Raw genomic sequence first — 72,089 nt, forward strand, 5'->3', positions numbered from 1 at the left:
CCCCTCATATCCTTTCATCTGCTTCACCTTAACTCTCAATGTTAAGGTTAAGAGTGCCACTTACCCCATTCCAGTTGACTTTAAAGTCTAACCCTTGCTTGAGCCAAATTGCTTGTATATAGTGGGTGCTAATTGACTTTGTTTGATTGATTGCTTGCTTCATCTGTACATGTTTGCTTGTTTGCCTTTGGGCATTTACCATCATTAACTGTTCATTATTGCATGATCATCATTTCATATCTTTGTGACTTGTTTGAGTTTGCCCATTGAGGAATCAGTTGTAAGTCCAGTTGTTGGCCACTGTTCCTATGATTTGGAAGGGATTGAGTGTAAGACCATTTCATTGGCCACTTATGCCCTCTTTGCTTAGTGCTTCTGTTTGATTGTTGTATGTGAGAATGCAATTGTAAGACCATGTTGTTGGCATTTGTACTCCTATGATCATCCTTTGGAGATTAGAGTAAGTCCAGATAGATTGGCATCTGACATCCATCTTTTTGTTTGTTTGTTGTATGTGAGGATGCAATTATAAGTCCATGTTGTTGGCATTTGTACTCCTATGATCATCCTTTGGAGATTAGAGTAAGCCCAGATAGATTGGCATCTGACATCCATGTTCTGTTTTGTTTTGTGAGATTGGTATAAGTCCAGTTGATTGGCATCCGATATCATTTCTTTATTTGCTTCAGGAGATTAGTGTAAGCCCAGATAGATTGGCATCTGATATCCGTGTTTTGTTTTGCTTTAGGAGACTAGGATAAGTCCATTGAGTGGCATCTGGTATCCATATTTATTTTAGGAGATTGGTATAAGTCCAGTAATTGGCATCCGGTATCCGCTTTTGTTGACTTTGCCTGACACTTTGTTTACCTGTTATGTGCATTGTTGCCTATTCCAAAGGACACACTTGAATCATCTTCTATATGATTTCAAGAGGTGAACTTCTGAGAAGTTTTACACTCCCTCATCCACATCCTTTTGTTTCAAAATCCCTTTTCACTTGTTGACTTTTAAAGCTTGTAAATGCATAGTGTGCAAACATTTTCATGTCTTTTCAAATTAGAAACCTGGACCCCAAGTCCTTGACTTTTCAAACTTCACTTTTCATAACACTTCTTTCTGAATTGAACTTTAATCATACTTTGACCATATTTTGTGAATAATCATAATCAATTAACTTCACCCATTCAATTGTTTTGTGGCTTTGTCCATTGTTAATATGTTTTCATACATTAGCCATAGGTTTCAATTCTCATAGTGGTTGATGTAAATCTCACCACATCCTTAGTGAGTTGATTGTAAGTCTTCCATACTTATTATAGGGTTAACCCCTCACTAGTATGTTGAAGTTATCCTCGCGTGGTGGATTGTTGGTATTGGTTGAGTTTTCTCCCGTTGAGAATGAAAAGCCTTAGTGCTCTTGTTTTAAAATGAACCCACTCATATTTTGGATATCTTTTAGCCGAACTACGACGTTTTGATCCTTACCTTTCATGGAAGGTACGTAGGCAACGGGTTCATCCGTTCAAACACAAAAATAATAAAATTGTATATTCTTTTCTCATCTTCCCATTCATGTTTGCACAATATGTCATAAACAAATAAACTTTTTCTTATACAACAAGTATGAAAAGGGCTCCCTAGGAGTACCTAGGACGTGATGGGTGCCTAACACCTTCCCATTGCGTAATTTACCCCTTATCCAGTTCTCTGATCTTTTCATTAGTTTTCTATGTGTAAAACTTCTTAGGCTTTTGTTCGCTTTTTAGCCAATCCTTTGGATAAATAAAAGTGCGGTGGCGACTCTATCTTTGTATGCTTTGCTTTTGATTTAATCAATAAATCATAAAGTGATGAATACACCGCTACAGAAAAGTGGCGACTCTGCTGGGGAAAACATTAGACCTTCCCTGGTGGTTTTGCCTACTTTTCACCCTTGTTGTATGATATTTGTTTATTTGTTATTTGACATATTTTTGTACAACTTGGGATAACTGTATTGATTGTAATGTTTGAATTGCTTGATATACAATTGCTGTTTGCTTTGGTGATCTCTGTGAGATGAGTTCTATACCCGAACTCGAGTGCACTCTAGGATAGGAGAATGGCATAGTCTTGTTGACTGGTGTGGAGTATTCCTTAGCTGGTTGACTTGCGAGTCCATTCACTTGGTGGAGGTCATGTTGGATTAATAATGTCACACAAGTTATTTGTGGTTAGGCATTATTCTTTCAATCATGTGCCTTAGAAGCCAAGGACCGTAGTTTACCAAGCCCATCTTGGCCTATCTTTTAGGACGTAGTGCGGAGGTCGTTCAGATGCGATTGTTACGCGATACTACACTCATAAGAGTCTCTCTTGAGAATATTTTTGGAATACGAGTATTCGTTTATCCGATAATATCCGAAAGATGGGATGATGACTATGGGAACCTCTGGTAGAACATGTCTGGCAGGTCTAAACCCTAGTACACTCCCTTTGGGTGGTTCTTAACCAGGACTCCATGCTCGTGACTCTCAGCAAACCCGTGATTCGTGGTTGAGTCGTTCAAATATCCTTAATACCAATGGAACTTGGGCGTTGATAAGGTGTAAACCATAATCCGCCAAAATGGATGATTGATATTAAGGATGATTGAGCCGGTTCATGTACCGTTAATATCAATGGAACTTGGGTGTCGATAAGGTGAAAACCTAAATCCACCAAAATGGATGATTGATATTAGGGATACAATGAGCTTTCCCATGACCTTTGTTTGGTGTGACTTGCTTGATCCTTGAGTGTGATTGTTGCATTCATGCATTCATGCATTCATCTGCATTCATGTCATCAGAAAAAATCAGAAAATTTTCAAGGAACTTAAAGGGTTTATTTGCAAAATTTTCAGACATGGAAAGACCAAAAAGGCATACAAAGAAGTACAGCTTTAGACAACCTGATGTAAAAGAGTTAAGGAATCTGACATCCTATGTATTAGATCCCTTGGGTTTCAAAGCTCGTTATGGGAAGCTTCTACCTCTGTTGACTACTCAGGTTGATGAGGGTTTGATGAGTACCTTGGCTCAGTTCTATGATCCTCTGTACCATTGCTTCTCTTTCCCGGACTTCCAGTTGCTGCCTACTTTGGAGGAGTATTCTCATCTTATTGGGATCCCGATTCTGGATCAGGTGTCGTTCAGTGGCTTAGAGAGTATTCCGACTTCTCGAGAGATTGCAGATCTGTTGCACATAGATGAAGCTCTGATTAAAGCTAATCTGACTACCAAAGGTGGAATTCAGGGTCTTCCTTTCGAGTTCCTCATCGCTCAAGCTACCGTTTATGGGAAGGCCATGAGTGAGGATGCCTTTGAGGCTTTATTTGTGTTGCTCATCTATGGGTTGGTATTATTCCCCAACATCGACAAATTTGTGGATGTGAACGCCATTAGGATCTTTTCAGTTCTTAATCCCGTTCCGACTCTGTTGGGTGACGCCTATTTCTCTTTGCATCTGAGGAATGCAAAGGGTGGAGGAGTTATTGTGTGCTGTCTGCCTCTGCTGTATAAGTGGTTTATTTCTCACTTACCGCAGACGGTTGCTTTCAAGGAGAACAAGGGATGTCTACGGTGGTCTCAGAGACTTATGTCTCTCACTAATGACGATATCTCTTGGTATGATCGCGTGTATGATACAGTGCAGATTATTGATTATTGTGGTAAATTCCCTAATGTGCCTCTTCTTGGTACCTGTGGTGGGATCAGCTACAACCCTATTTTAGCACGACGCCAGCTTGGGTTCCCCCTAAAGGATAAACCTCATAACATTCTGTTAGAAGGTGTGTTCTTTCTGGAGGGTAAAGATCCCCAAGGCCTGAAAGCCAGATTTGTCCGCGCTTGGCGCAAGATCTGCAAGAAGACTAGGAATAAGTTGGGTCCGAAGAATTGCATTGCTTTTGAGCCATATACTTCTTGGGTCAGACAGAGAGCTGCCGAGTACCTGATGCCATATGATCATCCGAGACCTACACCGTTGGTTGTGGCTGGGCCTTCAACCCTCCCTAACCAAGATGTAGAGGAGTTGAGAGAAGAAGACCTTTCACGTGCTTGGATCCGTGAAAGAGAAGAGTTGCTTCAACAGCTGAAGGAGAAGGACTTTCTGATTGAGTTTCTCGAGCATCAGGTGATCGACGATCCGAATGATACTTGGACTTCTCTGCTTCCTCAGTCTTCCAAATTCTGGAAGAGGAAGTATGATCGACTTGCGAAGGAGAAAGCGGATATGGAAGCAGCCTATGAGAGAGAGATCAAGAAGCTGTGTGCATCTCGTCTCCCAGCATCTCGAGCTTCTAGGGATCCATAGGATGTTATTTTCCTTTTCCCTTGTAATGATCAAAAATGCTGTACTTCTTTGTTCAAAAATATATTTGATAAGATATTTTCCATATGCTATTAAATGCTTAAATATTCAAAAATTTGCAAATAATACCCTAAGGGTTCCTTGAAATAAAAACAAAGCATATGCACAAACATTACATGCATCATTCTGCATAAGTAGGTGTCATTCTTGGTCTTCTTGTCTGTAGCCTAACTCCGTGCTCTTCATTTATTTGAAGACAAGCTGACTCACCGGTACTATACAAGAGCCAATTCTGCCAGAGTAATGGATCAGTTGGAACAAGAGAACCGTGAATTGAAAGAAGAGGTCGCCAAACTTGGCGCTTTGATGGAGCAACTCCTTGCTGCTCAGAATCAACCTTCTCAACCTCCTGCAACTCCTCCCCAGAGGACGGTTATTTCAGAGATTGTGGCTCCGACTATGCCAGCCGCTAGTGCTCATTTTGTGCCCAATGTTATGCCAGCCGGGTTCCCTTGGGGTATGCCTCCAAGTTTCATGCCAGATATTCCTGCTCCAACTTTTGCTTCTATGCCGGCATCTAGCCTGGTCCTTGCTGCTGCTCCTCCTGTCGTGCATACCATGCCCAGGGTAGACGACACCATCTATCATTCTGAGCCGTCTGAGGGCCCAGATGTCAATGAGAAGATGGAGGCTATGAATGATCAATTCCTTGAGCTGCGAAAGGAATTAAAGACTCTCCGAGGGAAAGATCTGTTTGGCAAGTCTGCTGCTGAGCTTTGCCTTGTTCCCGGTGTTAAAATTCCGATCAAATTCAAAGTGCCTGACTTTGAAAAATATTAGGGGAACACCTGCCCTCTTGCTCATCTGGTTATGTACGCCAGAAAGATGTCTACACAAACAGATAATGATCAGCTTCTGATCCATTATTTCCAGGATAGTTTGTCCGGTGCGGCTCTTCGTTGGTATATGAGCCTTGATAGTGCAAACATCCGGTCCTTCAATGATATTGGCAAAGCCTTCGTCAAGCAGTACAAGTACAATGTTGATATGGCGCCTGACCGTGATCAACTCAGGGCCATGTCCCAGAAGGATAAAGAGACATTTAAGGAGTACGCCCAAAGATGGCGAGAGTTGGCTGCTCAGATCACTCCTCCACTAGAAGAGAAGGAAATGACTAAGATCTTTCTGAAGACTCTTAGCTCATTCTATTATGAGCGGATGGTAGCAAGTGCTCCCTCTGATTTCACCGATATGGTGAACATGGGGATGCGTCTGGAGGAAGGAGTCCGTGAAGGACGATTGGCCAAAGATGAGAGCTCTTCTAAACGGTATGGGGCGTTTAAGAAGAAGGATGGGGAAACACATGCTTTGCAATCCCATGCTAAATCCAGAAGACCCTCTGTTCAGAGGAAGCCTGCACGCAGTGCAAGTAATAAGCACCAGGTGGCTCATATAGCACCTGTTTTCAGGGATAATGCCCAATATCAGCAGCATCAGCATCAACAGCAACCTCAGTATCAGCAACAGCATCGTCCACAGCAACAGGCTTACCAGCCTCGTGGCAGCACTACCAATCAAGCTAATCTGAATTATGATAGGAAGAAGATCATCTTCGATCCAATTCCTATGTCATACGCTGAGTTGTATCCTTCCTTGTTGGAAAGGAAGTTGGTTACTCCCAGGGATCCTCCTGCAGTGCCTGCAAATCCTCAGTGGTGGTATAAGCCAGACCAACACTGTGTTTATCACTCCGGTGCTCCGGGTCACAATATAGAGAACTGCTTTCCGTTGAAGACTAAGGTACAAGACCTTATGCGGTGTGGCATTCTGAGCTTCGAGGACTCAGGCCCTAATGTTACAAAGAACCCATTGCCCGCGCATGGGAAATCTGTGAATATGGTCCAGGGGTGCCCTGGGAAATACAAAGTCAAATATGTCAGTCATATTAGACAGTCACTGGTCGAATTACATCGATTGCTGTGTCAGTACAGCCATATGGAGCATGACCATGACAGATGCCGCATCTGCTCTGTTAACCATTTGGGTTGTTGCCAAGTGCGAAGAGAGCTTCAAGAGCTATTAGATGAAGGAACCATAGAGATTCTTCAGAACCGCAATGTCGATGAAGATGAACCCGAGGTAAATGTTATATCTCCTGTGTTCAAGCTGCCCGAGCCTGTTGTTATCCGATATGATAGCAGCAAGCCGAAGGTCTCTCCTTCACTAGTCATCAAGCCTGCAGGCCCTGTGCCTTATGCTTCTGATAGAGCTGTATTGTTCAGATATAATCCCGTTGCTGTGGAAGATGGGAAGGAAGTGCCGTTGCCTTCTACCTCTGTCACTAACATTGCTGATGTGAGTGGGTTGACCCGGAGTGGTCGTGTATTCTCTGCGCCTAAGCCTCAGGCTAGGGCTGTTGCTTCTGATACTGTTGAGCGTCCGGTTGGGACGGCTGTGAATGTTCAGAATCCGGAACTTGCTGTTGCCAAACCCTCCTCTGTACAAAAGACTCCTGATTCTTCCGTTGGCCCGAGTGGCATTGTGAATGAAGAATGTGATGAGATGCTGAGGCTCATCAAAAAGAGTGAGTACAATGTTGTAGACCAGCTTCTACAAACGCCGTCCAAAATCTCCGTGCTTTCTTTGCTGTTGAATTCAGAACCCCATAGGGAGGCTCTGCAGAAAGTTTTGGATCTGGCGTATGTTGATCATGACGTCACAATAGAACAGTTTGATAGTATTGTTGCAAACATCACTGCTTGCAACATTTTGAGTTTCTGTGACGCTGATCTCCCTGAGGAGGGAAGATACCACAACATGGCTTTACACATCTCTATGAACTGCAAATCTGATGCCATGTCCAACGTGCTGGTGGACACTGGATCATCTCTGAATGTATTGCCAAAATCCACTCTTTCGAAGTTGTCATATCAGGGGCCTCCATGAGGCAGAGTTGGTGTTGTTGTAAAGGCTTTTGATGGGTCGCGTAAGACTGTGATTGGGGAAGTTGATCTCCCAATCAAGATTGGACAAAGTGATTTTCAGGTTACCTTTCAGGTAATGGATATCCACCCATCATATAGCTGTCTCCTTGGTAGACCATGGATTCACGAGGCTGGCGCCGTGACATCCACCCTACACCAGAAGCTGAAATTTGTTAAGAACAGGAAACTGGTTGTGGTAGGGGAGAAAAGGCTCTCCTGGTTAGCCACTTGTCTTCTTTCTCGTATATTGATGCCGAGGATGAAGTTGGAACTCCGTTCCAAGCTTTATCTATTGATGAACCAATTGAGAAGAGGTCTCATTCATTTGCTTCCTACCGTGATGCGAAGCTGGCCATTGAACGTGGTGCAGTTGCTGGTTTGGGGAAGATGATTGAGCTCGAAGACAATAAATCCCGGGCTGGCATTGGCTATTCTTCTGGGGCATTCAACGAGCTTGGTTTGTTCAAGAGTGGAGGATTCATCCATGCTGATCAGACTGAAGAAGCTGCTGCTATCTTGGAAGAGGATGTAGAGGATTTGAACAATTTCATCGTACCTGGTGGTGTCTGCCGCAATTGGGTCGCTGTAGATGTTCCTACAGTCAACCATAGATCAGAGTAATTGTTCACTTTGTTTAAAACCCTTCTCCCATGCCAAAAGGAGAAGTGATGACATTGTTGGCAAGCATATATACAATGATGTTTTCATTCAATTAATGCATTGTTAAACATTTGTTTTTCCATTTGTTTTCACTTTTTGCTTTTCGCATGAAATCAGTGATCACAAAAAACCCATAAAAACAAGAATAAAAGCAATCTTTTTCATCTGCATAATGATTTGCTTGTTTAAATTCTAAAGTTTTCATTAACCAAAATCATTATGCAGGTTGATTCTAAAACCCATTGAACATAATGATCCAACGCCATCTCTCAATTTTGAATTCCCTGTATTCGAGGCAGAGGAAGATGACGTTGAAGAGATTCCTGATGAGATCACCCGTCTCCTTGAGCACGAAGAGAAGATCATTCAGCCGCACCTTGAAGATCTGGAAACAGTCAACTTGGGGTCTGAGGATTGTGTTCGTATGGTGAAGATTGGGGCACTTCTTGAAGGGTCTGTCAAGAAGAGATTGATTGAGTTGCTACGAGAATATTCCGATATCTTTGCTTGGTCATATGAAGACATGCTGGGTCTAGATATAGATATTGTGCAACATTTCCTGCCTTTGAAGCCTGAGTGCGTGCCTGTGAAGCAGAAGCTCAGAAGAACTCATCCAGATATGGCAGTGAAGATCAAAGAGGAAGTTCAGAAGCAAATTGATGCGGGGTTTCTGGTGACTTCTACATATCCTCAATGGGTGGCCAATATTGTGCCTGTGCCTAAGAAGGACGGAAAAGTCCGTATGTGTGTTGACTATAGAGATTTGAATAAAGCTAGTCCGAAAGATGATTTTCCTATAACACACATTGATATGTTGGTAGACAATACCGCTAAATTCAAAGTCTTTTCCTTTATGGACGGATTTTCCGGTTATAACCAGATCAAGATGGCACCCAAAGATATGGAGAAGACAACATTCATCACACCTTGGGGAACATTCTGTTATCGAGTGATGCCCTTAGGTTTGAAGAACGCCAGAGCCACGTTTCAACGCGCTATGACTACCTTGTTTCATGATATGATGCACAAGGAGATAGAGGTCTATGTTGATGATATGATTGCTAAGTCCCGAACGGAAGTTGAACATGTTGAGCATTTGTTGAAGCTTTTTCAGCATTTGAGGAAGTTTAGACTTCGCCTGAATCCGAACAAATGTACATTTGGAGTCCGTTCCGGCAAGTTGTTGGGTTTCGTTGTCAGCGAAAGAGGTATTGAGGTTGATCCTGCAAAGGTCAAAGCAATACAAGAGATGCCTGCACCCAAAACTGAGAAGCAAGTCCGAGGTTTTCTTGGCCGCTTGAATTATATTTCCAGATTTATATCCCACATGACTGCCACATGTGCGCCGATATTCAAGCTCCTTCGGAAAGATCAGTCTCATGATTGGACCGAGGATTGCCAGAAAGCTTTCGACAGTATCAAAGAGTATCTGTCTGAACCTCCGATCTTGTCTCCTCCTGTAGAAGGAAGACCTCTGATCATGTATCTGACTATTCTTGAAGACTCGATGGGTTGTGTACTCGGTCAGCAAGATGAATCAGGGAAGAAAGAATCTGCTATCTACTACCTCAGTAAGAAGTTTACTGATTGTGAGTCTCGGTACTCTATGCTTGAGAAGACGTGCTATGCTTTGGCTTGGGCTGCTAAGCGTTTGCGCCAGTACATGATAAATCATACCACTTGGTTGATATCCAGAATGGATCCAATTAAGTATATTTTCGAGAAGCCTGCTTTAACCGGGAGGATTACCCGTTGGCAGATGTTGTTGTCTGAGTATGATATTGAGTATCGAGCTCAGAAAGCTATCAAAGGTAGTATCCTGGCTGACCATTTAGCGCACCAGCCGATTGAAGATAATCAATCTGTTCAGTATGACTTCCCAGATGAGGAGATTCTGTATTTGAAAATGAAAGATTGTGATGAGCCTACACTTGATGAAGGTCCGGAACCTGGTTCCAGATGGACGATGGTGTTTGATGGCGCTGTGAATCAGTATGGAAATGGAATTGGGGCAGTAATCATTACTCCTCATGGCACACATATTCCGCTTACAGCAAGGCTAACTTTCAAATGCACGAATAACATGGCTGAGTATGAGGCCTGTATTATGGGACTGGAAGAATGTATTGATCTGAGAATCAAGCATCTTGATGTGTATGGTGATTCGGCCCTGGTTGTCAATCAAATCAAGGGTGAATGGGAGACGAATCAACCAAGTCTCATTCCGTATAGAGATTATGCGAGGAGGATTTCAACGTTCTTTACAGAAGTTGATTTTCATCATATTCCTCGAGAAGATAATCGGATGGCAGATGCTTTTGCTACACTTGCTTCAATGATTGTGGTCAAGTATTGGAATGAAGTACCCAACATTGCCGTGATGCGCTTGGATAGACCAGCTCACGTGTTTGCAGTTGAAGAAGTGATTGATGACAAGCCTTGGTATTTTTGAAATTCTGGTGTAGTCAGAATTCAGATGTTCTACTCCAAGTCATGACATCTGATCTAACCTTGTAATTAATACAGCAAGACAGTTATTAACCTCTATACTAATATGCACATGTTCACAGATGTCACGACATCTCATTCTATGTCACCCTAGAATGGCTGAACACCTGGTTCTGTGCATCAGGAAGAATGACTTAACTGAGATCTATCCTAGCACTCACTTCTGTTGTTTTCTTACTCAGTTATCAACATGATGTCTTACTGTTGATTTTGGACATCATCTATTACATTGTTCCAGTGTTTGTCTTTTACATGTATTTCCTGAATGAACACGTTAATCTGAATACCACTTATTAGATTGCTAACAACTAGGCTATTGGTTAGGTTCATTAATTGTAGGTTAGTAGTTGGTTTCCTGGATTTTCTCTCAGCTGTTAAATCCCTGAAGAATAGCCTGAGAAAATTACTGAAACAGAAAAACCAATCAACCTACACTTTAGCACATGCTGTTGGGATTGAAAGTCACAACATTCAGTTCAACAACCAGAACATATGATGGTTCTGTTATGTTCCTGGAAACGTACTGTGCTAAGTTAGCAGTACTGTAAAAGACCAACTAGTCTCTACTTCAGTATCAGCTTTCAGTATAAACTGTCAACACATCCAGTTTGACAGTTTCACAATGATCCTTCGGCCAGGTCTGTTATCCTTGAAAAGAACAAACTTAAATAAATACTGAACTGAAATCAACCTGCTCATTATTCAGTATACGCTGTCATTTATGAATGTTACAACATACTGTTTGACATTCAAACAAAAGGCTATATACCAGATCTGTTATCATCTTGATAAGCTGACTGGAATACCTGCTGAGTTATGACAGTAATAAACACATGCAGAAGGATAACAAACACAGGAAATTGTTAACCCCAGTTCAGTCCAACATGACCTACATCTGGGGGCTACCAAGCCAGGAAGAAGATCCACTATTAGCAGTATCAATTCAGAGTTAAACTCACCCGTTTACAACTCTTCACTTAATCCCTACCCAATGCAATCTATACCTAGGAACTCCTAGATAGAAACCTCCAATTTCCATTCCTATCACTACAAATACAATGTAATGTTACCACACCTTGAACTTGCTTCACAGCTTCATTCAAGAACAAAATCACTCTTGCCTACAGGCTTTGAGTTACAAATATTCTCAGCTTTTACCACTGAGAAACACATGGTAACCTTCCCACAGGTTGGGAGATTTACCTCACACACACCCCTAAAAATTCATTCTAAGAGGCTTACAAATACTAGGTTACAATGTGCTATTTATAACCTAATCACCCAACTGGATTTGGGCCTTCAGAAATCGCAGCAGACTTGTTCTTTGCTGTTACAACTTCAGCAGAAAAATTCTGCTACAAACAAGGTCTTCAATCCTAGAATCTCTCCATATATATCTCCATATTTTGAGCCTATATTTATTCTGAGTGAGTCTTCAAGACCTCCACATGGGAGTTAGGATATTCACCAAATATCCTTACTAATCCCAGAATAAATACTGAATTAATTAATTCAGTTTTTTACACATGTATGATGTCACAGGCATGATGTCGTGACACCGTACATGACATGTTGGTCCAGATGTTGAACTTCTTCAACCCAACATATTAAAACAACAGAGATGATTACATTATTTGTTTTACAAAATTAATGCCAATCCTAAGGAATTAACAATTTTGATATCAAGAGTTTCCTCCAGAACCAGGTCTACCCGCCTGGGGCATCTGTGAAAGATAGGAAAACTTTGAGAAGTTTGTCAGGCAGTTTATACCTCAGTGGTGAAGTGCTGTACAAGAGGAATTTCGACATGGTTTTGCTCAGATGCGTGGATAGACACGAAGCAAACCTGTTGATGACTGAGGTCCAAGAGGGTTCATTTGGTACTCATTCCAATGGACATGCCATGGCTAGAAAGATGTTGAGAGCATGCTACTATTGGCTGACAATGGAGTCTGACTGCTGCAAATATGTGAAGAAATGTTACAAGTGTCAGATTTATGCGGATAAGATTCATATTCCTCCGACACTTCTGAATGTGATTTCATCACCATGGCCTTTCTCTATGTGGGGAATCGACATGATCGGCATGATTGAACCGAAAGCGTCCAATGGGCACAGGTTTATTCTCGTAGCAATTGACTGCTTCACCAAATGGGTTGAAGCCGCTTCGTATGCGAATGTGACCAGGCAGGTGGTTGTGAAGTTTATCAAGAACCAGCTGATTTGCCGTTATGGTGTGCCAGATAAGATCATTACTGATAATGGATCTAATCTGAATAATAAGATGATGGATGAGTTGTGCGCTGAGTTCAAGATTGCACACCATAATTCCTCTCCTTACAGACCCAAGATGAATGGGGCTGTTGAAGTTGCTAATAAGAATATCAAGAAGATTATCCAGAAGATGACAGTTACGTACAAAGATTGGCATGAGATGCTGCCATTTGCTTTGCATGGATATCGTACATCTGTCCGCACTTCAACAGGGGCAACCCCTTTCTCTCTTGTTTACGGCATGGAGGCTGTTCTCCCAGTAGAGGTGGAGATCCCATCAATGAGAGTCTTGATGGAAGCCAAGTTGACTGATGCTGAATGGATTCAGAGTCGTTATGACCAACTGAATTTGATTGAAGAGAAGCGATTAACTGCCATGTGTCATGGTCAGTTGTATCAGCAGAGAATGAAGAAAGCATTCGATAAGAAGGTCAAGCCTCGTGTGTTCCGAGAAGGTGACCTCCTGCTCAAGAAAGTCTTGTCTTTCGCGCCCGATTCCAGGGGCAAGTGGACTCCAAACTATGAGGGTCCATATGTTGTTAAGAGAGCCTTTTCAGGCGGAGCTTTGATGCTTACAACAATGGATGGGGAGGATTTCACTCGTCCTGTGAATTCAGATGCAGTCAAGAAATACTTTGCCTAAAAAAAAAGTATATGCAAATGAAAAACAGAATAACTCGCTAGGTTGAAAACCCGAAAGGGCGGCTTAGGCAAAAATGAGCGTCTCGGTGGAGAACCCGCAAGGGCGATCCAGGCAAAAGTTAGAGACTTGGAAAAAAAAGTATATTTGCATCCCGCTAGATTGAGTACCTCACCCTGGGGCAATCTAGGCAAAAGTTAGAGATTTGGCAAGTAACTGCATCCTGACAAGACTTTCTGTTCCGCAGCTGTCTTTTCGTCAGAGGTTCCCGATTCATCGTCGACTAAAGCTTCGCATACATCGATATTCAAATTGGTAGAGAAAGGATCATTATGTTCAATGTAGCCCTCTTCCAATATATATCACTGATTTCAAATTTGTACAGATCTATGGAGTCTTGCCATTTGCAGGCTACCATTCCATCAAATCAATTTGAGCTTTTTATCCAATTATTTGCACTCTTATTTGTTTCAATTCAACAAATGTTTTGCATGTTTTAATTGATAAAATGTCATTGTTTTAAACAAATAAATTTTTTCAAAATTGTTGTTTTAAACAAAGTGAACATTCACAATGATGAAAGGATACTCAAGAATTTCTCAATGCTCTCCCGAGGGTGGCATGATTTCCAACAGGTAAGACATTTGTTCATATTCCTGGCATTGGTTGTATCCTCTTTCTCCTGCTTTGTTGTTGGGGTTGTTCCCCAAGCAGAGTTGTTGTTGTGGGTTGTTCCCCAATCAGAGTGTTTGGTGAAGACTTCGTTTTCTTCTCCAGCAGTATTCTCTCCCAGCATGGGTGTTTTTCCTTTTGGAAGATTCGGTAGTTGGTGGTTTGAAACCCAGATACTCCGTCTCTACCCACTGCAGTCGCTAGTGGAGTTGTTGTTTCTCTCCTCAGCGTGGTTGCTTTCTTTTGGAGATTCAGTGGTTGGTGGGTTGATATCCCGGTACCTTACTGCTTTCCCCAACATTGGCGCGAGCAGGGTTGTTGCTATCTTTCCTCAGCATAGTCGCTAGTGGAATCTGTGATATATCCCAGAGCAGAGTGCTTGTTGAAGGCTTCGTTTGCTCCAGCAGTACCCTTTTTCCCGGCCAAGTCGCCAGCGGAGTTGCTAGCTCCCCATCAGAATGTGTTTACCCTTCAGTAGGGCAGTGATTGTGTTCCTCCTCGGCAGTTGTGGGTGTTCTCCTCAGAAGAGTCAGCATTTAGTGGTTGATTTCCCGGCTCTCTTCCGTATCCCAGTGGATTCTTTAGTGAAATTCCCAGTGGAGCCGTCAGTGGATTTGTGGTGTGGTGGATTGTATTTGTGCAAAATCCCCATTGGAGTTGGTATCCCCTACAGAATCAGGATTGCATCTGTGGTATTCCCTCAGAGTCTCCGCCAGAGCTGGTATCCTCGACAGATTTGCTGTTGTGGCAGTTTCTGCTTGTTGAAATCTCTATTTCCCCAGTAGGGTTGGTTGGTGGTCTGTCATCCAGAGATTGGGTTGATTTCCTGATTGTTTTGATCCTCAGTAGAGTGGCTTGTTGCAGAATCTACTTGTGTGATCTGTTTTTCCTCCAGTGGGCTGTTCCCCGATGGAGTGGATGTTTGTGTTCCCCAGGTAGAGTTGCTTGTGCAGTAGATTCTACGTGGATGATCTGTTCTCCCTCAGTGGGTTGTTCCCCAGCGGAGTTGTGTGGAGTTGCTTTCATAGCAGTTCTCGCTTATGCAATGAATTTTTGATACTGAGGATTTCCCCTGCAGATCTCTCGGGATTTCTCCTGTTTCCCCAACAGATTTGTCTTTGTGGCTGTTTGTGCCTGTTGTGACTTTCTGTACTCCATTTGGGTTGTCGTTGATCCATTACTCAGAGATTTGGTGTTTCCTGATATCTCTGATCTTTTGCCCCCCGCAGATCTTTGCTGTTCAGCATGTGGATTTCCGGCAGATTGGCTTTCTAGTTGGTTTTTTTCCCCTGGAAGTATAGTACCGGGCGTTTGATTCCTGGACCCTGTTTGTGTTAGATATGTCTGTTTTGTCAGCATTCATCAAACATAAATCACGCATATTCATGCATACTCATAAAACATTCGGATATTCATGTTGCATTTTTGCCATATATCTTTTGTTTGTTGTCTCCTGCTATGGGTGGCATAGGTCTCTTTATAGATCTCCCCCAAGCAGATACCGGGTGTTTAAATCTCTCCATATAGAGTCAGCCCCATAAGCAGAAAGTGTCTGTCTTTACTTCTGCAGTTCCCCACTGAGATTATCCTCATGGATGACGGTTTCTTCCGTTTCCTCCCAACATATATATTGGGATGGATTTTCCTATTGAGCTATATCCTCATAGGATGAGTCTTGATTCAGTCTGTCTTTTCGGTTTGGTCCCGAATTGGCATTTGTCAACTGTTTCTTGTGCTTCCCTATGGAATAAATGAACGAATTGCCTAGTAACCGGCATTAATTCATTTATCCCCAACGGAATCTTTTTGGGCCTCTACCCAGTAACCGGTAGTTGTAAGTCCTATGTTTCTTGCCTTCTTGGCGGAATTTGTGGTTATATACCTTTTATTCCTCGGCAAGAGTTTTGGTTTTCTACCCAATATTCGGTAGTTGTAAATCCTAGTTTTTCTGCTCTCCAGCAGTTGGTGGTTTGTTATAAACCCTATTTTTGTTCCCGTGCGGATTTGTGATTTCATTCCCCACGTGGAGTTGTTGGTTTTCTACCCAGTATTCGGTGGATGTAAACCCTAATCCTTTTATCCTCATCAGAGTTGTTGGCTACTACCCCGTATTCGGTGGTTGTAAGTCCTATCTCTTTTCCCCTAACAGAGGTAACCTTTGTGGTTCGATCTGATTGATGGCGGATTGTTATGATGTTGTGTTTTTCTCCCCAGCGGAGTTGGTGCCTCGTGGTACAGGTGGATAATTGTCGGTTGCTAGCAATTTTATCCCCAGCCAGAGTTTTGGTATTCTACCCCGTATTCGGTAGTTGTAAACCCTAATTTCTCCCCTATGCAGAGTTAACCTTGTTGTTCATCCTAACCGATGATGGTTACTCTTTGTGTTTATCTTCATTCGTTGTTCGATGTTGATATTCCTCCCTTTGCTTGTGGATGATTGCGGGTTGCTAGCAATTTTATCCCCAGCAAATTGTCTTCTGGATCATTGCCGTATGCTTGCAATGTTATCTCCTTTGAAGTCGCCAGTGGGTCCTTTCACCGTTTGCTAGTGATTTGTTACCCGGATCATTGATTATTTATCAATACATCCCTAGCTAGTTCTTGTGGGTAATTGCCGGATGCTTGCAATTTATCCCCAGTGAGTCTTCTTTCATTTACCCGTTTGCTTGGTAATATCAGTTGCTCTTTTTGATTGGTCATCATTATATACCTAGTTTTGGTATCCCGATGCCTTTCTTTTCGATCGATTTATCCTGTGTTAACCCAGTAACCGGTTGTGGATAATCTTCCATGCGAGTATGTTATCCACGTTCTGACGGTAATGGATAATATATCTCATGCACTCTTCAGTCGAAGCCTTTTGTGTTTCCCTAGTCGAGTAAGATTCGTGTTCCCTTTGCGGAATCGAATATTTATTTCTTGGATAATTGTCGGATGCTTGCAATTTATCCCTTTGAGTTGTCTTTCGTTTACCCTGATGCTTGGTATCGATTGTCTCTCTTTTTGGTTGGTCACCTATTATATACCTCGGTATCTCTGGTGTCTCTTCCTTTTCGAGTATATTATTCACGTTCTGACGGTAATGAATAATATATCTCTTTCACTCTTTGGTTGGAATCCTTTGTTGATCTCCCCAGTAGAGTAAGATTCGTATTCTTTGTAGAATCGAATACCCATCCTTTAACCAGTTTGTGTTTTGGATGATGAGTGTTTTGGCAGTAAAAACCAATTCACGTTTTCGGTAGATCACCTATTATATACCCAGTAACCGGTATCCCTGGTGTTTCTTACCATGCGAGTGTATTATCTACGTTCTGACGGTAATAGATAATACATCTCATGCGAGTATTCTATCCACGTTCTGATGGTAATGGATATTATATCTCATGCACTCTTTGGGTTTATGTCCCCAGTTGAGTAAGATTCGTTTTCCCTTTGTGGATTCGAATGTCCATCCTGTAAGTCGATTTGCTTTTTCAAGCCCTCTTTTCGGATGATGAGTGTTTTGGCAGTAAAAACCAATTCACGCTTCGGTCGGTCACCTATTATATACTTCGGTATCCCTAGTGTTCCCTCCTTTCTGCTCCCTATTATGACTTTGGTCCTCTGTGGAGTCAGATTTTCCTGAGTTGATGTACCTTTTTCAGGTCTTTCTCAGATGCTTGGTTGATTGATATCTCTCACCCTTATACCGGTCTTAGATATTCATTCTTCCTGAGTTTGTTACCCTTATACCGGTAACACCTCATCTTGTTGCTTTTCCCCGTGAGAGTCTCTTTGTTAGACCTTCTCCAGTGGAGTTTCTGTTGTGATTTTACCCTTTGCTGTATTGGCGTTTTCCCCAATATATGCAATTTTCCCCGACAGGGAGATTCTTTGTGAATTGTTTCCTGGTCCGAGTCCGGATTTTTTATCCGAAGTATCCTTTGTGGATAGTTTGAGTCAGCTTGTGTCTTTCCAATGGATGTATCTTCCTTTGGAAATCTTCTCTTCCCCAGTGTGAGTCTTTCACTACCCCAGTGAGATCTCCATTCCAGTCGTGTTTTGTTCACGCTGTGTCAGTTTTGTTTTCCCCAATTCAGAGTCGGGTCCTGCTCACGCATTTATTTTTCGTTTATTATCCCCATAAGAGTCCTGTTAGAGTCTCTATTCCTGGTGAGTGTATTACTCCGACGGATCGTCTTTTCTTCTGTGCGAACCATATCCCCACAGAGTTTGTGTCTTTTGCATGCATACATCTGCATCATGAGGTCTCTTAGGGACCAAAATTTGTCTCATTATTGTTATTTAAGCCCATTCTACCGCGTCAAGATGAAGATTTCTAAACTTCACTTCTCCTGCTAGAATGACCTTAAATAGGGGCATCTGTAAGACCCCAATTTTGTCCCTAAGATCCCTCATGGCATCACATCATATCATATCATTGCCTCAAGGATCATTGTGCACCTTGCCTTCCTCCTTGTGGGTGGTTTATTCTTTTGAGTGTGGTTCTTGATCACCAAGCATATTTTGCATTTGTATATCATTGCTTTTCATTTGTTTACTAACCAAAAGTACAAAAATATTGTCATCTAACCTTGTTACTTGCAGATGAAGCAACCACTAAGTCAAGGCAATCAATGCATTCATTGAGCCATAGATGGTGGCCATTCTGAAGAATTTGGGCACCATGATCATTCATCAAGAGTTCATATGAACCATGACATCATTTTGGATCAAGATCTCAAGTGGTAGAGGCTTGGATTTCATCTGATCACAGCTAGGACAGCTGAAACCCTAGAAAAGTTAACACAAGTCAACTATGCATTAAATCATGGATTTGAAGGTGGGAGATGGTTAGAGAGGCCTCATTCATGTCCATACAAGTCTCATATAACATGTCAAACATCAACATTGAAGGATTTGAGGTCAGATGGAAAGTTGCCAAAAATAGTAAGTGACCTGTAATTTCAAACTGCCAAAAATGGAAAGGTCTTCTCCTCAAATTTAAATGTCCAATCATGCTTCAAATAAAATATTTCCCCTTATGAAAGTTGAGGATCTTGCTCTCACCTTTCCAAAAAGTCCAAGAACATCCATTTCTCATGTGTGGTTGGCAAGTTATGATCAAATCATTATCAAAGGATTTTTGAACTTTAACAAGGCATAACTTTTGCACCAAAAGGCCAATTCATGTGGTTCTTTTTGGAGCAATTTTCTCTTGATCTCTACTATCATAATCATGCATCACATTTCATTAAAACTCATCACAAAAAAAGTGCATTTTTCACTTGACTTCATTTTGAATTTTGGTGGGAAAATGTGAATTTGAAAAGTGTGCATTATTTTCATTTCAAACCAATTCCATTTGCCTCGAAACAGATTTTTAGACTTGTTTCAAGCCAAATTCGCACTGTTCCATTGGCCACATATGCATAAGGGTGTTTTGGCCATTTTGCACAAACATGATCATTTCACTAATCCACTTACATTTTGGCTAATGGTGATTAAGGACTTGATTAACAGGTGCTGTATATAACCTTAATTCTAACAGAATTCAGTAAGAACAACTTCATTTTTTCAGATCCAAACTTTTTCATCTCAAATTCTCTCAACTTTTTTCTTCATTTTTCTTCATTTTTTTTGCTTGCTTTTCGATCTGTTCATCATCTAACAGCATTGTGAAGATCTGTTGAAGCAAGATTGTGCAGAATTCAAGCTGGATCGTGACTGTTGGAGCTTGAGCATGTTCATGGCAGTTGGAGTTTTAAGGAGAATCAAGCATTATTGAGCTGAAATCTTGCTTCCATTCATTCATTCAAGCAACATAGAGCATCTGTTTCACACTTCCAGGCCTTGAATCAAGTGAATTCAACTCTGCATCTTCATAGAGGTTAGAATTCGATCGCTCTAATTCATGTAATTATCATGTGTATCTGGTAGATCCTTTAACATAGAGTATGCTGAGCTTTATATCTGGAAATTTCATGCAATATTGAGGAAGTTATCATGATTTGAAGTTTGGATGTTAGAACTTGTTCTGCTCGATTCTTTCGATGTGGTTAGAATTAAATGAAATTGATGTTGGATATGTGATGTGTGATGCAAGATGAATCGATTGATATAATTTTCATGCATTTCTGTGAAGTTTGGATCATGTTGATTATGAACAGGATGAACATACATGAGTTCGTTAGGGTTTAGTTTCCAGAAGTTATTTTGATCTGCCTGGCCGTGTGTTGCATGAGTTTTAGGTGTTTGTGTGCCATGCACCAATAGCGCCTTGCCACCTCACTTAATGAAACGGTGCGTTTCATTAAGTGAGCGCCACATTTGAAAGTTGGCACGGTTCGATCCCAGGCCGAGGCTTCTTCATATTTTGCTTTTTGCATTTTATTCCAATTAGGCTTACATGTTCATATGCTTCCTTTTACTTTTTTTAATTTTTTCACTCTATTCAAAAAATCATAACTCTCAAAATAATAATCCAATTTGCATGAAATTTTTTGTGCCATGATCCTTGTAATGTCTTCTCTTTTATGGATATTTTTCCAGATTTTGTGCTCGGTTGGATTTAGAAATTGCCTAGGGTTTGTTGTCACATGTCATTTCTTGCATATTGTTTGCCATTTCTATTATGAAATCATGATGCTTGTCCAACTTTCTGATTTTACTTGCCATGCCATTCATTTGCCAAATGATTTGAATTTTTGCATGACGTTACTTCTGGATGTTAGGTTTGAGCATGATTTATTATCGAAGTTTTGGATCCATTTCCAATTTGTTTGAGATTTTCTTTTGCTGTTTGGTCATTTGTGAACTTTTGTTGAGTGTTGAACTTCCATGATTTGTGAAATCCTTGTGCCTTATCATATGAGATTGAAATTTTGTACATTGATTGTTGACATGTTGAAGTGTATCTTGGCTTTGGTTTGGTTCATTTATCTTATGTCATTTATGTTTTAGGATTGCCTTAAATTGATGCACCATTTGTGGTCTTGTTTGAGCTTGTTTATGCTTACCTTGACTTGATGATTTTAATTGACATGCTTATGCTTATCCAAATGCCATGATTTTTGGTATGTTGCTCATTTGATGTGTTCTGTTTAGTAATGATTTTTCTTAGAATTTATTGAGCCATTTTTGATTTGGTTTTCCTTGGTTCATTCTGTTTACCTCATTGAGCTTTCAACTTGCATGCTTTGACATGATTTGTTTATGAAATAAATTTGATGAATGCTTTTGACATGGGACCAATTGGATGATGTTTTTAATTGATTAATCTTGATTCTTGTAAATTTTCATGTTCTGTTTTAAATTTTTTCTCCTTCTTTGACCCTAGGCTTTGACCTAATGGTTTACTTCTCATTGTAGCACCTCAAATTTGCACCTATCATTGTACATACCATTTCATATTAGGTCATAGCATATCATAAACCATTGCATATCATTTGCACTGTCCTCAGTTGCCTCAAGGGCAAGCAAGCAAGAATTAGGTCAAACTGATCAGGAGATCAGCCAACTAATCAAGCAAAGGTTTTCTCAAGGAATCAAAGCCCTAGGGTTTGTCCAACAAGTTCACAGGACCTAGAGGGTTCATTTGAAGTGTTCAAGTCAAGGGTTGGATGCTCAGAAGCCATCAGTTCATGCATAGCCAGGCAGAAACCCTAAACAGTTAACAATCAGTCAAAGCAGTGGATGGTGGCCATTCTTGTGGAATTTGGGCACCATGATCAATAATCAAGAGTTCATATGTCTTGGGACATCATTTGAAGTCAAAGTCTCAAGGAACTAGGGTTTGGAATTCATCAGAAGTGTTCAGTCAAGTCCAAAACCCTAGAAAGTCAAACTTGGTCAACTGTGGTTGATTTTGTGGATTTGATGGATGGAAATGGTTTGAGAGAGCTTATTCATGTCCTAATAGGCCTCATATGTCATGGCAATCAACATCATGGAAGAATTTGGAGCCAATCAGAAAATTTCCAGAAATAGAAACTGGACCTGTAATTTCAACTGCCAAAAATAGAAACTTCTTGATCCTCAACTTGCATCATGATACAAGCTTCAAATGAATTTTTGCCCAACATGAAAGTTGAAGATCTTGTTCTCCCATTTTCAAAAAGTCCAAGAACTCTCAAATCCCATGCATGGTTGTCAAGATATGATCAATTCATTTTCACCAATTTTTGAACTTCAAAGGGGCATATCTCCCAAACCATAAGGCCAAATTTGGTGGGGTTTTTTCCTACAAACCACATTTTTCATCCTCTTTCCAAAAATATAAATTTCACTTTCCAAAACCTTGCCAATCAAAATGGCATTTTTGGACCTATTTCATTTAAAAATCAAGTTTGACTCAAGTTTGACTTTTTGATTCTTTGACTTTTTCTTAATTTGGCCAATTGGGAAATGTGTTAAATCATATTTGTAACTTGCTCCAAGCTTGAAATCATGTTCACACCACCATTTTACCACCATTTTGGACCAAAGTGCAATCTTGGCAATTTTAGCAAATGGTTTGAAATAAGTGAGCAACAATTAGCAATTCATTCAGCAGACCACAAACAGCAATTGCATTGGTCATGTGTAGCCTTGCCAAAGCCCAAATCGTGGCAAGCATACACCTCCCCTTTCACTTATGCATAACTTGATAATTTGGCAAAAGGCTTCAATAAGCAAAGGCATGATTAGCAATTCATGTGCAAAGGCAAAACAGCAGTTTGGAAGGTCTGTATACAGCCTGTTTGAGGCCCACTCGAGCAAGACTTCACACCCTCCACTTCATTTGTACAAGTTTAGCAAAAATGCAAAATGCTTCATTAAGACAAAACCAACTTGGCATTTGGATTAGCAGTGCTAAACAGACCCTTATAAGGGATTTTTCTGCTCATTTTGAACCCTAAGAATCGCAGCCACCAGCCAGAAAAACCTCTCACTCTCTCATTGTGCATTTTGCCAAAAAGTGAATTTCTGCATAAGCCATCAAAAACCCTCGAGTAACATTCATTCCTCCATCATCCAACCAACTTTTGGAAGCTTTTTGAACCTCCATTCCCCTACTGTAAAGCTTGTTCTTGCTCTGTTTCCCTCGAGCTCCAACAATGGTGAAATCAAGATTTGAGAGTTTCAAGCAAGGGTGAGCTGGTTTTCTTCAAGCATTCAACATTGCCAAGCATAAGAGCCACCTGTTTCAGCACAACAACCTCAAAACATCACTGCTTCCTCCATTTCTTCACAACCAAGTAAAAATCTCGATCTCTTCATTCTCTATGCCATGATATGCTTTAGCTAGTTTGTGTTGTGCTGATTATCATGAACTTTAAATGGTTTGAAATGGTTGGTTATGCTGAGAGAAACATGGTTTTCATTTTTTATGCTTGAAGTTGTTTCCAATCGATTTGCTCATATGTTATTGATTCAATGAGAACCATTGTTAGATTTATGCTGCCTGATGCTTGATGAAGCTATTAGTGTGTTTAGTTTGCATTTCTGGGCATTTCGAATTTCTTGATTGCATGAAGGTGATGAACATATGCTTCTGTTATGATGAACCCTATTTGTTTTTCCAGCACATTTACATGGATTGTGTTTGGGTTATTTGTTTGTCTGTTGTTGCATGATTATTATTGTCTCATTGCCATGATGATTGGAATGTCGATTGTTGTTGAATCATGAGTTTGAACCATTGCCTTGCTGTTTGAAACCCTAGAACTCTGCCCAGAATTCCTCATGCTTGTGTCGTTTTGTTGTTTATGTCATGAAGCACATTGTTATTACCATGTTGTTTGCTCGATGCTTATTTATGATGATTACATGATAATGAAGTTGGATGATGAAATGCCCTGCTGTTATGCTTGAACCATGAACATGCCCAGAAATCCACATTGATTCATGTTCTGTTTGTGTTAGGATGCCACTTGAGTATTAATGCCATGCTGTTGTTTGTTTTGTTTGGTTTGATGATGATGAAGTTGAATGATGAATGCCATAGCCATGAACAAATGGTGCTAAAACCCTAGGGTTTATTTGAAAACCCAGAATTTGAGCTGGTTGGTCGTGCTACTGTTTCATTGGGCAACAGCCAATGAAAACATTTCCTTTGCCTTGCCCAAAACGCAGCACTTCAATAAGTGACCGCGGAATTACATCTTTGCCACCGTTGACTTCATGTTTGACTCATATTCCATGCTATGCATTCATGCTTACTCCAATTATTCACTCAACTTAAACAATTAATTTCTCATCCATTTCAACTCCAAAAATTCTGAAATTTTTTGCATGATGGTCACAAAGATGTCTAGTATTTGATTGTGATTTTTAATTAATTTTTCACTGGTTGGATTTTAATTGATAATTATTTTCTTGACATGTATGCATAAATGATACATTAAGCCATTCCTTTTGTGAAATTGTCATGATGCATCCATTGAGCCTGAAATTTTTTGTGGTGAAACTAGACACATTGACCTTCATTTCCATATAAAGTTTGTGCATTTATCATTTGTGGATTGAGAGTTATGATTTTCTGAAGTTATGTGTTACATTTGGTGCTATATGAATGATATGCATTTTCCCAATTTTTGTTCACATGCTTCCCTACATCCAAATCACTTGAAATTTTGCATGAATGATCTATCACATATCTAGTTTGTGTATGAATTTTCCTGGAATTAATTGTTCTGTTTCCAATTTATTTGAGAATTTTCTTTCATGTTTAGTCATTTGATGACTTTATATGATACATGTTGCCAAATCTTTTGTGAAATTCTCAAATCTTATTGTATGACCATGAAATTTCATATGTGATAACTAGACATCTCAAGCTTTGCATTGGTGTTAATCTCATTCATTTCTCTTCTGTTTTCAAATTGATATGAGTTTTTGAAGTTGACCCATGCTTGTTGACTTTCATCATGCTTACTTGAATTTGGTTTGACTTCATGATTTTACTTGACTGCCTTCCTCTCATCCAAATGCCATGAAATTTTACATGTCTACCATGATAGATGTTAGGATTGAGTGTGATTTATTTCATGATTTTTGAGATTGTTTGAGTTGACTTTTGAAAGAGGTCTTGCTGTTGACCTATTTGTACTCTTTCTTGCCATGCTTTGCATCCTTTTGCATATGAAATGACATTGATGCATGATTTTATTGTGAATCCAATTGAGATTACTTCTTAAATGTTTGACTTTGGTTTTGGTTGACTTTTCCTTGCTGCCTTGACTTTTTTCTTTCATCCTTGACCCTAGGCTAGTCCTAGTGGTCTTTTGTGCTTACTATTGAGTTCCTGTTTCAGGTTAAGCACCATTGCCATTGAGATCATACAAATGTGATTGGATTTTTTACATATGAACTAACCTTTGTTTTGTAGATGGTTTGACTCATGTGTTTGAGTCTTGCTTTGCACAGTTGACCTTCTGTGGTTGACTGTTTATCCATTCCTTTTGGTTTTAACTGTTTAATTGCATACTGATTTGTTTGGTTTTTTCTCAGGTACCCTTTAGTTGCTTTTTGCTTGCTTTGCTATTTAGCAATTGCTTTTGAGGTATAATTGCTTCTTCTTCATGTAGTCAGGAGACCCGGTCTGTTATTATGACCGGGCAAACTGTCTGAAGTCCTGAAGTCCTTAAGAGGCAATGCTTGTATGTGTTTAAAATTGTCCCAAGCAGGAAAAGTCCTTCAAGTAAGGCAATTGGTGGAAGGTAGGGATAAGTAATCTATCCCCCACTATTCAGTGTGTCCTCTCTTTGCTCCCATCACATGGTTGAAGCATCGAGATAAAAACCCAAGATCAATCGAGTCAATAATGGGGAGAGAGTTCCATCCTTCTGAACTCCCCCACTTTCTATTATTTGATGCTCTCCCTGATTAGGGATAGAAGCAATGAGGCACACCCCTCATCTCCTATTCATCTGCTTCACCTTAGCCTCTCAATGGCAAGGTTAAGAGCAACACTTACCCTATTACAGTTGGCCCTAGTGCCTAACCTTTTGCTTGAGCCTCTTGTATGCATATAGAGTGTGCTTTTGTGTGATTGCCTGTTTGCTTTGCCTCTTTAGGTTTAGCTTAGACTTGCCCTTGTGCAAGGTAGGTTGTGCTTGACTTGCTGCCTGTGCAAGTCAAGTCTGTGTGGCTTACTCCCTGTGTGAGCCATGCTTAGAGTTGTTTGGCCGAACTACGGCAACTCTGATTCTCATGTTCAGATGAGATACGTAGGCACGAGACGCGATGTCTTGCCGAGTTTGACTAACCACTAACACTTTCTCTTCTCTCGCCCTCGTTGCGATTGAGACTTTCTTTTCTCTCGCCCTCGTTGCGATTGAGACCTCCCCCTTCTCTTGCCCTAGTTGCAATCGAGACCCTTGCTTCCTGTGCAAGCCTTGTCTAGGATAGGTTGGCCCTTGTGCCATTTAGCTAGAAACCTTAACTTAGGGTTGACTTTGCATGACAACATCTAGGCTCGAGTCGTAGTCTCCCTAGAGTTGTGTCTCCCTCTGTTATCTGGTTAGGCTAGATCCTTGTCCCTGCGTAGGGGAACTACATCGCCCTGATCTTCACACCAGATGAAGTATGTAGGCAGGAGATTGAGCTGATCTCTCCGGGCGCCTTTTCTTTTCTTTTGTGTGAGTTGTTTGACAGTTGCTAGGCTCGAGTGCTTGACTCCTTAGCAATTTGTCGCCCTTTTTCTTTTCCAACCCTTTGTGTCTTAACCACCCTTGTGTGTGTTCTGGTTGGAGTCCGACATAAGTCCAGCGATTGGCAGTTGGTTTCCTGTGTGTGTTTAGGTTTGGATGCTGACATAAGTCCAGTGATTGGCATTCAGGCTCCATGTTTGCCTTTGCCTGTGTTTGTCTGTGTGCGTGTCAGCCGAGCTACGAATGCTCTGATTCTTCTCTCGTCCGAGAAGATACGTATGCATAGGATGCGACATCCTAGCGAGCATGTGTCGTTTCCCCAGTCCGAACTACTTCGACTCTGATGTCTATGCCTGATAGACTAAGTAGGCCCAGGATGCGACATCCTGCCGAGTCAGTTTCAGTCAGTTCCTTTTGTCTCTTTTAGCCAGTGTGTGTGTGTTTGAGCAGTGTTTAGCAACCTTTTTCCCTTCCTTTTGTGCGTGGATCCCGTAGAGTACTACGGATGCGTAGGGTGCCTAACACCTTCCCTTCGCATAACCGACTCCCGAACCCATCCTCTTTGGTCGCGAGACCATGTTCTTTCCTAGGTTTACTTCGAGCGTTTCCTTTCCCTCTTTTGGGATAAATAACGCACGGTGGCGGCTCTGTTGTTTCTTTCTTTTCCCGCCTGTTTTTCGCGTGATGCGACAGCTGGCGACTCTGCTGGGGAATAGCGAGAAGTTGACCTATGCTGGTCCATCTTCCCTGAGCGAGTCTCTCCTAGCGTTCTCTAGGATTAGGGTTTTGGTTGCTTTCTGCTTATTGTATTTTATTGCATTCATTGTATATATGTACATTTATTTGTTTGCATTGATTGTGTGCATTGATGTTTGCATTCATATTCATTATTCATTACTGGCTGGCTGTCTGTTTTTCCCTGTGTGGGGGGGGAGTCAGTTGAGGTAAAAGGTCCAATACCCAGACCATGAGTGAAATCTAGGATACCTAGGAATAGAGTGATTCATGGGAAGCGGGTGGTGTACGCCACTTAGCGGAACATTGATATCACGAGCAGTTCAGACTCTGATGGGGTATTATCGGTGCATACATCGGGTGTGCACAGGATGATATTTCTTGAAAGGGTTGTTTATCCTGCGTTTCTCTCAGCTTTACCCTGGCCTAGACTACACCCGTGAGTGGGGAAGGGTTAATCATTACAGGTACCGTTGGTGACTCGGTTCTGTTGGTGATCTGGTTCTGATGTTCAGACAGTGTTCAGTCGACCATAAGTTGGATTTATGTTCTGATTTTGACTGAAGCGTCGTACTGATCAGAGTTTGCACAACCAGCCAGTCCAGTCTGCATCATGTGCATCATAGCATATTTATTTTTCAAAAGAAACGCAAAAAAAAAAATCATCAAAAAAAAAAGAAAAAGAAAAAGAAAAAAAACTAATCTCTGCATGCATATCATTCCTCAGGTACATTCCCGAGCTTGTCTACTGATAGAGATGGCAACAGTCCCAGAGCCGAAGCGGAAGACCTGTGTCTACGTTTTCCATCGTGAGCCGTTGACTCCACTAGTTGAGTTGGGTAGCCTTGTGACAGATGACCGTCTGAGGAGTTTTGTTGGGCAGTATGGAGATATCCTGACAGTGTTGAAGACGGTAGTAGATCCAGTACCTCTGCAGACCCTTCTTCAGTTCTACGATCCAGAGCTCAGGTGCTTCACATTTCAAGATTATCAGCTTGCACCTACTCTCGAGGAGTATTCTATCCTGTTGAGCATCCCAGTACAGCATCAGACTCCCTTCTTGGACGTCCCAAAGGAGGTCGACTCCAGGTTGATTGCCAGAGCTCTCCGGTTGAGTGTTGAGGAGGTTGGTAAGAATTGGAGACCCTGTGGGGAAGTAGTAGGTCTGCCTTTGAAGTTTCTGTTGAGAATTGCCAGAAGTGAAGCAGATAAGGGGAATTGGGAAGTGTTTCACGCTCAGCTTGCTGCCATGATCTATGGGATCATCCTATTTCCCAGTATGCTGAATTTCATTGACCATGCTGCCATCAGCATCTTTATCAGAGGGAATCCAGTTCCAACTCTCTTAGCAGATACTTACTATGCCATCCACAGTAGGCATGGTAAGGGTGGAGCCATCAGGTGCTGCCTGCCTCTCCTGTTCAGATGGTTCATGTCTCTTCTGCCAGCCAGTGGACCATTTGTAGATGCCCAGAGCACTCTGAAGTGGACTCAGAGGGTCATGTCGCTCACTTCCTACGATATCAGATGGCAATCGTACCGGATGGACGTGAGAGATGTTATCATGAGATGTGGTGAATTCCCGAACGTGCCACTTGTGGGGACCAGGGTTGCATCAACTACAACCCAGCTCTCTCCCTTCGCCAGTTAGGGTTTGTTATGAGTAGAAGACCGCTCGAAGCTGAGATAGTTGAGAGTGTATATTTTGAGAAGAAGGATGACCCTGTTAGGCTGGAACAGATAGGGAAAGCTTGGAGGTCTGTGGGAGTGAAGGATGGGTCCATCTTGGGGAAGAAGTTTGCCATAGCCATGCCCGATTACACCGATTGGGTAAAGAAGAGAGTGGAAACTTTGCTGCTACCCTACGATAGGATGGAGTCGTTGCAAGAGCAACCACCCTTGATCCTTGCTGATAGTGTGTCTGCCGAACACTATAAGCAAGCCCTGATGGAGAGTCGTCGTCTGAGGGAGAAGGAGCAAGACACTCAGATGGAGTTGTACAAAGCTCAGGCTGATAAGCTGCACTTGGCCCATCAACTCAGGGAGGTGCGAGGAGAAGATGCTAGCAGAGCAAGGAACAAGAAGAGATCATATGAGGAGATGGAATCCCTGATGGATGCAGAGCATAGGGAGTGTCTGAGATTGCAGAGAGCAGAAGTCAACTACCAAAAGAAGATCAGAGACTTGGAGAAGCAACTCAAAGACAAAGACACTCAGCTGAAGAAAGAGATGGAGTTGAGACAGAAGTCAGAGGATTATCTTGGAGGAGAAGTCTTAGAGCTCAGAAGACAGTTGAAAGAGAAGATCACCCCTCTACCAGATTGTTCAGAATGCTCACTGTTGATAGACCAGTGTCATTACCTGAAGACCCTCATTCCAGAAGGCCGTCTGCCGTAGACTGTATCTCTGTTTGTATTTTGTTGAGAATCACCTCCAGGCTTGTTGGGTGGGATTCATTTGTGTGTAATCCATCTCTTGGATCTTTTTGTTGAGAATCACCTCCAGGCTTGTTGGATGGGATTCTTTTTCTTTGTACTCTGATTATTCGGATTTTGTGCTGACTTGGCTGTATGACCTTCTTACCCTTATGTATGTATAAGGTTGTCAGTATTTCTTTGTTGCTCTTTTTCTCCCTGTATTTGTATCATTCTCTTGTTGCTGCAGGTTGCCATCTTTTGAAGACGAGTCAGGCTCTTTGAATGCCTGAGAAATGAGCATCTCATGTGCATCATGCATATCATTAAAACATCATAATCATATCATTTGCATAACAGGTGTTCTTGTGCCGTTTTCTTACTGTGGGTTCCTGTGTCCAGGCAGGATAGCTGATCAAAGACCACACCGCTACTCAACGAGGCTCAACCATCAACGCAACATGGATCAAGTACAAGCTGAGTTGGCAGAGATGAGGGCTAACATGGCCCAGTTCATGCACATGATGCAAGGGGTTGCACAAGGCCAAGAAGAACTCCGAGCAATGGTTCAGAGACAAGAAGCTGCATTGCCACCGCCCAACCAAGCTTTGCCAGAGGGAAACCCAGTTCCTGATGTTCCTGCCGCTGCTATTCCCGTCAACAACTATGCTGTAGGTGAAGAGTTGAGGGGTATCCGAGTTGACGGTCAACCTATTGTTCCTGATGTTGCCAGTGCCAGAGTCATCCATGCTCCGGCCCGTAACCGAATTCCGATTGTTGACAGACAGGAGGATTTATTTACTATGCTCAGTGAAGACGACGACATTTTGGGTAGAAATGATGCGAGAGATCGCAAAGTTGAGGCCCTTGCTGAGAAGATTAGGGCAATGGAATGTCAAAACTCCCTCGGTTTTGATGTTACAAATATGGGATTGGTTGAAGGACTGAGAATCCCGCACAAATTCAAGGCGCCGTCATTTGACAAATATAACGGTACCTCCTGCCCTCGCACCCACGTGCAGGCATACTATAGAAAGATATCCGCATACACTGATGATGAAAAGATGTGGATGTATTTCTTCCAAGACAGCCTATCTGGGGCGTCTTTGGACTGGTATATGGAGTTGAAGCGGGATTCCATCAGATGCTGGAGAGACCTGGGTGAGGCGTTCCTCAGGCAGTATAAGCATAATATGGACATGGCTCCGACCAGGACTCAGCTGCAGAGTCTTTGCCAGAAAAACAACGAGAGTTTCAAAGAGTACGCCCAGAGGTGGCGCGAATTGGCTGCAAGAGTTCAACCCCCTATGCTGGAAAGGGAGTTGACTGACATGTTCATCAGTACTCTGCAAGGTGTCTATATGGACCGGATGGGGAGCTGCCCATTCGGAAGTTTTTCTGACGTCGTCATCTGTGGCGAGAGAACAGAAAGTTTAATCAAAGCTGGGAGGATTCATGACACAGGTTCTTCGTCGTCCTCGAAGAAACCCTTCTCTGGGGCACCTCGCCGTAGAGAAGGAGAGACCAATGCTGTACAACACAGAGGGGGTGTGTACAGAGCAAGTGCAAACGGAGAACAGTACCGTCCAGTGGCTGCAGTGACTATTCCTGCACCACAACCTCGTTCGCAACAACAACAAAGGGTTCAACAACCACAACAACCACAACAACCACAACAACCACAACAACCACAACAACAACAACAGCAACAACAGCAACGTCCTTTTCAGCCAAGACAGAATTGGCAGCCTAATAGAAGATTTGACCCGTTACCCATGACGTATGCTGAGCTTCTGCCTGAGTTGCTCAGGTTGGGTTTCGTGGAACTGCGTACAGTGGCTCCATCAACAGTGCTGCCTCCAGGCTATGACGCAAATGTTAGATGTGACTATCATTCTGGGGCACCAGGCCACCATACTGAAAGATGCCGAGCTTTGCAGCACAAGGTTCAGGACTTGATCGATGCTAAGGCGATCAACTTCTCTCCAGTTCCAAATGTGGTAAACAATCCTATGCCTCAGCATGGCGGGCATAGGGTTAACAACGTAGAAGGTGGAGAAGCTGAAGACTTGATTGTAAATGTTGAAGATGTGCGGACTTCTTTGTTGGTAATCAAGGGCCGTCTACTGAAGAGGGGTGTTGACCCGGGTTGTAATGAAGAGTGTTTGGGCTGTTCAGAGGCTACCGATGGTTGTGACCAGCTGAGGGCTGGAATTCAGAAGATGATGGATGAGGGCTGTCTGCAGTTCAGTCGGGCCGTTAAGGATGATGGGGCAGTGTCTACTGTCACCATATTTTACAAGCCGTCTGAAGGACGAGGGCGTGGGGCTATCAGTGCACCCACAACGAGCAATGCTCCGGTTACCATTCCAGCTCCGGTAACCATCCGTGCACCAGCTACTATTGTTGCGCCTGGCAGAAGACAGATTGAAAATAGTAGGGCTGTTCCGTGGAGGTACGAAAACGCCTATCGCAATGATAGAAGGGCTGGTAACCAGACAAGACCAGCTGTACAAGCACCAGTTACAATCAGTGCTCCTGTGAGAACTCCTGCTGTTGCAAGTCCGGTGGTGGACAATGTTGGAGGACCAGGAGGTTTCACTAGGAGCGGACGACTGTTTGCTCCTCAGCCTTTGAGGGATGCTAGTGCTGAGGCATCCGCCAGAGCTAAGGGCAAACAAGCAGTGGTTGACGAGGAACCGGCTCAGAAGGAGGCTGAGGGTTCTTTTCAGAAAGATGTTGAGGAGTTCATGAAAATTATCAAGAAGAGTGACTACAAGATTGTAGATCAGCTCAACCAAACTCCGTCAAAGATTTCGATACTCTCTTTGCTGATGTGTTCTGAGGCACATCGGGACGCTTTGTTAAAGATGCTGAACATGGCGTACGTCCCGCAAGAGATATCCGTCAACCAGTTGGAAGGTGTACTAGCCAATGTGAGTACCAGGCACGGTGTAGGTTTCACTGACCTAGACCTAACGCCTGAGGGACGCAATCATAACAAAGCCTTGCACATCACTATGGAGTGTAAAGGTGCTGTTTTATCTCACGTGCTGGTAGACACCGGGTCGTCCCTGAATGTCTTGCCGAAACAAATATTAAAGAAGATCGATGTCGAGGGAGTTGTGCTCACTCCCAGTGACCTGATTGTTCGTGCATTTGATGGATCCAAGCGTTCTGTCTTTGGTGAAGTCACATTGCCGGTGAAGATAGGTCCGGAGATGTTCGACATCGTATTCTATGTGATGGACATTCAGCCTGCTTATAGCTGTTTGTTGGGGCGTCCATGGATTCACGCCGCTGGAGCAGTCTCGTCGACTCTCCACCAAAAACTCAAATATGTCTGGAACGGTCAGATTGTGACCGTCTGCGGCGAAGAAGAGATTCTGGTGAGTCATCTCTCCTCATTCAAGTATGTTGAGGTAGATGGCGAGATCCACGAAACCCTGTGCCAGGCATTTGAGACTGTAGCTTTGGAAGGGGTAGCTTGTGCTGAGCAGAGGAAGCCAGGTGCTTCAATTTCGTCGTACAAGCAGGCCAAGGAAGTTGTAGACTCTGGCAAAGCTGAGGGCTGGGGCAAGATGGTCGACTTGCCAATCAAGGAAGACAAATTCGGCATTGGGTACGAGCCTCTCCAAGCAGAGCAACATGTACACGCGGGTCCGAGTACTTTTACCAGCGCTGGGCTGATGAACCATGGGGATGTCTTTGCTACTGATGGTGAAGACTGTGACTGTGAGTTGGATGTCTGGGTCCGCCCTTGTGCACCAGGCGAGGTTATCAACAACTGGACAGCTGAAGAAGTGGTCCAAGTTACTCTACTGACAGAGTAATTTTCTTTTGTTTTTCATTTTGCATGAAAACCCTACGTTCTGCCCAAGACGTAGTGGTTCATTGTAGGGCCACATCATGTTCACAATGTTTATAAATAAAGGACGTTTTTTCAATCAAATTTTGAGATCTTTGTCTTTCTATTTTTCTGTTTTCCACTTTTTCAAAACAATAAAACTGGCAATGTTTTTGTTTTTTGTGACTTTTTTCAAACTCTTTTTCTAAAACAAAGCATTAAACATGCAGAAGTGATCTTTTGGCATCCACTGTGAACGACTCTGTTATGGCTCAGTATGATTTCAACAATCCCATCTACCAGGCTGAAGAGGAGAGTGAGGAAGACTGTGAACTCCCTGCAGAATTGGTCAGACTACTGAAGCAAGAGGAAAGGGTCATCCAACCTCATCAGGAAGAGTTGGAAACTGTGAATCTGGGTACTGAGGACGCCAGAAAAGAGATCAAGATCGGGGCTGCTTTAGAAGACTCTGTCAAGAGGAGGCTAATTGAGATGCTAAGAGAATATGTGGAAATATTCGCCTGGACATATCAAGATATGCCTGGGTTGGATACCGACATTGTGCTGCATCGGTTACCTCTCCGAGAAGAGTGTCCGTCGGTCAAGCAGAAGCTTCGCAGAACAAGTCCTGATATGGCTGTGAAGATCAAGGAAGAGGTTCAGAAGCAGTGGGATGCAGGTTTCCTGGCTGTTACAAGTTACCCACCGTGGGTTGCCAACATTGTTCCCGTGCCGAAGAAGGATGGCAAAGTCAGGATGTGTGTCGATTACCGGGATCTGAATAGGGCGAGTCCGAAAGATGATTTCCCATTACCTCACATTGATGTATTGGTTGATAATACGGCTCAATCCTCGGTATTCTCTTTCATGGACGGTTTCTCAGGCTATAACCAAATCAAGATGGCGCCAGAGGACATGGAAAAGACGACATTCATTACACCTTGGGGCACGTTCTGCTACAAAGTGATGCCATTCGGGTTGAAGAATGCCGGTGCTACCTATCAGAGGGCAATGACGACTCTCTTTCATGACATGATGCACAAGGAAATCGAAGTGTACGTGGATGATATGATTGCGAAGTCGCAGACGGAAGAGGAGCATCTGGCTAACTTGCAGAAGTTGTTTGACAGACTGGTCAAATTCAAACTGAGGCTGAATCCGAACAAGTGTACGTTCGGGGTGAGATCAGGGAAGCTGTTGGGCTTCATTGTCAGTGAAAAAGGGATTGAGGTAGATCCAGCAAAAGTTAAAGCTATTCAAGAGATGCCTGAACCGAAAACGGAAAAGCAAGTCCGTGGGTTTTTAGGGAGGTTGAACTACATTGAAAGGTTCATATCTCATCTAACTGCTACATGTGAACCAATTTTCAAACTGCTCAGAAAAAATCAGGCGATCAAATGGAATGATGACTGTCAGAAGGCATTTGACAAAATCAAAGAGTACTTACAGAAACCTCCAATCCTCATTCCTCCAGTTCCAGGGAGACCACTGATCATGTACCTTTCAGTCACCGAGACTTCGATGGGGTGTGTATTGGGGCAGCATGACGAGTCTGGTCGAAAAGAGCATGCCATATACTACCTAAGCAAAAAGTTTACCGACTGTGAAACAAGATATTCACTGCTCGAGAAAACTTGCTGTGCTTTGGCCTGGGCTGCTCGCCGACTAAGGCAGTATATGTTGAACCATACTACTCTGTTGATTTCTAGGATGGATCCAGTATAAAAAATCTTTGAGAAGCCAGCACGTGTTGCCCGATGGCAAATGATCTTAACAGAATATGACATTCAGTACACGTCACAGAAGGCCATCAAAGGTAGTATTTTGTCCGATTATCTCGCCGAACAACCGATCGACGATTATCAGCCTATGATGTTTGAATTCCCTGATGAAGACATCATGTATCTGAAGATGAAAGACTGTGAAGAGCCGCTTGTTGAGGAAGGACCGAATCCTGATGACAAGTGGACACTGATGTTTGATGGGGCTGTGAATATGAACGGTAACGGTGTTGGGGCAGTGTTGATCAATCCCAAAGGTGCTCATATACCTTTCTCTGCCAGGTTGACTTTTGATGTCACCAACAATGAAGCTGAGTATGAGGCTTGTATCATGGGGATAGAAGAAGCCATTGATCTTAGGATCAAAACACTTGACATATTTGGAGATTCAGCTTTAGTGATCAATCAGGTCAATGGAGATTGGAATACAAACCAGCCACATTTGATTCCGTATAGAGATTACACCAGAAGAATACTGACGTTCTTCAAGAAGGTGAAGCTGTATCATGTCCCTCGGGACGAGAATCAGATGGCTGATGCTTTGGCTACTTTATCCTCTATGATAAAGGTTCATTGGTGGAATCATGTGCCACATGTTGCAGTGAATCGACTCGAGAGGCCTGCGTATGTGTTTGCAGCCGAGTCTGTTAATGCTATTGATGATAAGCCGTGGTATTATGACATCAAGAACTTCCTCAAGACTCAAGAGTATCCTGAGGGTGCGTCGAAGAATGATAAGAAGACCCTGAGAAGGCTAGCTGGAAGCTTTTATCTGAATCAGGATGATGTGCTATACAAGAGGAACTTTGACATGGTTCTGCTCAGATGCGTGGATAGACACGAAGCAGACATGTTAATGCAAGAGGTGCACGAGGGTTCGTTTGGTACCCACGCTGGTGGTCATGCAATGTCGAAGAAATTGCTGAGAGCCGGATATTACTGGATGACTATGGAATCCGATTGTTTCAAGTATGCTCGGAAGTGCCATAAGTGTCAAATCTATGCTGACAAGGTGCACGTACCACCAAGCCCACTGAATGTCATGAACTCGCCTTGGCCGTTTGCCATGTGGGGCATTGATATGATTGGGAAGATAGAGCCTACTGCTTCCAATGGACATCGCTTCATCTTGGTCGCGATCGATTACTTCACCAAATGGGTAGAAGCAGCTTCCTATGCCAACGTCACCAAACAAGTGGTTGCCCGGTTCATCAAGAAGGAAATTATCTGCCGTTATGGGGTTCCCGAGAGAATCATCACTGACAATGGATCGAATCTCAACAACAAATGATGAAAGACCTGTGCAGAGATTTCAAGATTGAACATCACAATTCTTCTCCTTACAGACCAAAGATGCATGGTGCTGTAGAGGCAGCTAACAAGAACATCAAGAAGATTGTGCAGAAGATGGTCGTAACGTACAAAGATTGGCATGAGATGTTGCCTTTCGCTTTGCATGGGTACCGTACCTCAGTACGTACGTCGACCGGGCAACCCCCTACTCCCTTGTGTATGGTATGGAAGCAGTCCTACCAGTTGAAGTGGAGATCCCTTCTCTGAGGGTATTATTGGATGTCAAGATGGATGAAGCCGAGTGGATTCGCACAAGGTTTAATGAGTTAAGCCTTATCGAAGAGAGACGGTTAGCAGCTGTTTGCCACGGGCAGTTATATCAGAGGAGGATGAAGCAAGCCTTTGATCAGAAAGTGCGTCCTCGGACATTTCAAACTGGCGATCTAGTTTTGAAGAGGATCCTTCCTCCCGGTACAGATAACAGGGGCAAGTGGACTCCTAACTACGAAGGTCCATATGTTGTGAAGAAAGTCTTCTCCGGTGGAGCCTTGATGCTTACAACTATGGATGGTGAAGATTTTCCTTCCCCTGTTAACTCAGATGTAGTCAAAAAATACTTCGCATAAATTGACCCGCTGGACAAAAAGAATAAAAGAGTCCAGGCAAAAATGGGCATCCCGGCGAACCAAAAAACAGAAAGAAAAGGTTCGGGCAAAAGTTAGGGATAAAAATGAAAAAAATTGTACACCCGGTAAGTCGAAAACCCGCAAGGGCGGCTTAGGCAAAAATGGGTATCCCGGTGGATTGAAAACCCGAAAGGGCGATCCAGCCAAAAGAGGGATTAAAGCGAAGACTACAGTCTGAGTCATCTGTATTTCATCATGCTTCGTCAGCTACCATCTCGACAGATGTGATCGGTCCAGTCATTCTTCTCAGAAAGCAAGGAATTGGGAGGAAACTGATGATCTATGAGTTATAACAGAGTTGGGAAACAGTGGAGGCCGTGTTCACATTGCCATTAGGATAGTTTATTTTTCCTTTTGTGCGCAATTACCTCTTCCTAGGAATTGCTTCCCAATGTATTTGCCTCTTCAGGCACACTTTCAATCAATAAAAGTCGTTATTCAGATAAATTGTTCTCTTGTTTTTACTTTTACTGTTTTGTTTGCAAAAACGTCCGAATTTTTGATAAACATTGCATCTATAAAAACATGAAGGCTAAACAATGACGTGCAGAAAGATTAAAACATTTGAAAATCATTTTGAATGTTGAGGACACTTGAGCGTATCTTGTCCATGTACTCCCTGGGGCATCTGTTGTTCAATTTGCAGGTCGTCACCTGTGAGTATTTTTTCCCAGTAAGGTCGTCACCTGTGAGCATTCCCCAGCAGTGCTTTCCCCAGACGGAATCATTCTCCTAGCTATGGTTTGTTTGAGCCTTCCCCAGCGAAGCAGTTATCTCTCCAGCAGAGTTCATCCTACCAGTGGATTGGACGGGTGTCCATGGCAGACGGATACCTACATCCCCAGCTGAGTTGTTTCTACTTGTGAATTATGTGGGTCGTCCCCGGCGGAGTAACAGTTATTCCCCAAAGCAGAGTTTATTGTATCTGAGGTTTGTATGAGCCTTATCCCCAGAAGAGTTACCTGGATTATCTTCCCCAGCGGAGCATTTATTTCCCCAAGCGGAATTTTTTGCGGATTGATTGGGCTATCCCCAGCAGTTTACCGTTGTTGTCTCCTAGCAGAGTTGCTTTATTACTCCCCAGTGAGTTGCCTTGCCTTCCCCTAGTGGATTCGTATTGTTGGCTCCCCAGCAGTTATATTGCTTCCCCCAGCGGATTTATCTTGAAGATTCCTCAGCACAGTCGTCCTGTGTATCTCTCCCGCAGAGTTCTCATCATACTGCATTGCATATAGTAAATCATTGCATCCTCAAAACTGCGTAGCATTTCCATTCCATATGGAGCATTACGCCATAGAAAAATTCAAACATATGCATTCATGTGTTCGAAACCACATCAGGCAGTATCCCCCGGCAGAGGCGGATCATTTTCTTCAACATCAGCACAGCAAGTCTGCTATAGTTGCTTCGACAGCATTCAGAATTGATTATACCCACAGAGGTTTATTTCCTCACCCGATGGTGACAGAAGTTTATTTCCTCACTCAATGGTGACAGAAGTTTGTTTCTCCCCAGTGAGACCCTCCCAGCAAGTGATCAGCCTTGCCTTGACATATCTAAGATGTCGTTCTTGTGATACCAGTAAGTGTCATGTCAAACACCCGCGTGTGTCTTCTTTGTTTTGGTGTCGGTAAACGCCATTGTTTCGGTGTCGGTAAACATCGAGTTCCACCCAGTCATCGGTAAATGTCTGGTCATTTTTTTGGTGTCGGTAAACGCCATTGTTTCGGTGTCGGTAAACATCGAGTTCCACCCAGTCATCGGTAAATGTCTGGTCATTTTTTTGGTGTCGGTAAACGCCATTGTTTCGGTGTCGGTAAACATCGAGTTCCACCCAGTCATCGGTAAATGTCTGGTCATTTTTTTGGTGTCGGTAAACGCCATTGTTTCGGTGTCGGTAAACATCGAGTTCCACCCAGTCATCGGTAAATGTCTGGTCATTTTTTGGTGTCGGTAAACGCCATTGTTTCGGTGTCGGTAAACATCGAGTTCCACCCAGTCATCGGTAAATGTCTGGTCATTTTTTTGGTGTCGGTAAACGCCATTGTTTCGGTGTCGGTAAACATCGAGTTCCACCCAGTCATCGGTAAATGTCTGGTCATTTTTGGTGTCGGTAAACGCCATTGTTTCGGTGTCGGTAAACATCGAGTCTTTCCTTCAGTCATCGGTAAATGTCTGATAATCCCCAGCTAGAAATCCCCAGTAGAGTCATCTGTAAATGTCCTACCCGGTTTTCAGTTGCAAATATTTGTTTGTCTTTCCCCAATAAATTTCTCACCCCAGTCATCGGTAAATGTCTGGTCATTCTTTTTGATGTCGGTAAACATCATCTTTCGATGTCGGTAAACATCGTGTCTCACCCCAGTCATCGGTAAATGTCTGGTCATTCTTTTTGATGTCGGTAAACATCATCTTTCGATGTCGGTAAACATCGTGTCTCACCCCAGCCATCGGTAAATGGTCTGGCTGAAGTTGATATCGGTAAATATCAAGTTTTAACCATCGGTAAATGGTTTTGTTTTTCAGAAGTTCGTTTTCCCCAGCCGCCATCGGTAAATGGTCGTGCTGAAGTTGATATCGGTAAATATCAAGTTTTAACCATCGGTAAATGGTTTGCTTTTCAGAAGTTTGTTTTCTCTAGCCGTCATCGGTAAATGGTCTCGCTGAAGTTGATATCGGTAAATATCAAGTTTTTAACCATCGGTAAATGGTTCTGTTTTTCTCAAGATGTTTTCCCAGCAGCCATCAGTAAATGGTCTGGCTGAAGTTGATATCGGTAAATATCAAAGTTTTAACCATCGGTAAATGGTTTTGTTTTTCAGAAGTTTGTTTTCTCCAGCCGCCATCGGTAAATGGTCGTGCTGAAGTTGATATCGGTAAATATCAAGGTCCCAGTTCTAACCATCGGTAAATGGTTTTGTTTTTCAGAAATTTTGTTTTCCCCAGCCGCCATCGGTAAATGGTCGTGCTGAAGTTGATATCGGTAAATATCAAGGTTCCAGTTCTTCAACCATCGGTAAATGGTTTTGCTTTTCTGAAGCTGTCATGCGTTTTGTCATCGGTAAATGACGTGGTTCTCATGTATCATATCCGGTCGGTGCAAATTTCTACGGTTCTTTTGTATTCAATCCCTGTTTACCCTGAAAGACTGACAGCAATTGCTATCATCTGTTCGGGTTCCCAGCTGATTGAATAGGGGCAGCTGTAGCACCTCAAATTTGCACCTATCATTGTACATACCATTTCATATTAGGTCATAGCATATCATAAACCATTGCATATCATTTGCACTGTCCTCAGTTGCCTCAAGGGCAAGCAAGCAAGAATTAGGTCAAACTGATCAGGAGATCAGCCAACTAATCAAGCAAAGGTTTTCTCAAGGAATCAAAGCCCTAGGGTTTGTCCAACAAGTTCACAGGACCTAGAGGGTTCATTTGAAGTGTTCAAGTCAAGGGTTGGATGCTCAGAAGCCATCAGTTCATGCATAGCCAGGCAGAAACCCTAAACAGTTAACAATCAGTCAAAGCAGTGGATGGTGGCCATTCTTGTGGAATTTGGGCACCATGATCAATAATCAAGAGTTCATATGTCTTGGGACATCATTTGAAGTCAAAGTCTCAAGGAACTAGGGTTTGGAATTCATCAGAAGTGTTCAGTCAAGTCCAAAACCCTAGAAAGTCAAACTTGGTCAACTGTGGTTGATTTTGTGGATTTGATGGATGGAAATGGTTTGAGAGAGCTTATTCATGTCCTAATAGGCCTCATATGTCATGGCAATCAACATCATGGAAGAATTTGGAGCCAATCAGAAAATTTCCAGAAATAGAAACTGGACCTGTAATTTCAACTGCCAAAAATAGAAACTTCTTGATCCTCAACTTGCATCATGATACAAGCTTCAAATGAATTTTTGCCCAACATGAAAGTTGAAGATCTTGTTCTCCCATTTTCAAAAAGTCCAAGAACTCTCAAATCCCATGCATGGTTGTCAAGATATGATCAATTCATTTTCACCAATTTTTGAACTTCAAAGGGGCATATCTCCCAAACCATAAGGCCAAATTTGGTGGGGTTTTTTCCTACAAACCACATTTTTCATCCTCTTTCCAAAAATATAAATTTCACTTTCCAAAACCTTGCCAATCAAAATGGCATTTTTGGACCTATTTCATTTAAAAATCAAGTTTGACTCAAGTTTGACTTTTTGATTCTTTGACTTTTTCTTAATTTGGCCAATTGGGAAATGTGTTAAATCATATTTGTAACTTGCTCCAAGCTTGAAATCATGTTCACACCACCATTTTACCACCATTTTGGACCAAAGTGCAATCTTGGCAATTTTAGCAAATGGTTTGAAATAAGTGAGCAACAATTAGCAATTCATTCAGCAGACCACAAACAGCAATTGCATTGGTCATGTGTAGCCTTGCCAAAGCCCAAATCGTGGCAAGCATACACCTCCCCTTTCACTTATGCATAACTTGATAATTTGGCAAAAGGCTTCAATAAGCAAAGGCATGATTAGCAATTCATGTGCAAAGGCAAAACAGCAGTTTGGAAGGTCTGTATACAGCCTGTTTGAGGCCCACTCGAGCAAGACTTCACACCCTCCACTTCATTTGTACAAGTTTAGCAAAAATGCAAAATGCTTCATTAAGACAAAACCAACTTGGCATTTGGATTAGCAGTGCTAAACAGACCCTTATAAGGGATTTTTCTGCTCATTTTGAACCCTAAGAATCGCAGCCACCAGCCAGAAAAACCTCTCACTCTCTCATTGTGCATTTTGCCAAAAAGTGAATTTCTGCATAAGCCATCAAAAACCCTCGAGTAACATTCATTCCTCCATCATCCAACCAACTTTTGGAAGCTTTTTGAACCTCCATTCCCCTACTGTAAAGCTTGTTCTTGCTCTGTTTCCCTCGAGCTCCAACAATGGTGAAATCAAGATTTGAGAGTTTCAAGCAAGGGTGAGCTGGTTTTCTTCAAGCATTCAACATTGCCAAGCATAAGAGCCACCTGTTTCAGCACAACAACCTCAAAACATCACTGCTTCCTCCATTTCTTCACAACCAAGTAAAAATCTCGATCTCTTCATTCTCTATGCCATGATATGCTTTAGCTAGTTTGTGTTGTGCTGATTATCATGAACTTTAAATGGTTTGAAATGGTTGGTTATGCTGAGAGAAACATGGTTTTCATTTTTTATGCTTGAAGTTGTTTCCAATCGATTTGCTCATATGTTATTGATTCAATGAGAACCATTGTTAGATTTATGCTGCCTGATGCTTGATGAAGCTATTAGTGTGTTTAGTTTGCATTTCTGGGCATTTCGAATTTCTTGATTGCATGAAGGTGATGAACATATGCTTCTGTTATGATGAACCCTATTTGTTTTTCCAGCACATTTACATGGATTGTGTTTGGGTTATTTGTTTGTCTGTTGTTGCATGATTATTATTGTCTCATTGCCATGATGATTGGAATGTCGATTGTTGTTGAATCATGAGTTTGAACCATTGCCTTGCTGTTTGAAACCCTAGAACTCTGCCCAGAATTCCTCATGCTTGTGTCGTTTTGTTGTTTATGTCATGAAGCACATTGTTATTACCATGTTGTTTGCTCGATGCTTATTTATGATGATTACATGATAATGAAGTTGGATGATGAAATGCCCTGCTGTTATGCTTGAACCATGAACATGCCCAGAAATCCACATTGATTCATGTTCTGTTTGTGTTAGGATGCCACTTGAGTATTAATGCCATGCTGTTGTTTGTTTTGTTTGGTTTGATGATGATGAAGTTGAATGATGAATGCCATAGCCATGAACAAATGGTGCTAAAACCCTAGGGTTTATTTGAAAACCCAGAATTTGAGCTGGTTGGTCGTGCTACTGTTTCATTGGGCAACAGCCAATGAAAACATTTCCTTTGCCTTGCCCAAAACGCAGCACTTCAATAAGTGACCGCGGAATTACATCTTTGCCACCGTTGACTTCATGTTTGACTCATATTCCATGCTATGCATTCATGCTTACTCCAATTATTCACTCAACTTAAACAATTAATTTCTCATCCATTTCAACTCCAAAAATTCTGAAATTTTTTGCATGATGGTCACAAAGATGTCTAGTATTTGATTGTGATTTTTAATTAATTTTTCACTGGTTGGATTTTAATTGATAATTATTTTCTTGACATGTATGCATAAATGATACATTAAGCCATTCCTTTTGTGAAATTGTCATGATGCATCCATTGAGCCTGAAATTTTTTGTGGTGAAACTAGACACATTGACCTTCATTTCCATATAAAGTTTGTGCATTTATCATTTGTGGATTGAGAGTTATGATTTTCTGAAGTTATGTGTTACATTTGGTGCTATATGAATGATATGCATTTTCCCAATTTTTGTTCACATGCTTCCCTACATCCAAATCACTTGAAATTTTGCATGAATGATCTATCACATGTCTAGTTTGTGTATGAATTTTCCTGGAATTAATTGTTCTGTTTCCAATTTATTTGAGAATTTTCTTTCATGTTTAGTCATTTGTTGACTTTATATGATACATGTTGCCAAATCTTTTGTGAAATTCTCAAATCTTATTGTATGACCATGAAATTTCATATGTGATAACTAGACATCTCAAGCTTTGCATTGGTGTTAATCTCATTCATTTCTCTTCTGTTTTCAAATTGATATGATTTTTTGAAGTTGACCCATGCTTGTTGACTTTCATCATGCTTACTTGAATTTGGTTTGACTTCATGATTTTACTTGACTGCCTTCCTCTCATCCAAATGCCATGAAATTTTACATGTCTACCATGATAGATGTTAGGATTGAGTGTGATTTATTTCATGATTTTTGAGATTGTTTGAGTTGACTTTTGAAAGAGGTCTTGCTGTTGACCTATTTGTACTCTTTCTTGCCATGCTTTGCATCCTTTTGCATATGAAATGACATTGATGCATGATTTTATTGTGAATCCAATTGAGATTACTTCTTAAATGTTTGACTTTGGTTTTGGTTGACTTTTCCTTGCTGCCTTGACTTTTTTCTTTCATCCTTGACCCTAGGCTAGTCCTAGTGGTCTTTTGTGCTTACTATTGAGTTCCTGTTTCAGGTTAAGCACCATTGCCATTGAGATCATACAAATGTGATTGGATTTGTTTACATATGAACTAACCTTTGTTTTGTAGATGGTTTGACTCATGTGTTTGAGTCTTGCTTTGCACAGTTGACCTTCTGTGGTTGACTGTTTATCCATTCCTTTTGGTTTTAACTGTTTAATTGCATACTGATTTGTTTGGTTTTTTCTCAGGTACCCTTTAGTTGCTTTTTGCTTGCTTTGCTATTTAGCAATTGCTTTTGAGGTATAATTGCTTCTTCTTCATGTAGTCTGGAGACCCGGTCTGTTATTTGACCGGGCAAACTGTCTGAAGTCCTCCTTAAGAGGCAATGCTTGTGTGTGTTTAAAATTGTCCCAAGCAGGAAAAGTCCTTCAAGTAAGGCAATTGGTGGAAGGTAGGGATAAGTAATCTATCCCCCACTATTCAGTGTGTCCTCTCTTTGCTCCCATCACATGGTTGAAGCATCGAGATAAAAACCCAAGATCAATCGAGTCAATAATGGGGAGAGAGTTCCATCCTTCTGAACTCCCCCACTTTCTATTATTTGATGCTCTCCCTGATTAGGGATAGAAGCAATGAGGCACACCCCTCATCTCCTATTCATCTACTTCACCTTAGCCTCTCAATGGCAAGGTTAAGAGCAACACTTACCCTATTACAGTTGGCCCTAGTGCCTAACCTTTTGCTTGAGCCTCTTGTATGCATATAGAGTGTGCTTTGTGTGATTGCCTGTTTGCTTTGCCTCTTTAGGTTTAGCTTAGACTTGCCCTTGTGCAAGGTAGGTTGTGCTTGACTTGCTGCCTGTGCAAGTCAAGTCTGTGTGGCTTACTCCCTGTGTGAGCCATGCTTAGAGTTGTTTGGCCGAACTACGGCAACTCTGATTCTCATGTTCAGATGAGATACGTAGGCACGAGACGCGATGTCTTGCCGAGTTTGACTAACCACTAACACTTTCTCTTCTCTCGCCCTCGTTGCGATTGAGACTTTCTTTTCTCTCGCCCTCGTTGCGATTGAGACCTCCCCCTTCTCTTGCCCTAGTTGCAATCGAGACCCTTGCTTCCTGTGCAAGCCTTGTCTAGGATAGGTTGGCCCTTGTGCCATTTAGCTAGAAACCTTAACTTAGGGTTGACTTTGCATGACAACATCTAGGCTCGAGTCGTAGTCTCCCTAGAGTTGTGTCTCCCTCTGTTATCTGGTTAGGCTAGATCCTTGTCCCTGCGTAGGGGAACTACATCGCCCTGATCTTCACACCAGATGAAGTATGTAGGCAGGAGATTGAGCTGATCTCTCCGGGCGCCTTTTCTTTTCTTTTGTGTGAGTTGTTTGACAGTTGCTAGGCTCGAGTGCTTGACTCCTTAGCAATTTGTCGCCCTTTTTCTTTTCCAACCCTTTGTGTCTTAACCACCCTTGTGTGTGTTCTGGTTGGAGTCCGACATAAGTCCAGCGATTGGCAGTTGGTTTCCTGTGTGTGTTTAGGTTTGGATGCTGACATAAGTCCAGTGATTGGCATTCAGGCTCCATGTTTGCCTTTGCCTGTGTTTGTCTGTGTGCGTGTCAGCCGAGCTACGAATGCTCTGATTCTTCTCTCGTCCGAGAAGATACGTATGCATAGGATGCGACATCCTAGCGAGCATGTGTCGTTTCCCCAGTCCGAACTACTTCGACTCTGATGTCTATGCCTGATAGACTAAGTAGGCCCAGGATGCGACATCCTGCCGAGTCAGTTTCAGTCAGTTCCTTTTGTCTCTTTCAGCCAGTGTGTGTGTGTTTGAGCAGTGTTTAGCAACCTTTTTCCCTTCCTTTTGTGCGTGGATCCCGTAGAGTACTACGGATGCGTAGGGTGCCTAACACCTTCCCTTCGCATAACCGACTCCCGAACCCATCCTCTTTGGTCGCGAGACCATGTTCTTTCCTAGGTTTACTTCGAGCGTTTCCTTTCCCTCTTTTGGGATAAATAACGCACGGTGGCGGCTCTGTTGTTTTTCTTCTTTCCCGCCGGTTTTTCGCGTGATGCGACAGCTGGCGACTCTGCTGGGGAATAGCGAGAAGTTGACCTATGCTGGTCCATCTTCCCTGAGCGAGTCTCTCCTAGCGTTCTCTAGGATTAGGGTTTTGGTTGCTTTCTGCTTATTGTATTTTATTGCATTCATTGTATATATGTACATTTATTTGTTTGCATTGATTGTGTGCATTGATGTTTGCATTCATATTCATTATTCATTACTGGCTGGCTGTCTGTTTTTCCCTGTGTGGGGGGGGGAGTCAGTTGAGGTAAAAGGTCCAATACCCAGACCATGAGTGAAATCTAGGATACCTAGGAATAGAGTGATTCATGGGAAGCGGGTGGTGTACGCCACTTAGCGGAACATTGATATCACGAGCAGTTCAGACTCTGATGGGGTATTATCGGTGCATACATCGGGTGTGCACAGGATGATATTTCTTGAAAGGGTTGTTTATCCTGCGTTTCTCTCAGCTTTACCCTGGCCTAGACTACACCCGTGAGTGGGGAAGGGTTAATCATTACAGGTACCGTTGGTGACTCGGTTCTGTTGGTGATCTGGTTCTGATGTTCAGACAGTGTTCAGTCGACCATAAGTTGGATTTATGTTCTGATTTTGACTGAAGCGTCGTACTGATCAGAGTTTGCACAACCAGCCAGTCCAGTCTGCATCATGTGCATCATAGCATATTTATTTTTCAAAAGAAACGCAAAAAAAAAATCATCAAAAAAAAAAAAAAAGAAAAAGAAAAAAAACTAATCTCTGCATGCATATCATTCCTCAGGTACATTCCCGAGCTTGTCTACTGATAGAGATGGCAACAGTCCCAGAGCCGAAGCGGAAGACCTGTGTCTACGTTTTCCATCGTGAGCCGTTGACTCCACTAGTTGAGTTGGGTAGCCTTGTGACAGATGACCGTCTGAGGAGTTTTGTTGGGCAGTATGGAGATATCCTGACAGTGTTGAAGACGGTAGTAGATCCAGTACCTCTGCAGACCCTTCTTCAGTTCTACGATCCAGAGCTCAGGTGCTTCACATTTCAAGATTATCAGCTTGCACCTACTCTCGAGGAGTATTCTATCCTGTTGAGCATCCCAGTACAACATCAGACTCCCTTCTTGGACATCCCAAAGGAGGTCGACTCCAGGTTGATTGCCAGAGCTCTCCGGTTGAGTGTTGAGGAGGTTGGTAAGAATTGGAGACCCTGTGGGGAAGTAGTAGGTCTGCCTTTGAAGTTTCTGTTGAGAATTGCCAGAAGTGAAGCAGATAAGGGGAATTGGGAAGTGTTTCACGCTCAGCTTGCTGCCATGATCTATGGGATCATCCTATTTCCCAGTATGCCGAATTTCATTGACCATGCTGCCATCAGCATCTTTATCAGAGGGAATCCAGTTCCAACTCTCTTAGCAGATACTTACTATGCCATCCACAGTAGGCATGGTAAGGGTGGAGCCATCAGGTGCTGCCTGCCTCTCCTGTTCAGATGGTTCATGTCTCTTCTGCCAGCCAGTGGACCATTTGTAGATGCCCAGAGCACTCTGAAGTGGACTCAGAGGGTCATGTCGCTCACTTCCTACGATATCAGATGGCAATCGTACCGGATGGACGTGAGAGATGTTATCATGAGATGTGGTGAATTCCCGAACGTGCCACTTGTGGGGACCAGGGGTTGCATCAACTACAACCCAGCTCTCTCCCTTCGCCAGTTAGGGTTTGTTATGAGTAGAAGACCGCTCGAAGCTGAGATAGTTGAGAGTGTATATTTTGAGAAGAAGGATGACCCTGTTAGGCTGGAACAGATAGGGAAAGCTTGGAGGTCTGTGGGAGTGAAGGATGGGTCCATCTTGGGGAAGAAGTTTGCCATAGCCATGCCCGATTACACCGATTGGGTAAAGAAGAGAGTGGAAACTTTGCTGCTACCCTACGATAGGATGGAGTCGTTGCAAGAGCAACCACCCTTGATCCTTGCTGATAGTGTGTCTGCCGAACACTATAAGCAAGCCCTGATGGAGAGTCGTCGTCTGAGGGAGAAGGAGCAAGACACTCAGATGGAGTTGTACAAAGCTCAGGCTGATAAGCTGCACTTGGCCCATCAACTCAGGGAGGTGCGAGGAGAAGATGCTAGCAGAGCAAGGAACAAGAAGAGATCATATGAGGAGATGGAATCCCTGATGGATGCAGAGCATAGGGAGTGTCTGAGATTGCAGAGAGCAGAAGTCAACTACCAAAAGAAGATCAGAGACTTGGAGAAGCAACTCAAAGACAAAGACACTCAGCTGAAGAAAGAGATGGAGTTGAGACAGAAGTCAGAGGATTATCTTGGAGGAGAAGTCTTAGAGCTCAGAAGACAGTTGAAAGAGAAGATCACCCCTCTACCAGATTGTTCAGAATGCTCACTGTTGATAGACCAGTGTCATTACCTGAAGACCCTCATTCCAGAAGGCCGTCTGCCGTAGACTGTATCTCTGTTTGTATTTTGTTGAGAATCACCTCCAGGCTTGTTGGGTGGGATTCATTTGTGTGTAATCCATCTCTTGGATCTTTTTGTTGAGAATCACCTCCAGGCTTGTTGGATGGGATTCTTTTTCTTTGTACTCTGATTATTCGGATTTTGTGCTGACTTGGCTGTATGACCTTCTTACCCTTATGTATGTATAAGGTTGTCAGTATTTCTTTGTTGCTCTTTTTCTCCCTGTATTTGTATCATTCTCTTGTTGCTGCAGGTTGCCATCTTTTGAAGACGAGTCAGGCTCTTTGAATGCCTGAGAAATGAGCATCTCATGTGCATCATGCATATCATTAAAACATCATAATCATATCATTTGCATAACAGGTGTTCTTGTGCCGTTTTCTTACTGTGGGTTCCTGTGTCCAGGCAGGATAGCTGATCAAAGACCACACCGCTACTCAACGAGGCTCAACCATCAACGCAACATGGATCAAGTACAAGCTGAGTTGGCAGAGATGAGGGCTAACATGGCCCAGTTCATGCACATGATGCAAGGGGTTGCACAAGGCCAAGAAGAACTCCGAGCAATGGTTCAGAGACAAGAAGCTGCATTGCCACCGCCCAACCAAGCTTTGCCAGAGGGAAACCCAGTTCCTGATGTTCCTGCCGCTGCTATTCCCGTCAACAACTATGCTGTAGGTGAAGAGTTGAGGGGTATCCGAGTTGACGGTCAACCTATTGTTCCTGATGTTGCCAGTGCCAGAGTCATCCATGCTCCGGCCCGTAACCGAATTCCGATTGTTGACAGACAGGAGGATTTGTTTACTATGCTCAGTGAAGACGACGACATTTTGGGTAGAAATGATGCGAGAGATCGCAAAGTTGAGGCCCTTGCTGAGAAGATTAGGGCAATGGAATGTCAAAACTCCCTCGGTTTTGATGTTACAAATATGGGATTGGTTGAAGGACTGAGAATCCCGCACAAATTCAAGGCGCCGTCATTTGACAAATATAACGGTACCTCCTGCCCTCGCACCCACGTGCAGGCATACTATAGAAAGATATCCGCATACACTGATGATGAAAAGATGTGGATGTATTTCTTCCAAGACAGCCTATCTGGGGCGTCTTTGGACTGGTATATGGAGTTGAAGCGGGATTCCATCAGATGCTGGAGAGACCTGGGTGAGGCGTTCCTCAGGCAGTATAAGCATAATATGGACATGGCTCCGACCAGGACTCAGCTGCAGAGTCTTTGCCAGAAAAACAACGAGAGTTTCAAAGAGTACGCCCAGAGGTGGCGCGAATTGGCTGCAAGAGTTCAACCCCCTATGCTGGAAAGGGAGTTGACTGACATGTTCATCAGTACTCTGCAAGGTGTCTATATGGACCGGATGGGGAGCTGCCCATTCGGAAGTTTTTCTGACGTCGTCATCTGTGGCGAGAGAACAGAAAGTTTAATCAAAGCTGGGAGGATTCATGACACAGGTTCTTCGTCGTCCTCGAAGAAACCCTTCTCTGGGGCACCTCGCCGTAGAGAAGGAGAGACCAATGCTGTACAACACAGAGGGGGTGTGTACAGAGCAAGTGCAAACGGAGAACAGTACCGTCCAGTGGCTGCAGTGACTATTCCTGCACCACAACCTCGTTCGCAACAACAACAAAGGGTTCAACACAACCACAACCACCCACCACAACAACCACAACACACACACAACACACAACAACAGCAACGTCCTTTTCAGCCAAGACAGAATTGGCAGCCTAATAGAAGATTTGACCCGTTACCCATGACGTATGCTGAGCTTCTGCCTGAGTTGCTCAGGTTGGGTTTCGTGGAACTGCGTACAGTGGCTCCATCAACAGTGCTGCCTCCAGGCTATGACGCAAATGTTAGATGTGACTATCATTCTGGGGCACCAGGCCACCATACTGAAAGATGCCGAGCTTTGCAGCACAAGGTTCAGGACTTGATCGATGCTAAGGCGATCAACTTCTCTCCAGTTCCAAATGTGGTAAACAATCCTATGCCTCAGCATGGCGGGCATAGGGTTAACAACGTAGAAGGTGGAGAAGCTGAAGACTTGATTGTAAATGTTGAAGATGTGCGGACTTCTTTGTTGGTAATCAAGGGCCGTCTACTGAAGAGGGGTGTTGACCCGGGTTGTAATGAAGAGTGTTTGGGCTGTTCAGAGGCTACCGATGGTTGTGACCAGCTGAGGGCTGGAATTCAGAAGATGATGGATGAGGGCTGTCTGCAGTTCAGTCGGGCCGTTAAGGATGATGGGGCAGTGTCTACTGTCACCATATTTTACAAGCCGTCTGAAGGACGAGGGCGTGGGGCTATCAGTGCACCCACAACGAGCAATGCTCCGGTTACCATTCCAGCTCCGGTAACCATCCGTGCACCAGCTACTATTGTTGCGCCTGGCAGAAGACAGATTGAAAATAGTAGGGCTGTTCCGTGGAGGTACGACAACGCCTATCGCAATGATAGAAGGGCTGGTAACCAGACAAGACCAGCTGTACAAGCACCAGTTACAATCAGTGCTCCTGTGAGAACTCCTGCTGTTGCAAGTCCGGTGGTGGACAATGTTGGAGGACCAGGAGGTTTCACTAGGAGCGGACGACTGTTTGCTCCTCAGCCTTTGAGGGATGCTAGTGCTGAGGCATCCGCCAGAGCTAAGGGCAAACAAGCAGTGGTTGACGAGGAACCGGCTCAGAAGGAGGCTGAGGGTTCTTTTCAGAAAGATGTTGAGGAGTTCATGAAAATTATCAAGAAGAGTGACTACAAGATTGTAGATCAGCTCAACCAAACTCCGTCAAAGATTTCGATACTCTCTTTGCTGATGTGTTCTGAGGCACATCGGGACGCTTTGTTAAAGATGCTGAACATGGCGTACGTCCCGCAAGAGATATCCGTCAACCAGCTGGAAGGTGTACTAGCCAATGTGAGTACCAGGCACGGTGTAGGTTTCACTGACCTAGACCTAACGCCTGAGGGACGCAATCATAACAAAGCCTTGCACATCACTATGGAGTGTAAAGGTGCTGTTTTATCTCACGTGCTGGTAGACACCGGGTCGTCCCTAAATGTCTTGCCGAAACAAATATTAAAGAAGATCGATGTCGAGGGAGTTGTGCTCACTCCCAGTGACCTGATTGTTCGTGCATTTGATGGATCCAAGCGTTCTGTCTTTGGTGAAGTCACATTGCCGGTGAAGATAGGTCCGGAGATGTTCGACATCGTATTCTATGTGATGGACATTCAGCCTGCTTATAGCTGTTTGTTGGGGCGTCCATGGATTCACGCCGCTGGAGCAGTCTCGTCGACTCTCCACCAAAAACTCAAATATGTCTGGAACGGTCAGATTGTGACCGTCTGCGGCGAAGAAGAGATTCTGGTGAGTCATCTCTCCTCATTCAAGTATGTTGAGGTAGATGGCGAGATCCACGAAACCCTGTGCCAGGCATTTGAGACTGTAGCTTTGGAAGGGGTAGCTTGTGCTGAGCAGAGGAAGCCAGGTGCTTCAATTTCGTCGTACAAGCAGGCCAAGGAAGTTGTAGACTCTGGCAAAGCTGAGGGCTGGGGCAAGATGGTCGACTTGCCAATCAAGGAAGACAAATTCGGCATTGGGTACGAGCCTCTCCAAGCAGAGCAGCATGTACACGCGGGTCCGAGTACTTTTACCAGCGCTGGGCTGATGAACCATGGGGATGTCTTTGCTACTGATGGTGAAGACTGTGACTGTGAGTTGGATGTCTGGGTCCGCCCTTGTGCACCAGGCGAGGTTATCAACAACTGGACAGCTGAAGAAGTGGTCCAAGTTACTCTACTTACAGAGTAATTTTCTTTTGTTTTTCATTTTGCATGAAAACCCTACGTTCTGCCCAAGACGTAGTGGTTCATTGTAGGGCCACATCATGTTCACAATGTTTATAAATAAAGGACGTTTTTTCAATCAAATTTTGAGATCTTTGTCTTTCTATTTTTCTGTTTTCCACTTTTTCAAAACAATAAAACTGGCAATGTTTTTGTTTTTTTGTGACTTTTTTCAAACTCTTTTTCTAAAACAAAGCATTAAACATGCAGAAGTGATCTTTTGGCATCCACTGTGAACGACTCTGTTATGGCTCAGTATGATTTCAACAATCCCATCTACCAGGCTGAAGAGGAGAGTGAGGAAGACTGTGAACTCCCTGCAGAATTGGTCAGACTACTGAAGCAAGAGGAAAGGGTCATCCAACCTCATCAGGAAGAGTTGGAAACTGTGAAATCTGGGTACTGAGGACGCCAGAAAAGAGATCAAGATCGGGGCTGCTTTAGAAGACTCTGTCAAGAGGAGGCTAATTGAGATGCTAAGAGAATATGTGGAAATATTCGCCTGGACATATCAAGATATGCCTGGGTTGGATACCGACATTGTGCTGCATCGGTTACCTCTCCGAGAAGAGTGTCCGTCGGTCAAGCAGAAGCTTCGCAGAACAAGTCCTGATATGGCTGTGAAGATCAAGGAAGAGGTTCAGAAGCAGTGGGATGCAGGTTTCCTGGCTGTTACAAGTTACCCACCGTGGGTTGCCAACATTGTTCCCGTGCCGAAGAAGGATGGCAAAGTCAGGATGTGTGTCGATTACCGGGATCTGAATAGGGCGAGTCCGAAAGATGATTTCCCATTACCTCACATTGATGTATTGGTTGATAATACGGCTCAATCCTCGGTATTCTCTTTCATGGACGGTTTCTCAGGCTATAACCAAATCAAGATGGCGCCAGAGGACATGGAAAAGACGACATTCATTACACCTTGGGGCACGTTCTGCTACAAAGTGATGCCATTCGGGTTGAAGAATGCCGGTGCTACCTATCAGAGGGCAATGACGACTCTCTTTCATGACATGATGCACAAGGAAATCGAAGTGTACGTGGATGATATGATTGCGAAGTCGCAGACGGAAGAGGAGCATCTGGCTAACTTGCAGAAGTTGTTTGACAGACTGGTCAAATTCAAACTGAGGCTGAATCCGAACAAGTGTACGTTCGGGGTGAGATCAGGGAAGCTGTTGGGCTTCATTGTCAGTGAAAAAGGGATTGAGGTAGATCCAGCAAAAGTTAAAGCTATTCAAGAGATGCCTGAACCGAAAACGGAAAAGCAAGTCCGTGGGTTTTTAGGGAGGTTGAAGTACATTGCAAGGTTCATATCTCATCTAACTGCTACATGTGAACCAATTTTCAAACTGCTCAGAAAAAATCAGGCGATCAAATGGAATGATGACTGTCAGAAGGCATTTGACAAAATCAAAGAGTACTTACAGAAACCTCCAATCCTCATTCCTCCAGTTCCAGGGAGACCACTGATCATGTACCTTTCAGTCACCGAGACTTCGATGGGGTGTGTATTGGGGCAGCATGACGAGTCTGGTCGAAAAGAGCATGCCATATACTACCTAAGCAAAAAGTTTACCGACTGTGAAACAAGATATTCACTGCTCGAGAAAACTTGCTGTGCTTTGGCCTGGGCTGCTCGCCGACTAAGGCAGTATATGTTGAACCATACTACTCTGTTGATTTCTAGGATGGATTCAGTAAAATACATCTTTGAGAAGCCAGCACGTGTTGCCCGATGGCAAATGATCTTAACAGAATATGACATTCAGTACACGTCACACAAGGCCATCAAAGGTAGTATTTTGTCCGATTATCTCGCCGAACAACCGATCGACGATTATCAGCCTATGATGTTTGAATTCCCTGATGAAGACATCATGTATCTGAAGATGAAAGACTGTGAAGAGCCGCTTGTTGAGGAAGGACCGAATCCTGATGACAAGTGGACACTGATGTTTGATGGGGCTGTGAATATGAACGGTAACGGTGTTGGGGCAGTGTTGATCAATCCCAAAGGTGCTCATATACCTTTCTCTGCCAGGTTGACTTTTGATGTCACCAACAATGAAGCTGAGTATGAGGCTTGTATCATGGGGATAGAAGAAGCCATTGATCTTAGGATCAAAACACTTGACATATTTGGAGATTCAGCTTTAGTGATCAATCAGGTCAATGGAGATTGGAATACAAACCAGCCACATTTGATTCCGTATAGAGATTACACCAGAAGAATACTGACGTTCTTCAAGAAGGTGAAGCTGTATCATGTCCCTCGGGACGAGAATCAGATGGCTGATGCTTTGGCTACTTTATCCTCTATGATAAAGGTTCATTGGTGGAATCATGTGCCACATGTTGCAGTGAATCGACTCGAGAGGCCTGCGTATGTGTTTGCAGCCGACTCTGTTAATGCTATTGATGATAAGCCGTGGTATTATGACATCAAGAACTTCCTCAAGACTCAAGAGTATCCTGAGGGTGCGTCGAAGAATGATAAGAAGACCCTGAGAAGGCTAGCTGGAAGCTTTTATCTGAATCAGGATGATGTGCTATACAAGAGGAACTTTGACATGGTTCTGCTCAGATGCGTGGATAGACACGAAGCAGACATGTTAATGCAAGAGGTGCACGAGGGTTCGTTTGGTACCCACGCTGGTGGTCATGCAATGTCGAAGAAATTGCTGAGAGCCGGATATTACTGGATGACTATGGAATCCGATTGTTTCAAGTATGCTCGGAAGTGCCATAAGTGTCAAATCTATGCTGACAAGGTGCACGTACCACCAAGCCCACTGAATGTCATGAACTCGCCTTGGCCGTTTGCCATGTGGGGCATTGATATGATTGGGAAGATAGAGCCTACTGCTTCCAATGGACATCGCTTCATCTTGGTCGCGATCGATTACTTCACCAAATGGGTAGAAGCAGCTTCCTATGCCAACGTCACCAAACAAGTGGTTGCCCGGTTCATCAAGAAGGAAATTATCTGCCGTTATGGGGTTCCCGAGAGAATCATCACTGACAATGGATCGAATCTCAACAACAAAATGATGAAAGACCTGTGCAGAGATTTCAAGATTGAACATCACAATTCTTCTCCTTACAGACCAAAGATGCATGGTGCTGTAGAGGCAGCTAACAAGAACATCAAGAAGATTGTGCAGAAGATGGTCGTAACGTACAAAGATTGGCATGAGATGTTGCCTTTCGCTTTGCATGGGTACCGTACCTCAGTACGTACGTCGACCGGGGCAACCCCCTACTCCCTTGTGTATGGTATGGAAGCAGTCCTACCAGTTGAAGTGGAGATCCCTTCTCTGAGGGTATTATTGGATGTCAAGATGGATGAAGCCGAGTGGATTCGCACAAGGTTTAATGAGTTAAGCCTTATCGAAGAGAGACGGTTAGCAGCTGTTTGCCACAGGCAGTTATATCAGAGGAGGATGAAGCAAGCCTTTGATCAGAAAGTGCGTCCTCGGACATTTCAAACTGGCGATCTAGTTTTGAAGAGGATCCTTCCTCCCGGTACAGATAACAGGGGCAAGTGGACTCCTAACTACGAAGGTCCATATGTTGTGAAGAAAGTCTTCTCCGGTGGAGCCTTGATGCTTACAACTATGGATGGTGAAGATTTTCCTTCCCCTGTTAACTCAGATGTAGTCAAAAAATACTTCGCATAAATTGACCCGCTGGACAAAAAGAATAAAAGAGTCCAGGCAAAAATGGGCATCCCGGCGAACCAAAAAACAGAAAGAAAAGGTTCGGGCAAAAGTTAGGGATAAAAATGAAAAAATTGTACACCCGGTAAGTCGAAAACCCGCAAGGGCGGCTTAGGCAAAAATGGGTATCCCGGTGGATTGAAAACCCGAAAGGGCGATCCAGCCAAAAGAGGGATTAAAGCGAAGACTACAGTCTGAGTCATCTGTATTTCATCATGCTTCGTCAGCTACCATCTCGACAGATGTGATCGGTCCAGTCATTCTTCTCAGAAAGCAAGGAATTGGGAGGAAACTGATGATCTATGAGTTATAACAGAGTTGGGAAACAGTGGAGGCCGTGTTCACATTGCCATTAGGATAGTTTATTTTTCTTTTGTGCGCAATTACCTCTTCCTAGGAATTGCTTCCCAATGTATTTGCCTCTTCAGGCACACTTTCAATCAATAAAAGTCGTTATTCAGATAAATTGTTCTCTTGTTTTTACTTTTACTGTTTTGTTTGCAAAAACGTCCGAATTTTTGATAAACATTGCATCTATAAAAACATGAAGGCTAAACAATGACGTGCAGAAAGATTAAAACATTTGAAAATCATTTTGAATGTTGAGGACACTTGAGCGTATCTTGTCCATGTACTCCCTGGGGCATCTGTTGTTCCAATTTGCAGGTCGTCACCTGTGAGTATTTTTTCCCAGTAAGGTCGTCACCTGTGAGCATTCCCCAGCAGTGCTTTCCCCAGACGGAATCATTCTCCTAGCTATGGTTTGTTTGAGCCTTCCCCAGCGAAGCAGTTATCTCTCCAGCAGAGTTCATCCTACCAGTGGATTGGACGGGTGTCCATGGCAGACGGATACCTACATCCCCAGCTGAGTTGTTTCTACTTGTGAATTATGTGGGTCGTCCCCGGCGGAGTAACAGTTATTCCCCAAAGCAGAGTTTATTGTATCTGAGGTTTGTATGAGCCTTATCCCCAGAAGAGTTACCTGGATTATCTTCCCCAGCGGAGCATTTATTTCCCCAAGCGGAATTTTTTGCGGATTGATTGGGCTATCCCCAGCAGTTTACCGTTGTTGTCTCCTAGCAGAGTTGCTTTATTACTCCCCAGTGAGTTGCCTTGCCTTCCCCTAGTGGATTCGTATTGTTGGCTCCCCAGCAGTTATATTGCTTCCCCCAGCGGATTTATCTTGAAGATTCCTCAGCACAGTCGTCCTGTGTATCTCTCCCGCAGAGTTCTCATCATACTGCATTGCATATAGTAAATCATTGCATCCTCAAAACTGCGTAGCATTTCCATTCCATATGGAGCATTACGCCATAGAAAAATTCAAACATATGCATTCATGTGTTCGAAACCACATCAGGCAGTATCCCCGGCAGAGGCGGATCATTTTCTTCAACATCAGCACAGCAAGTCTGCTACAGTTGCTTCGACAGCATTCAGAATTGATTATACCCACAGAGGTTTATTTCCTCACCCGATGGTGACAGAGGTTTATTTCCTCACTCAATGGTGACAGAAGTTTGTTTCTCCCCAGTGAGACCCTCCCAGCAAGTGATCAGCCTTGCCTTGACATATCTAAGATGTCGTTCTTGTGATACCAGTAAGTGTCATGTCAAACACCCGCGTGTGTCTTCTTTGTTTTGGTGTCGGTAAACGCCATTGTTTCGGTGTCGGTAAACATCGAGTTCCACCCAGTCATCGGTAAATGTCTGGTCATTTTTTGGTGTCGGTAAACGCCATTGTTTCGGTGTCGGTAAACATCGAGTTCCACCCAGTCATCGGTAAATGTCTGGTCATTTTTTTGGTGTCGGTAAACGCCATTGTTTCGGTGTCGGTAAACATCGAGTTCCACCCAGTCATCGGTAAATGTCTGGTCATTTTTTTGGTGTCGGTAAACGCCATTGTTTCGGTGTCGGTAAACATCGAGTTCCACCCAGTCATCGGTAAATGTCTGGTCATTTTTTGGTGTCGGTAAACGCCATTGTTTCGGTGTCGGTAAACATCGAGTTCCACCCAGTCATCGGTAAATGTCTGGTCATTTTTTTGGTGTCGGTAAACGCCATTGTTTCGGTGTCGGTAAACATCGAGTTCCACCCAGTCATCGGTAAATGTCTGGTCATTTTTTGGTGTCGGTAAACGCCATTGTTTCGGTGTCGGTAAACATCGAGTCTTTCCTTCAGTCATCGGTAAATGTCTGATAATCCCCAGCTAGAAATCCCCAGTAGAGTCATCTGTAAATGTCCTACCCGGTTTTCAGTTGCAAATATTTGTTTGTCTTTCCCCAATAAATTTCTCACCCCAGTCATCGGTAAATGTCTGGTCATTCTTTTTGATGTCGGTAAACATCATCTTTCGATGTCGGTAAACATCGTGTCTCACCCCAGTCATCGGTAAATGTCTGGTCATTCTTTTTGATGTCGGTAAACATCATCTTTCGAAGTCGGTAAACATCGTGTCTCACCCCAGCCATCGGTAAATGGTCTGGCTGAAGTTGATATCGGTAAATATCAAGTTTTAACCATCGGTAAATGGTTTTGTTTTTCAGAAGTTCGTTTTCCCCAGCCGCCATCGGTAAATGGTCGTGCTGAAGTTGATATCGGTAAATATCAAGTTTTAACCATCGGTAAATGGTTTGCTTTTCAGAAGTTTGTTTTCTCTAGCCGTCATCGGTAAATGGTCTCGCTGAAGTTGATATCGGTAAATATCAAGTTTTTAACCATCGGTAAATGGTTCTGTTTTTCTCAAGATGTTTTCCCAGCAGCCATCGGTAAATGGTCTGGCTGAAGTTGATATCGGTAAATATCAAAGTTTTAACCATCGGTAAATGGTTTTGTTTTTCAGAAGTTTGTTTTCTCCAGCCGCCATCGGTAAATGGTCGTGCTGAAGTTGATATCGGTAAATATCAAGGTCCCAGTTCTAACCATCGGTAAATGGTTTTGTTTTTCAGAAATTTTGTTTTCCCCAGCCGCCATCGGTAAATGGTCGTGCTGAAGTTGATATCGGTAAATATCAAGGTTCCAGTTCTTCAACCATCGGTAAATGGTTTTGCTTTTCTGAAGCTGTCATGCGTTTTGTCATCGGTAAATGACGTGGTTCTCATGTATCATATCCGGTCGGTGCAAATTTCTACGGTTCTTTTGTATTCAATCCCTGTTTACCCTGAAAGACTGACAGCAATTGCTATCATCTGTTCGGGTTCCCAGCTGATTGAATAGGGGCAGCTGTAGCACCTCAAATTTGCACCTATCATTGTACATACCATTTCATATTAGGTCATAGCATATCATAAACCATTGCATATCATTTGCACTGTCCTCAGTTGCCTCAAGGGCAAGCAAGCAAGAATTAGGTCAAACTGATCAGGAGATCAGCCAACTAATCAAGCAAAGGTTTTCTCAAGGAATCAAAGCCCTAGGGTTTGTCCAACAAGTTCACAGGACCTAGAGGGTTCATTTGAAGTGTTCAAGTCAAGGGTTAGATGCTCAGAAGCCATCAGTTCATGCATAGCCAGGCAGAAACCCTAAACAGTTAACAATCAGTCAAAGCAGTGGATGATGGCCATTCTTGTGGAATTTGGGCACCATGATCAATAATCAAGAGTTCATATGTCTTGGGACATCATTTGAAGTCAAAGTCTCAAGGAACTAGGGTTTGGAATTCATCAGAAGTGTTCAGTCAAGTCCAAAACCCTAGAAAGTCAAACTTGGTCAACTGTGGTTGATTTTGTGGATTTGATGGATGGAAATGGTTTGAGAGAGCTTATTCATGTCCTAATAGGCCTCATATGTCATGGCAATCAACATCATGGAAGAATTTGGAGCCAATCAGAAAATTTCCAGAAATAGAAACTGGACCTGTAATTTCAACTGCCAAAAATAGAAACTTCTTGATCCTCAACTTGCATCATGATACAAGCTTCAAATGAATTTTTGCCCAACATGAAAGTTGAAGATCTTGTTCTCCCATTTTCAAAAAGTCCAAGAACTCTCAAATCCCATGCATGGTTGTCAAGATATGATCAATTCATTTTCACCAATTTTTGAACTTCAAAGGGGCATATCTCCCAAACCATAAGGCCAAATTTGGTGGGGTTTTTTCCTACAAACCACATTTTTCATCCTCTTTCCAAAAATATAATTTCACTTTCCAAAACCTTGCCAATCAAAATGGCATTTTTGGACCTATTTCATTTAAAATCAAGTTTGACTCAAGTTTGACTTTTTGATTCTTTGACTTTTTCTTAATTTGGCCAATTGGGAAATGTGTTAAATCATATTTGTAACTTGCTCCAAGCTTGAAATCATGTTCACACCACCATTTTACCACCATTTTGGACCAAAGTGCAATCTTGGCAATTTTAGCAAATGGTTTGAAATAAGTGAGCAACAATTAGCAATTCATTCAGCAGACCACAAACAGCAATTGCATTGGTCATGTGTAGCCTTGCCAAAGCCCAAATCGTGGCAAGCATACACCTCCCCTTTCACTTATGCATAACTTGATAATTTGGCAAAAGGCTTCAATAAGCAAAGGCATGATTAGCAATTCATGTGCAAAGGCAAAACAGCAGTTTGGAAGGTCTGTATACAGCCTGTTTGAGGCCCACTCGAGCAAGACTTCACACCCTCCACTTCATTTGTACAAGTTTAGCAAAAATGCAAAATGCTTCATTAAGACAAAACCAACTTGGCATTTGGATTAGCAGTGCTAAACAGACCCTTATAAGGGATTTTTCTGCTCATTTTGAACCCTAAGAATCGCAGCCACCAGCCAGAAAAAACCTCTCACTCTCTCATTGTGCATTTTGCCAAAAAGTGAATTTCTGCATAAGCCATCAAAAACCCTCGAGTAACATTCATTCCTCCATCATCCAACCAACTTTTGGAAGCTTTTTGAACCTCCATTCCCCTACTGTAAAGCTTGTTCTTGCTCTGTTTCCCTCGAGCTCCAACAATGGTGAAATCAAGATTTGAGAGTTTCAAGCAAGGGTGAGCTGGTTTTCTTCAAGCATTCAACATTGCCAAGCATAAGAGCCACCTGTTTCAGCACAACAACCTCAAAACATCACTGCTTCCTCCATTTCTTCACAACCAAGTAAAAATCTCGATCTCTTCATTCTCTATGCCATGATATGCTTTAGCTAGTTTGTGTTGTGCTGATTATCATGAACTTTAAATGGTTTGAAATGGTTGGTTATGCTGAGAGAAACATGGTTTTCATTTTTTATGCTTGAAGTTGTTTCCAATCGATTTGCTCATATGTTATTGATTCAATGAGAACCATTGTTAGATTTATGCTGCCTGATGCTTGATGAAGCTATTAGTGTGTTTAGTTTGCATTTCTGGGCATTTCGAATTTCTTGATTGCATGAAGGTGATGAACATATGCTTCTGTTATGATGAACCCTATTTGTTTTTCCAGCACATTTACATGGATTGTGTTTGGGTTATTTGTTTGTCTGTTGTTGCATGATTATTATTGTCTCATTGCCATGATGATTGGAATGTCGATTGTTGTTGAATCATGAGTTTGAACCATTGCCTTGCTGTTTGAAACCCTAGAACTCTGCCCAGAATTCCTCATGCTTGTGTCGTTTTGTTGTTTATGTCATGAAGCACATTGTTATTACCATGTTGTTTGCTCGATGCTTATTTATGATGATTACATGATAATGAAGTTGGATGATGAAATGCCCTGCTGTTATGCTTGAACCATGAACATGCCCAGAAATCCACATTGATTCATGTTCTGTTTGTGTTAGGATGCCACTTGAGTATTAATGCCATGCTGTTGTTTGTTTTGTTTGGTTTGATGATGATGAAGTTGAATGATGAATGCCATAGCCATGAACAAATGGTGCTAAAACCCTAGGGTTTATTTGAAAACCCAGAATTTGAGCTGGTTGGTCGTGCTACTGTTTCATTGGGCAACAGCCAATGAAAACATTTCCTTTGCCTTGCCCAAAACGCAGCACTTCAATAAGTGACCGCGGAATTACATCTTTGCCACCGTTGACTTCATGTTTGACTCATATTCCATGCTATGCATTCATGCTTACTCCAATTATTCACTCAACTTAAACAATTAATTTCTCATCCATTTCAACTCCAAAAATTCTGAAATTTTTTGCATGATGGTCACAAAGATGTCTAGTATTTGATTGTGATTTTTAATTAATTTTTCACTGGTTGGATTTTAATTGATAATTATTTTCTTGACATGTATGCATAAATGATACATTAAGCCATTCCTTTTGTGAAATTGTCATGATGCATCCATTGAGCCTGAAATTTTTTGTGGTGAAACTAGACACATTGACCTTCATTTCCATATAAAGTTTGTGCATTTATCATTTGTGGATTGAGAGTTATGATTTTCTGAAGTTATGTGTTACATTTGGTGCTATATGAATGATATGCATTTTCCCAATTTTTGTTCACATGCTTCCCTACATCCAAATCACTTGAAATTTTGCATGAATGATCTATCACATGTCTAGTTTGTGTATGAATTTTCCTGGAATTAATTGTTCTGTTTCCAATTTATTTGAGAATTTTCTTTCATGTTTAGTCATTTGTTGACTTTATATGATACATGTTGCCAAATCTTTTGTGAAATTCTCAAATCTTATTGTATGACCATGAAATTTCATATGTGATAACTAGACATCTCAAGCTTTGCATTGGTGTTAATCTCATTCATTTCTCTTCTGTTTTCAAATTGATATGATTTTTTGAAGTTGACCCATGCTTGTTGACTTTCATCATGCTTACTTGAATTTGGTTTGACTTCATGATTTTACTTGACTGCCTTCCTCTCATCCAAATGCCATGAAATTTTACATGTCTACCATGATAGATGTTAGGATTGAGTGTGATTTATTTCATGATTTTTGAGATTGTTTGAGTTGACTTTTGAAAGAGGTCTTGCTGTTGACCTATTTGTACTCTTTCTTGCCATGCTTTGCATCCTTTTGCATATGAAATGACATTGATGCATGATTTTATTGTGAATCCAATTGAGATTACTTCTTAAATGTTTGACTTTGGTTTTGGTTGACTTTTCCTTGCTGCCTTGACTTTTTTCTTTCATCCTTGACCCTAGGCTAGTCCTAGTGGTCTTTTGTGCTTACTATTGAGTTCCTGTTTCAGGTTAAGCACCATTGCCATTGAGATCATACAAATGTGATTGGATTTGTTTACATATGAACTAACCTTTGTTTTGTAGATGGTTTGACTCATGTGTTTGAGTCTTGCTTTGCACAGTTGACCTTCTGTGGTTGACTGTTTATCCATTCCTTTTGGTTTAACTGTTTAATTGCATACTGATTTGTTTGGTTTTTTCTCAGGTACCCTTTAGTTGCTTTTTGCTTGCTTTGCTATTTAGCAATTGCTTTTGAGGTATAATTGCTTCTTCTTCATGTAGTCTGGAGACCCGGTCTGTTATTTGACCGGGCAAACTGTCTGAAGTCCTCCTTAAGAGGCAATGCTTGTGTGTGTTTAAAATTGTCCCAAGCAGGAAAAGTCCTTCAAGTAAGGCAATTGGTGGAAGGTAGGGATAAGTAATCTATCCCCCACTATTCAGTGTGTCCTCTCTTTGCTCCCATCACATGGTTGAAGTATCGAGATAAAAACCCAAGATCAATCGAGTCAATAATGGGGAGAGAGTTCCATCCTTCTGAACTCCCCCACTTTCTATTATTTGATGCTCTCCCTGATTAGGGATAGAAGCAATGAGGCACACCCCTCATCTCCTATTCATCTGCTTCACCTTAGCCTCTCAATGGCAAGGTTAAGAGCAACACTTACCCTATTACAGTTGGCCCTAGTGCCTAACCTTTTGCTTGAGCCTCTTGTATGCATATAGAGTGTGCTTTGTGTGATTGCCTGTTTGCTTTGCCTCTTTAGGTTTAGCTTAGACTTGCCCTTGTGCAAGGTAGGTTGTGCTTGACTTGCTGCCTGTGCAAGTCAAGTCTGTGTGGCTTACTCCCTGTGTGAGCCATGCTTAGAGTTGTTTGGCCGAACTACGGCAACTCTGATTCTCATGTTCAGATGAGATACGTAGGCACGAGACGCGATGTCTTGCCGAGTTTGACTAACCACTAACACTTTCTCTTCTCTCGCCCTCGTTGCGATTGAGACTTTCTTTTCTCTCGCCCTCGTTGCGATTGAGACCTCCCCCTTCTCTTGCCCTAGTTGCAATCGAGACCCTTGCTTCCTGTGCAAGCCTTGTCTAGGATAGGTTGGCCCTTGTGCCATTTAGCTAGAAACCTTAACTTAGGGTTGACTTTGCATGACAACATCTAGGCTCGAGTCGTAGTCTCCCTAGAGTTGTGTCTCCCTCTGTTATCTGGTTAGGCTAGATCCTTGTCCCTGCGTAGGGGAACTACATCGCCCTGATCTTCACACCAGATGAAGTATGTAGGCAGGAGATTGAGCTGATCTCTCCGGGCGCCTTTTCTTTTCTTTTGTGTGAGTTGTTTGACAGTTGCTAGGCTCGAGTGCTTGACTCCTTAGCAATTTGTCGCCCTTTTTCTTTTCCAACCCTTTGTGTCTTAACCACCCTTGTGTGTGTTCTGGTTGGAGTCCGACATAAGTCCAGCGATTGGCAGTTGGTTTCCTGTGTGTGTTTAGGTTTGGATGCTGACATAAGTCCAGTGATTGGCATTCAGGCTCCATGTTTGCCTTTGCCTGTGTTTGTCTGTGTGCGTGTCAGCCGAGCTACGAATGCTCTGATTCTTCTCTCGTCCGAGAAGATACGTATGCATAGGATGCGACATCCTAGCGAGCATGTGTCGTTTCCCCAGTCCGAACTACTTCGACTCTGATGTCTATGCCTGATAGACTAAGTAGGCCCAGGATGCGACATCCTGCCGAGTCAGTTTCAGTCAGTTCCTTTTGTCTCTTTCAGCCAGTGTGTGTGTGTTTGAGCAGTGTTTAGCAACCTTTTTCCCTTCCTTTTGTGCGTGGATCCCGTAGAGTACTACGGATGCGTAGGGTGCCTAACACCTTCCCTTCGCATAACCGACTCCCGAACCCATCCTCTTTGGTCGCGAGACCATGTTCTTTCCTAGGTTTACTTCGAGCGTTTCCTTTCCCTCTTTTGGGATAAATAACGCACGGTGGCGGCTCTGTTGTTTCTTTCTTTTCCCGCCGGTTTTTCGCGTGATGCGACACTCATGTTTGAGTTTGTTTTCAGGTTAAGAAGCACTTGGCTTTAAGGAGATTAATTCATATGGCTTAAGTTGGTTTGTGTGATTGTTATGAACTAACTTTGACTTGTTTTGTAGGATGCTTTGAGCTCCTTTGAGTTAGGCTTATGCTTTGCTTAAGGCATTGCTTGTGTATAGTTGACTGTCTGTTGTCTGTTGACTTTCTTTTTTTGAATTAAATACTGATTGTGTTGGATTGTTTTCAGGTACCTTAGTTGCTATAGTTCATTGTGAACTTGCTTTTGCTTTGCTTGATAGCTTAAGCATTGAGGTATACTTTCTCTTCTTCATGTAGTCTGGAAGACCTGGCCTGTTACGTGGCCAGGCACCTGTCTGAAGTCCTCCTTAAGAGGCAATGTTTGTGATTGTTTATCTTTGTCCCCAAGCAGGAAAAGTCCTTTTGATAAGGTAATTGGTAGACAAAAGAGATGTATAGTCCATCTCCTAATATTCTATGTGTCACTCACCTTGCTCACACCACATGCGTTGATGCATAGTGAGTAAAAACCCAAGATCTATAGAGTCATTAACTTGTGGAGAGAGTTCCAACTTTCTGAACTCCCACACCTTCTGATATTCAATGCTCTCTCTGACCAGAGATAAGAGCAATGAGGCACACCCCTCATATCCTTTCATCTGCTTCACCTTAACTCTCAATGTTAAGGTTAAGAGCGCCACTTACCCCATTCCAGTTGACTTTAAAGTCTAACCCTTGCTTGAGCCAAATTGCTTGTATATAGTGGGTGCTAATTGACTTTGTTTGATTGATTGCTTGCTTCATCTGTACATGTTTGCTTGTTTTCCTTTGTGCATTTACCATCATTAACTGTTCATTATTGCATGATCATCATTTCATATCTTTGTGACTTGTTTGAGTTTGCCCATTGAGGAATCAGTTGTAAGTCCAGTTGTTGGCCACTGTTCCTATGATTTGGAAGGGATTGAGTGTAAGACCATTTCATTGGCCACTTATGCCCTCTTTGCTTAGTGCTTCTGTTTGATTGTTGTATGTGAGGATGCAATTGTAAGACCATGTTGTTGGCATTTGTACTCCTATGATCATCCTTTGGAGATTAGAGTAAGTCCAGATAGATTGGCATCTGACATCCATCTTTTTGTTTGTTTGTTGTATGTGAGGATGCAATTATAAGTCCATGTTGTTGGCATTTGTACTCCTATGATCATCCTTTGGAGATTAGAGTAAGCCCAGATAGATTGGCATCTGACATCCATGTTTTGTTTTGTTTTGTGAGATTGGTATAACTCCAGTTGATTGGCATCCAATATCATTTCTTTATTTGCTTCAGGAGATTAGTGTAAGCCCAGATAGATTGGCATCTGATATCCGTGTTTTGTTTTGCTTTAGGAGACTAGTATAAGTCCATTGAGTGGCATCTGGTATCCATCTTTGTTTTAGGAGATTGGTATAAGTCCAGTAATTGGCATCCGGTATCCGCTTTTGTTGACTTTGCCTGACACTTTGTTTACCTCTTATGTGCATTGTTGCCTATTCCAAAGGACACACTTGAATCATCTTCTATATGATTTCAAGAGGTGAACTTCTGAGAAGTTTTACACTCCCTCATCCACATCCTTTTGTTTCAAAATCCCTTTTCACTTGTTGAATTTTAAAGCTTGTAAATGCATAGTGTGCAAACATTTTCATGTCTTTTCAAATTAGAAACCTGGACCCCAAGTCCTTGACTTTTCAAACTTAACTTTTCATAACACTTCTTTCTGAATTGAACTTTAATCATACTTTGACCATATTTTGTGAATAATCATAATCAATTAACTTCACCCATTCAATTGTTTTGTGGCTTTGTCCATTGTTAATATGTTTTCATACATTATCCATAGGTTTCAATTATCATAGTGGTTGATGTAAATCTCACCACATCCTTAGTGAGTTGATTGTAAGTCTTCCATACTTATTATAGGGTTAACCCCTCACTAGTATGTTGAAGCTATCCTCGCGTGGTGGATTGTTGGTATTGGTTGAGTTTTCTCCCGTTGAGAATGAAAAGCCTTAGTGCTCTTGTTTTAAAATGAACCCACTCATATTTTGGAAATCTTTTAGCCGAACTACGGCGTTTTGATCCTTACCTTTCATGGAAGGTACGTAGGCAACGGGTTCATCCGTTCAAACACAAAAATAATAAAACTGTATATTCTTTTCTCATCTTCCCATTCATGTTTGCACAATATGTCATAAACAAATAAACTTGTTCTTATACAACAAGTGTGAAAAGGGCTCCCTAGGAGTACCTAGGACATGATGGGTGCCTAACACCTTCCCATTGCGTAATTTACCCCTTATCCAGTTCTCTGATCTTTTCATTAGTTTTCTATGTGTAAAACTTCTTAGGCTTTTGTTCGCTTTTTAGCCAATCCTTTGGATAAATAAAAGTGCGGTGGCGACTCTATCTTTGTATGCTTTGCTTTTGATTTAATCAATAAATCATAAAGTGATGAATACACCGCTACACTATCTAACTAAAAATGCTTAAGTTTACGCAGTTTACCTGATTTATTTACGGTTAAATAGTGAAATACCTAGCATAAATGGTGACTGATCAGTAGCCCCCAGACGTAGGTGTGTTTGTCACCGAACTGGGTAAACAATTCTCTGTGTTATTTACTGCCCTTTACATTTACTTTCTGCATCATTCCTGTCTGCGCAGAATTGGATGTCATAACATCCAGTGTGACATCGATAGTCTGTTACTAGAATTTCAATTGGCATCAGAGCAGGCACCCCGCCTGTTAATTTCTGGGTGAGATCTAGGGACGTTACTTTCTAGCACCATGGACAAGGATGTAGGATTCTCAAATAGACCACCCATGCTGGATGGTTCTAACTATGATGACTGGAAACCTCGTATGATAGCCTTCTTGAGGTCTATGGATAGCAAGGTCTGGAGAGCTGTCAACAAAGGATGGGAATATCCAACGAAGACAGATAAAGATGGAATCATTATGCAAATTCCTGAAGAAGAGTGGGACAAAGAGCAAGAGGCATTAGCCCTTGGAAACTCTAAGGCCTTGAATGCATTGTTCAATGGGATAAATAAGAACATCTTCAGGCTGGTGCATCACTGTGAGTTGGCTAAAGAAGTTTGGGATACTCTCAAAACAACTCATGAAGGTACCTCCAAGGTAAGGATGTCTAAACTCCAGATGTTGACTACTAAGTTTGAAAATCTGAGGATGAAAGAGGATGAGACTATTCATGATTTCCACATGAATATTCTTGAAATTGCCAACACTTACGGAGGCTTAGGAGAGAAAATGTCTGAAGAAAAACTTGTAAGAAAGATTCTCAGATCATTTCCCAAGAGATTTTCCATGAAGGTTACTGCTATAGAAGAGGCTCAAGATATCTGCAATATGAAGGTTGATGAGCTTATTGGTTCTCTCCAAACTTTTGAAATGGGCTTGTGTGAGAATGTTGAAAAGAAAAACAAAAGCATAGCTTTTGTATCAAATACTAAAGAGGATTCAGAAGAAGGAAATATTGGAGGTGATGAAAGCATATCAGAAGTTATAGCCATGCTTGGAAGACAGTTCAACAAGTTCATAAAGAAGATTGATCAAAAAGGTAGACCAAATGTCAAGAATATTTCGTCTGACATCAGTAGAAGATCAACATCTGAAGAAAAGTTCAACCAAGGCAAGGGAATCCAGTGTCATGGATGTGAAGGTTTCAGACAGATTAGAGCTGAATGTCCTACCTTTCTCAAGATGCACAAGAAGGGACTTTCTGTCACCTGGTCTGAGGGAGACTCTGAGAGTGAATCTGAAGGAGAATTTGCTAAACATGTCACTGCACTAACTAGTGTCTGTGCCTCTGATGATGACTCAAGTGGAGATGAACTTGCATTTGATGAACTTGATGCTTCATATAAAGAGCTATATGTCAAAAGTGCAGAAGTGTGTATACAAGGAGAAAAGCAGAAGAAACTCATCAAGGAGCTAGAAGCTGAGAAGAAGAAGCATCTGACAGTCATAGATGGTCTAAATGGTGAGATAACCTTGCTGACCTCTAAGCTAGATCAAATGACAAAATCCATCAGAATATTGAATAAAGGAACTGACACTTCGGAAGAGATTCTAAAGGTGGGACAGAAATCAGGAACCATATCTGGTTTAGGCTTTGTTAAGGAATCCTCAACTGAACTCAAAAGCTCAAAGGCTGAAGTTCAGAAAATCAAGCAGAAGTCACAACCAATGTCACAACATCAGGGAAACAGGAGGATTAACCATCAAAAGAAGAAATTTCAAAGATGGAGATGCCACTACTATGGTAGATTTGGTCATATAAAACCCTTCTGTTACAGGTTGCATGGTTGTCCTAACCAAACCCCTCAAGTCAGATCTAAGCAGAAGGCATCTAAGCATAATGCCCCCATCAAGAAACAACAATGGGTTGCTAGATTAGCTCACACATCTCTAAGGGCATCTACCAGAGAAGACTGGTATTTTGATAGTGGCTGCTCAAGACATATGACTGGGATGAGTAACTTATTGGTAGATATACAACCTCATACTACCAGTTATGTGACCTTTGGTGATGGAGCTAAAGGAAAAATCAAAGGTGTTGGTAAGCTGGACATTCTTGGAGTTCCAGAACTGAATAATGTGTTGTTAGTAGAAGGACTAACTGCTAATCTCATCAGCATAAGCCAGCTATGTGATCAAGGCTTCAATGTACAGTTCACTAAGGAAGAATGTGTTGTGAAAAATGGAGAAAATAAGGAAGTTATGAGAGGATCCAGATCCAAAGATAACTGCTATCTATGGGAACCTAAAGTCTCAAACTACTCCTCAATGTGCTCCTTAGCCAAGGAAGAACAGGAAGTGAAGCTGTGGCATAGAAGACTTGGACATCTTCATTTAAGAGGAATGAAGAAGATCATATCCAAGGAAGTAGTTAGAGGAATCCCAAAGCTGCTTATTGATGAAGGAAAAGTCTGTGGAGAATGTCAGGTTGGCAAGCAAACCAAGATGTCACATCCTAAGCTTGGACATCCTACAACATCCAAAACTCTAGAACTTTTGCACATGGACTTAATGGGACCTATGCAGGTTGAAAGTCTTGGTGGGAAGAGATATGCTTATGTGGTTGTTGATGACCATTCCAGATACACATGGATAAGCTTCATCAGAGAAAAATCAGATACATTTGATGTCTTCAAAGATCTATGCATAAGACTCCAAAGAGAAAAGTATAGTAGTGTTATCCGAATAAGAAGTGACCATGGAAGGGAGTTTAAAAATTCCAAGTTTGAGGATTTCTGCTCATCTAAAGGAATAAGTCATGAGTTTTCCTCACCTATTACTCCTCAGTAAAATGGAGTAGTTGAAAGGAAGAATAAAACTATTCAAGAGTCTGCTAGAGCTATGATTCATGCAAAGAAGCTTCCTATGCACTTTTGGGCTGAAGCTATGAATACAGCCTGCTATGTTCACAACAGAGTTACCTTGAGAAAGGGAACCTCTTCCACTCTGTATAAAATCTGGAAAGGCAGAAAACCTACTGTGAAGTACTTTCATATCTTTGGAAGCAAATGTTACATTCTTATAGATCGTGAACAGAGAAGAAAAATGGACCCCAAAAGTGATTAGGGTATATTCCTGGGATACTCTACTAACAACAGAGCATACAGAGTTTTCAACTCCAGAACTAATGTCCTGATGGAATCCATAAATGTTATTGTTGATGATAAAGATGAAGAATCCAATGTCATAGAGGATGTTGGAACATTCCTTGAGACTTCAACAGAAATACCAGTCAAGACTAAAGTTGTGCAGGATACTCCTCTTGAACTTGAGTTAGAAGCATCCAACAAGGTGCCTTCTATCAGGATTCAGAAAGACCACCCTAAGGATCTTATCATAGGAGATCCCAATAGTGGTGTGATTACTAGATCAGGGGAGAATAGCTTAAATTCCTGCTTTGTATCCAAGGTTGAGCCTAAAAATATGAAAGAAGCTTTGACTGATGAATATTGGATCAATGCTATGCAAGATAAACTAGAGCAGTTTAAAAGGAATGAAGTATGGGAGTTAGTTCCAAGACCTGAAGGGACTAACATCATTGGTACCAAGTGGATTTACAAGAACAAGTCTAATGAGAAAGGAGTAATCACTAGGAATAAAGCAAGACTAGTGGCACCAGGGTATACTCAAGTTGAAGGGGTTGATTTTGATGAGACTTTTGCACCTGTTGCAAG

Source organism: Lathyrus oleraceus, chromosome 5 (genome assembly GCF_024323335.1).
Source record: "Lathyrus oleraceus cultivar Zhongwan6 chromosome 5, CAAS_Psat_ZW6_1.0, whole genome shotgun sequence".
In the NCBI taxonomy this organism is placed as follows: Eukaryota; Viridiplantae; Streptophyta; class Magnoliopsida; order Fabales; family Fabaceae; genus Lathyrus; species Lathyrus oleraceus.